Source organism: Seriola dumerili, unplaced genomic scaffold, assembly GCF_002260705.1.
Source record: "Seriola dumerili isolate Sdu_G_001 unplaced genomic scaffold, Sdu_1.0 BDQW01000012.1, whole genome shotgun sequence".
Classification (NCBI taxonomy): Eukaryota; Metazoa; Chordata; class Actinopteri; order Carangiformes; family Carangidae; genus Seriola; species Seriola dumerili.
In genome coordinates, this window is record NW_019174267.1 from 1,414,944 (window position 1) to 1,478,797 (window position 63,854).

The 63,854-nt window shown below is 44.9% G+C and overlaps 6 protein-coding genes and 1 long non-coding RNA gene across 11 annotated transcripts in view; 2 read left to right on the forward strand and 5 right to left on the reverse strand.

Moving 5' to 3' along the window:
• The window catches only part of katnb1 (katanin regulatory subunit B1), an 11,587-nt gene extending 4,736 nt beyond the window's left edge, over nt 1–6,851 (reverse strand). The window contains exons 1-15 of one of the 2 annotated variants that reach the window (XM_022750131.1): nt 6,708–6,851; nt 5,338–5,506; nt 4,519–4,649; nt 4,194–4,311; nt 3,964–4,064; nt 3,793–3,834; nt 3,472–3,555; nt 3,226–3,341; nt 2,646–2,717; nt 2,428–2,578; nt 2,138–2,328; nt 1,706–1,854; nt 791–841; nt 576–640; nt 264–494 (exon numbers count right to left, since the gene is read on the reverse strand). In XM_022750131.1, coding sequence (XP_022605852.1) covers nt 264–494; nt 576–640; nt 791–841; nt 1,706–1,854; nt 2,138–2,328; nt 2,428–2,578; nt 2,646–2,717; nt 3,226–3,341; nt 3,472–3,555; nt 3,793–3,834; nt 3,964–4,064; nt 4,194–4,311; nt 4,519–4,649; nt 5,338–5,377 — 1,542 coding nt within the window. In that variant the 5' untranslated portion in view covers nt 5,378–5,506; nt 6,708–6,851. Of the gene's footprint in view, nt 1–263; nt 495–575; nt 641–790; nt 842–1,705; nt 1,855–2,137; nt 2,329–2,427; nt 2,579–2,645; nt 2,718–3,225; nt 3,342–3,471; nt 3,556–3,792; nt 3,835–3,963; nt 4,065–4,193; nt 4,312–4,518; nt 4,650–5,337; nt 5,507–6,696 lie in introns of both variants that reach the window. The other variant, XM_022750126.1, reaches the window with a different exon arrangement.
• Nucleotides 6,852–10,170: 3,319 nt separating this feature from the next.
• Nucleotides 10,171–11,573, reverse strand: LOC111225528. Its single transcript, XR_002665269.1, has 3 exons — nt 11,485–11,573; nt 10,560–10,731; nt 10,171–10,349 (listed from the first exon to the last, which is right to left on the reverse strand). It is a non-coding gene; the product is annotated as an uncharacterized LOC111225528 (long non-coding RNA).
• A 652-nt stretch (nt 11,574–12,225) lies between these two features.
• cog8 (component of oligomeric golgi complex 8) lies at nt 12,226–16,929 on the forward strand. The gene is made up of 5 exons (XM_022750060.1): nt 12,226–12,744; nt 13,540–13,747; nt 14,075–14,899; nt 15,298–15,466; nt 15,576–16,929. Exons 1-5 carry the CDS (start codon nt 12,416–12,418, stop codon nt 15,893–15,895), a joined length of 1,851 nt encoding a protein of 616 aa, XP_022605781.1. The 5' UTR covers nt 12,226–12,415; the 3' UTR covers nt 15,896–16,929.
• A 36-nt stretch (nt 16,930–16,965) lies between these two features.
• nob1 (NIN1/PSMD8 binding protein 1 homolog) lies at nt 16,966–22,728 on the reverse strand. 2 transcript variants are annotated; one of them, XM_022750072.1, is made up of 10 exons: nt 22,654–22,728; nt 21,728–21,860; nt 21,334–21,467; nt 21,107–21,184; nt 20,892–21,032; nt 20,109–20,240; nt 19,695–19,928; nt 19,306–19,403; nt 18,693–18,837; nt 16,966–18,175 (listed from the first exon to the last, which is right to left on the reverse strand). In XM_022750072.1, exons 1-10 carry the CDS (start codon nt 22,720–22,722, stop codon nt 17,906–17,908), a joined length of 1,434 nt encoding a protein of 477 aa, XP_022605793.1. In that variant the 5' UTR covers nt 22,723–22,728; the 3' UTR covers nt 16,966–17,905. The 2 variants fall into 2 exon arrangements, with proteins under 2 accessions (XP_022605793.1, XP_022605802.1); XM_022750081.1 differs by having other exon boundaries at nt 17,906–18,175; nt 21,113–21,184.
• A 776-nt stretch (nt 22,729–23,504) lies between these two features.
• wdr59 (WD repeat domain 59) lies at nt 23,505–37,194 on the forward strand. Of its 3 annotated transcripts, XM_022750570.1 has the most exons (27): nt 23,505–23,558; nt 24,469–24,518; nt 24,746–24,881; nt 24,989–25,074; nt 25,577–25,657; nt 25,761–25,798; nt 25,924–26,012; nt 26,109–26,225; nt 26,435–26,512; nt 26,928–27,084; nt 27,264–27,343; nt 27,445–27,574; nt 28,607–28,728; nt 29,089–29,253; nt 29,351–29,446; nt 29,930–30,034; nt 30,162–30,283; nt 30,429–30,582; nt 31,765–31,821; nt 33,354–33,487; nt 34,219–34,300; nt 34,490–34,602; nt 34,884–35,034; nt 35,123–35,204; nt 35,310–35,430; nt 35,540–35,682; nt 35,997–37,194. In XM_022750570.1, the coding sequence occupies exons 1-27, from the start codon at nt 23,505–23,507 to the stop codon at nt 36,230–36,232; spliced, it is 2,979 nt and encodes a 992-aa protein (XP_022606291.1). In that variant the 3' UTR covers nt 36,233–37,194. The 3 variants fall into 3 exon arrangements, with proteins under 3 accessions (XP_022606291.1, XP_022606300.1, XP_022606308.1); XM_022750579.1 differs by lacking the exon at nt 31,765–31,821; XM_022750587.1 differs by lacking the exons at nt 35,540–35,682; nt 35,997–37,194 and having other exon boundaries at nt 35,128–35,204; nt 35,310–35,399.
• A 464-nt stretch (nt 37,195–37,658) lies between these two features.
• Nucleotides 37,659–42,019, reverse strand: wdr88 (WD repeat domain 88). Its single transcript, XM_022749945.1, has 11 exons — nt 42,014–42,019; nt 41,258–41,368; nt 40,780–40,868; nt 39,990–40,053; nt 39,344–39,482; nt 39,132–39,261; nt 38,857–39,041; nt 38,700–38,782; nt 38,556–38,624; nt 37,952–38,050; nt 37,659–37,784 (listed from the first exon to the last, which is right to left on the reverse strand). Exons 1-11 carry the CDS (start codon nt 42,017–42,019, stop codon nt 37,659–37,661), a joined length of 1,101 nt encoding a protein of 366 aa, XP_022605666.1.
• A 5,209-nt stretch (nt 42,020–47,228) lies between these two features.
• Nucleotides 47,229–57,228, reverse strand: gpatch1 (G-patch domain containing 1). Its single transcript, XM_022750246.1, has 20 exons — nt 57,149–57,228; nt 55,690–55,824; nt 54,116–54,201; nt 53,704–53,864; nt 53,403–53,518; nt 53,226–53,284; nt 52,806–53,051; nt 52,568–52,718; nt 52,108–52,187; nt 51,814–52,030; nt 51,291–51,620; nt 51,027–51,205; nt 49,607–49,734; nt 49,416–49,504; nt 49,034–49,227; nt 48,544–48,883; nt 48,139–48,198; nt 47,711–47,835; nt 47,488–47,630; nt 47,229–47,387 (listed from the first exon to the last, which is right to left on the reverse strand). Exons 1-20 carry the CDS (start codon nt 57,216–57,218, stop codon nt 47,354–47,356), a joined length of 2,943 nt encoding a protein of 980 aa, XP_022605967.1. The 5' UTR covers nt 57,219–57,228; the 3' UTR covers nt 47,229–47,353.
• Between the last annotated feature and the right edge of the window lie 6,626 nt (nt 57,229–63,854).

A 63,854-nucleotide genomic window follows, 5' to 3' on the forward strand; every position in this document is an offset into this window, starting at 1 on the left:
TGTGTTAAGATACTTTTTGTTATTGAATAAGGAAAATTCAATAATGACAGATAAAAGATACTTACTTATTACTTAGCAACAACCAACCAACCAAAAGTCTGAAGTTTTACATGTATATTGTTTTATATGTTTAAACGGAAGGTTTTTCTGGAGGTTTATAAACTTCTCTATGATCAAATCTGAAGTCGACTCAAAAGAAAGGTGGTGTCAGGGGTCATCATGTATGTGAGGTTCGGATCTGTTCAGGTGCGTTTGAGACTCACGGGCAGGAAGTCGGCCACGTTCAGTCCGATGGGCTCGTTCCTGGTGCTCAGGATGATTTTAGGTTGAGGTTTAGACTTGGCCGTGGTGACGGGGGGCTGAGGAGGAGGGGGGCGGAATGTGGGGGGGTCGGAGGACGAAGGGCCCACAGCTGAGGGGGCGGGACGCTTCGCACAGGAGACCACTGTAGGCTCCACCCTCTGGACCGGAGTAGAAGAGGCCTGAGGAGGAGCCTTCAAAACAACAAAACTTTATGTGAACAATGAACACTGAACATGTTCAGTCACATGACTGGGGCTGCTGCCTTCACTGACCTGCTGCTTGTCAGGAAACGGAGAAACCATGTCCTTCAGCTGATGGCTGATGGCTAATATGGTCTCTGAGAGGACAAGCAAACAATTAGTCCAACAGTAAACAACAGGAGTTAAAAACAGTTGAACAGGAAAGATTTCAGACAGAGAAGCTGCAGCTGTAACAGTAATGTCTGTGACCAGAGTGATGAAGATGTAGATGAAGATGAAGGACTCACCGTCTTCTGGAGGAGCAGGGAAAGGCTCGGAGATCTTGGGAGGAGTTCGAGCTGGAAGAAAGAAATGAGTCACTGATGATGCTTTTAATCTATTAACTCAAACTTTTTAACAGAACAGGTGTGAGCAGGTGCGAACAGGTGTGAGCAGGTGCGAACAGGTGCGAACAGGTGCGAACAGGTGTGAACAGGTGAGAGCAGGTGTGAGTGAGTGAAGAGATGTGAACAGGTGTGAGCAGGTCTGAACAGGTGAGAGCAGGTGTGAGCGAGTGAACAGATATGAACAGGTGTGAACAGGTGTGAGCAGGTGTGAGCAGGTGTAAGATAGTGAACAATTGTGAACAGGTGTGAACAGGTGTGAACAGGTGTGAGCAGGTGTGAACAGGTGTGAACAGGTGTGAGCAGGTGTAAGCTAGTGAACAGTTGTGAACAGGTGCGAACAGGTGTGAGCAGGTGTAAGCAGGTGTGAACAGGTGTGAGCAGGTGTAAGCTAGTGAACAGTTGTGAGCAGGTGCGAACAGGTGTGAACAGGTGTGAGCAGGTGTGAGCAGGTGTAAGATAGTGAACAATTGTGAACAGGTGTGAACAGGTGTGAACAGGTGTGAGCAGGTGTGAACAGGTGTGAACAGGTGTGAGCAGGTGTAAGCTAGTGAACAGTTGTGAACAGGTGCGAACAGGTGTGAGCAGGTGTAAGCAGGTGCGAACAGGTGTGAGCAGGTGTAAGCAGGTGTGAACAGGTGTGAACAGGTGTGAGCAGGTGTAAGCTAGTGAACAGTTGTGAACAGGTGCGAACAGGTGTGAGCAGGTGTAAGCAGGTGTGAACAGGTGTGAACAGGTGTGAGCAGGTGTGAGCAGGTGTGAACAGGTGTGAACAGGTGTGAACAGGTGCGAACAGGTGTAATCTGACAGTCGACCTACAGATGGCGTTCTTGGGTTGAAAGATCTCCTTGTAGTCTTCAGCGTTGTGGATCTCAGCTGACGACAGTTTCTCATCTGCCTCATCCTCACTGGGGCTCCGCCTCTCACCTTCGGGGCTCCGCCTATCAGCGTCTGACCTCTGCTTCACCCTGATGACATCACAACATGTGGAGTGACAGAGCAGGAATCAAGGAAAACGTATTTGATGTTAATAATAAATCTTCAGCTCTTATCTGGAGGTGTAACTTTTTGATACTAGTAACGAATTAAAAGTCGTGGTTTAACTTTTGTCCTGATGAAACTGACGAGGATCCATAAATTAAATATCTGAGTTTCAGAGCCTTTCACAAGATTGGTATTAAAAATAAAATCATACTAGTCAACTCTAGTTACTGTGTATTAGACTCCTGCAGGTGGTTGGATGTGTCGTACCTCTGTGAGCTGCAGGTGGTTGTGGGTCTCTCGTAGTTCCTCCTCAGTGCGACTCCTTTAGGATCCTTGGGCTCTGAGAGCGGCTGGTTGTCCTGGATGATTCCCTGGATCACGGAGCCGCCGCTCTTCTTCACCCGCTTCAGGTCGACGACGTAGGACGAAACGCTGGAGAGCTGGTGAGACACACCGATCTGACGGTAGAGGAGAAGAACAAGAAGAAGAGAGACCTGATATGATGTCTGGAATTCAGGCTGAAAAAGGCGAGACTTCCTGTGGGCGGAGCTACACACCAGCTGCTGGTTGCACACTGCCAGGTCAGAGACTTTCCCCCAGCCCACCGGCACCACGTCGAAGCAGCGGTCGGGCTCCCAGCCGAAGACCCGCAGAGAGTCTGTGGCCCCGCTGTACACACAGCTGCCGTCCGGACTAAAAAATATACACCTGAAACCACAAGTCAGAGGTCAGAGGTCACACTCCAGCAGCACGCTGTCTGACCTGCTACACTCACCTGACTGGAGTCGTGTCTCCCTCCAACGAGCCGATCATTGTGAATTTCTCCAGATCCCAGAGTTTGATGGTCCTGAAGAAAACAGACACACAAACACGTCAACATGTCAACACACTGTCCAGCAGGGGTCAGTGTCACACACACACACACACACACACAACACCTGAGTAACACATCATGATGAAACAGAGTTGACAAGGAGAAGAAAACTTTACATCATATATGAGAATCTGTCCTGTCATGACGCTGATGTTCAAAAGACACAGAGAGTCGACAGGAAACATTTAGAGCAAAGAATCAATAACTGATCAATCATTTTGAAATCAAATCAGTATGAATAGAGCTCACTAACCAATCAGCTCAGTGGAAACACTGAGTCATCCTTCCTACAGTCGCAGTGACTCACAGTAAACAATAAAGAACGTGTTTGATGGAGGAGTGTCACCTGGATCAACAGGAACAGTAAACTGGGTGGAGACCACAGTTGCGTGAACTGTGTTCAGTCTGAACAGCAGCTAACATCTGTCTGCAGATGTGAATCAGTGACAGACTCTGTCCAGTTCAGGTGGAGGTGTCATACCTGTCGCAGCTGCCTGATGCCAGCAGGTACTCGTTGGGGTGGAACTGGACGATGTTGACAGCTGCAGTGTGAGATCTGAACTCGGTGATGGTCTTCCCCTGAGTCAGGTCCCACAGCTGAGAGACAAGAGACAGAGACACTAATGATGGAAACAGCCATAATTATCAGATCATTAGTTTTTGATACTTGGAGGTTTGATTTTTTTTGCTGCATCAACAGCAGATGAACGTTAGTGTCAGTTTGTACCTTGACGGTGCAGTCGTCACTTGCTGAAGCCAACCACTTCCCATCTGGACTGAAGGCCAGACTCCTCACCGCCTGGGTGTGACCCTGAAACACAAACTCAACTTCATCTCTGTTGTGGTAAATCATGTGTTGACATCTGATATGAAAGACCTGAGTTCTCATTTTAGATTCTGGAAGCTGAGACATTCAACAACTTGAACCACAAAGAATCGAGGTGAGGAATTTCTGAGGAAACACTCTTCAACATTATTCATTTTAAAATGTGGTTTACAGAAGAGCCAGCTTCCAGATCCCACACACACACACACACACATTTCTTACCTTATACCTGAACACATATCCTTTCCTCCGCACGTCCCACAGCTGACAGAGTTGGACCAGATTCACATCGTTCACATGAGACAAAAAGAAAAAGAAAAATTCCATTAATGCAGATTATGAACACAAACACACATTCTCAAACACGTTTTACAAACACACACACACACACACCTTGATGTTTGTGTCCAGGGAACTGGAGGCCAGGAAGTCTCCAAACGGATGGAAGCCCAGACTGGTGATGTTGGCTTTGTGTCCCATCAGAGTCCTTAAAACTGGAGAAGAGGAAGCAGCAGATAAACTGACAGACTCACCTGGACTGTGCAGGTGTTCAGGTCTCTGTTTATATATACACACACACACACACACACACACACACACAAAGAGAACAAAGTGGGTCTCACTCTTGGCGGCCTCCAGGTCCCAAACTCGTATCGATCCAGACTGTGAACCAGCGACAACCTGCTCCTCTGACATGTTGAACTGGACACACTCCACTGGGTTCTTGTGACCAGTCAGACTCTGACAGACCACGCACACACACGCACATAGCACGCATGCACATAGCACGTACATAGCACGTACATAGCACGCACGCACACACACACACACACACACACACACACAGAGTCAGGTTACATTTCATTTAACAGCTGCTGTGAACCTTTCACTTTGCTGGACATGACAGATGTGGTTCAGATCAGAGGTCTGCAGGTGAGGAGGTCTCACCATGATGCAGTTGGCCTTGCTCACAGCCCAGATGTTCACCCTGCAGTCTTCTCCTCCTGTGGCCAGCAGGCGGCCGGAGCTTTTCCCCAGAGCCAAACAGGAAACGCTGCTGGAGTGAGCCTCGAACTCCTCTGTACAGCAACACAGGAGGGACATTTAGTTCTGACCTGCTGGAGAAGAAGCTGGAGCTGCTGCAGCAGCGTCTCTACAGAGCTGCACTGACTGAGAAAGTTTATCAACTGGATATCAGCAACTCGGCAACAAGAGGCAGTGATGGTGGCTCTATTGCTCACATGTTGTTCTGTGTTCTTTGTGGGGATCTGCAGGATTAAAGGTGTATCCTGTAGAGGGCAGATTAGAGTCAAATCCTCCCTGTCTGAAACCAGAAGCTCTTCGGTGTAACAGAAGTAAACACGTTGAAGTTACTGTGTTCTAATAAAAGATAGTTTGTTTCTCTTCCAGGTTTTCCTCTAAGGTTGTCCTGGTTTCTTCACACCCTGCTGTTGATGCAGCGCCCCCTACAGGTCATGGACTTTATTACCACGACAGACCCACACAACAAACACTCAGAATAAAAACAGGAAAAACAATCTAAACCTAGAGAAGCAGCAGAAAATGGATGTTTGAATTAACCAATTAAAAAGTTTATTAAAGTTTCTGAGAGTATTCAAATGTTTAATGGGAGTAAAAATGTTTTGCTGCACTGACAGAAGAATCAGGTGATTGTTAATGTGTGTGTCAGTCAGTCACATCAGCAGCTCCAGTTTTCAGTCTGAACCACAGATGACGTTTCACAGGAAAAATAAAGTCTGTACTCACGCAGTCGCCATGAGATCTTGGTGGTGCTGGCTGCAGCCATACTGGTCACACTGGGAGACTGGCTGCTTTGTTTGAATGACTGGACACTTCTGAGGTTAATTCATGAATTCAGTCCGGATCACTGAGGACCGACATCAGCTTCTCATTTACTCTGTAGACTCTCCTCCACCTGCAGTGACACACACCTGTTTACTGTCCATGTCAGTGAATCACTGATGGTCAACAGTTTCACTTTTTTTTTTCCAACATATTTTCATCCGTTTCACATTGAACGCAGCTTTTCAGCAGCAACCTCAGTCTGATGCCTTCAGCTGTTATTGTTTCTTTTGACACAGCCTCTGTGAACCCTCCTGGATCCTGGTCCCACAGTCACACAGACTCCAGATCTTAGGATGGGTTCTCATTATTTCATGTAAATCTTAGATTTACATGAAATTATATATATATATATATTATATATATATATATGTCAGTATTGTTCTAAGATTGTTACACACACACATTTAAAAGTTTGAAGTTTGAAAATGTTCATGTCAAGATAAATAAAGTTTTATCAATGTATCTTTTTATTGACATCATGCAGACATGATTGCTCACACTGTTTTTATTTATTTATTATCATTATTATTATTATTATTATTAATAATTGTAACTTAGTTCTCTGTGCAATTTATTTATTGTGTCTCAGGTGTTGGTTCACCTGTAGGCTCATTCTGGAGGTCGTACTTAGTGCTGTTGAAGTGTGTTGTGTTATACTGAGAGGTGTTTCCGATATTTTGTCCATCACCTTTTTACAGTGATAAACTAATAATTATTAGAAACACCTTTCACTACAACACAACACGGTTCAACAGCAGCACAAACTACATCCTCCAGGTACAAGTGAATCAACACCTGTCTGAATCAGGAAAACACAAACTGAACTTTATGACCTGATTTATTGCAGGACTGCTGGACTTAGTATTAGGCAGGTGTTAAAAATTGGACACTGAGACTGAAATCTGTCTGAATACTTTGAATTTTAACAAAACCAATGAGACATTAAAAAAAGACATTAAATATGATTGAGACGTTGTCGGTGGTGAAACGGCTGAAACTCTGAAACGAGTCACAAAAACAGTGAAGCAGCCCTTTATAAGGCAGCTAGCTTAATGCTAAAATACCATTTGGAAAGCCACGCAGCTAATTAATCACACGACAGTTCACACAATAGGTCAGATTAAAAGTCTGAAGAGCAGACGGGACGCTCCGGTCTGTTTATTTGGTTTAATCTCCGGTAAACGGTGACGTTAGCTGACCAACATTAAAGTCAGTTAGCACTGTGAGCTAATTAAAGCTAGCTGTTATCTGAGCCGTTACCGTCAGTTTACCTCCGCCCGTCCACCGCAGTTAACCATCTGAACGGAGAGGTGAATGTTTAAACGTTAAACAGTGCGCAGATAATCCGTCTCAGCCGCTGAGGACAACTTGTTGACAGTCCGGTTGCTCCTCGGCTGCAGCTTAGCAACTGAACACCCCAGCAACCGGCCGTTTACTTCCGCTGCCGTCAAACACAACTTTATTAACAACGATTGACAAGTAGTTCTGTTGTGCTACTGTCTGGTAGCTTGTCCTATAGGATCTCAAAAAGACAAATAGGTCCTGCCTTATATATATATATATATATATATATATATATGGTACGCACTTTTTTTCACTACATTACCTTTACCTGACAGTTACTAGTTACTTTTCAGATTAAGAATTTACACACAAAACATACGATGAGTTTTTAAATGACAGATTCTTTAGGACCAAAAGACCCTAAGATTAAAATCAAATGTTTAAACTTGTTAATGTCCTCATGTTTTTGTATAATAAAAGACATATGTTGAGGGAAATAATCATCAACACCGTGAGTGTTTCTACCTTGAACTGCGGTGAACCAATGACAAGACAGTCAGGGTTTCATACCTCTCAAACCTAAGGAACCAATCCTGTCAACTTGTGGGGATGAGGGGCGGGGCTAAATAAACCTGAAACCTTGTCAGTACAGAGAGAGAGTTAGCATTAGCACAACCGCTATCACTGTGTCAGTTACTGCCAGTTACAGGCTAACAAACAACATAATCAAATAAAAGATACTAACTACGCTAACCGTTCTGATCAGTCTGCTAGTCTCTGGCTCTGGGTCTGACCGAGGCTCAGACATGTGGCTGAGTCTCTGATGTTTCCTCCTCTCACCATCTTGATGCTCTCTGCTCTTTCACCTGTCCACCTGGAGCCAGCAGGTGGTGGGCGGGGCTCAAGGCCTGAGTAAGTAGATATGCTTCAGATCCAGTTTATGTGTCAAAAAATGTTAAACTAAATATGAATCATAGCAGAGGATTTTACAGAGTTTAAAACATGTCTGGAGAGTAACTTTAAACCACCCAGCAGCATAAAGAAGGTAAAAGTAGCTACAACATTAAAGAACTGCAATAAGCAGCCTACAGTAAAGTAATGTGCTCATCCAACATCTGATTTACTGAGGATATATTTGAATATCTCCATTAATCTAAAGTAACAAATGTTTATCACATGAATAAAATAGGTGAACTGTTGTTTTGGTACTATAAGACACAAACTGTCCCCAGATATAAAGTTAATGTTTACACAGAAAACTGCAAACATCTGTAAATAAACACTGACAGGTAAAAAAAATCAATCATCATCATTTTTATTGGTGAATAACATATTAACATGAGTATTTTACAGTTAAACTTCTGAAATAGTTAAAAAAAAGAAGCTATTTTCATATGTTTAGACTGTTAAACACACTGGACTCTGCAGACTCGTTTCCTTGGACAATCTATCTGCAGTAAGATCTATCTCTATGTATTATTTCATTAGTTTGTTCATCACACAGGTGTGCAGTTACTCAAAAGGTGTACCATTTTAATAATCGCTAATTAATCTGGTTTTGCATTATTGTTATAAATCCTCGAGCGATCCTTTCCATTGACACACCAGAAAACTGGTGATCATGGTCTGTTAGAGCTTTGACGTGAAGATATGCATGGAGAACTGTATCAGCTGAGGGGAACTGCTCTCCCGTGGTCAACTCCAAATACTCCACCACTCTGCTCACTGCAGTATGGACCTAAGGGAGAAACATAAGAAACCAGAATTACCACCTTGTGGTTGTATGCCTCCACCCAATCACATCCCTGTTTATCCAGAGTCATATAAAATATTCACCATTTGTGTGAAATTTTGTCGTCATTGCTGTGGGAAGCCTTGAGTAATGGCTAAAAGGTGTTTAGTGAGGTCAGCCTGACCTTGACCTTTGACCTTTGAAAGTCTAATCAGTTCATCCATGAGTCTAAGTGAATGTTTGTGCCAAATTTGAAGAATTTCCGTCAAGGCGTTACTGGGATATCGTGTCCACAAGAATGGGAACAGACGTACTTACGAACGTACAGACAACCTGAAAACAACATGCCTCTGGCTCTGACTGTCGCCGGCGTGGACGCATAACCACCAAATGTACTGTGATCTATAAATGTAATGTACTTTAAAAATAATCAAAATGATCCATTCACATATTTTACTTCAATTCAGTTAAAAGTTACCTTTAGCATGTTCCTTATGGTTACACATAAAGGGAGATCAAGAAGTATCTGGTCATTGAAGTTGTGCAGACCGCCTCTCCACTCCTGGTACCGGTACCGGGTTCCACATTGATGGCAGGATTTACAGTAGGTGGAGACATCTGGAAATCCCAAGGTTCAACCAGAATCACAGCACAGTTCACAACATAGTAGATTGTAATAAGACATCAACAGATCAACTTCTACCTTGAACAATACGGAAAGTGGTGAGGATTTTGGCCTCATGTGTGATGAGGACCGGGTCACTCAGGGGCACCTCTCCTGGGCAGTGCTGGCACATCATCTCCTCTGGGACGAGGTGTCTTGGGTATTGTTTTCCAACAGATGGAAACCGTAGATGTTCTGGCAGAACAGCAGGTAACCTTTTATACTTGAGAATATACTGGACCATGGCTTTCATCCTTTGGTCATCTTCTGGTGCATATGGAACATCACCCAGATCAGCCTCATCGTGACTGTCGTTGTCCCCTGTGGATGTTATTGTACTCCCGCCTTCCCTGAACAGTTCATGGTGAGTCTGAAGTAGATGCCATTTCGCAACATATTTGTGCAGACATGATCTCTTTGTCCTTGCACAAGGACAGTGCCACGAATTCTTTATTGTGTTATACGACACCATAACTCTTCCCACTTTACTGTTGGAAGAAACTGTGGGCTCGTATATGGATATGTATTTCTTTGACTGAGGGGCTCCAGTGCTGGACTGCACCGACAGAGGTGCATGATTGTCTTTGGCAAGCTTTTGCCGATCGAAGCAGATCTTCTTTTTATCCTCTCCAAACCACTTGCTGCTGACCATCTCAGTAAGTGTTTGTTCCTGCAGTTCAGGAGAGGAGGCATATGATGTGCAGTATGTTATGGATTTGAGGTTTATGCATTAATCCGCTTCCAATCCACTCCTCTGTGCCGACTCCATGTTAACCTGGCACTCTGAGGATTCACAGGAAACATGTTGATTCTCCCCCCACACTTTATTTTGTACATGCAGAGGAGAGCTGGCGCCGTGGAAGGATTTGTGGACTGCGTACACTCTGTTCTCAGGATCTATACACTCACTCTGAAGGTGGGAAGCTGCTGTTATGTCCTTATGTTTGCCTGTGTGCTTCCTTTCAATATGTCTTTTTACTTTTTTTTTGTTCAACACAATTTCGCATATGGGACATTTTTTGTGTATTAATGGCTGACAACTTGGGCTGGTTGGGCTGGGGTTGGTGGGGGTGGTTGGAGCTGGGCAGGTAGAAGTTATAGCAGGGTGCCTCTTCTTGCAGAAAGACAAATGTCTAATGAAGTCTGGTTTACGGGACAACATTGACTGGCAGTAGATGCAGTGGTAGTGCCACTGTGGTCGACAATCTAACCCACACCTGTGTATGGTGTACCCTAAAACACAGGAACATATAATTGTAGTTTATATCATATTATTTAAAAGTGTTAATTTTTAATAAAATATGAATCAGGTATCTGGTCACCACAATCAATTAAAAGAGGGACTTAATTAATCAGAATTAATAATAACATTCAGTCACTTTAAAAGCATAAACGCATCATGACTACATTTGCATTTCTTGAGAGAACATTTGGAAACCTTACCTTCATGGAGAACGGTGCAGTTGAAATGGTTCTCTAAATGGGTTCTGACCTTGCTCAACTTTGTTGGGCGGAACAAAGCCGAGTGACAGAATGGGTAGTGGAATTTCTTGCAGCATTTCCTGCAGTGTTTCAATTCAGGAAGAAATCTCCCCTCTTGGATTGTTATATGCATCTTTAAAAAGAGAGAGAGAGAGAGAGAGAGAGAGAGAGAGAGAGAGAGAGAAGGAGACAGAGAGACTGATTGGTCAGATTGAACATTGTGAGCTCATTTCACAGACACGAATTGACTCTAAACCTAGAACTGGACCAAAGGACATTTTTGATTCTCCTGTTCTGGATTCAAATGAATCTGTGTCCGTTAAGTCACTTACATGATGTGACCGGTGTAAACCTGTCTGCATTGTGATTGGACTGATTTATGTGACTGACAGACACGACAAGAAGTGATGTGCAATCTTGTGCATCTGCTCAGTTTAACTGTCTTTTACACTGCAGCACTTATTTCAAACTACTGTCCTCAGTCTCCTAACCTGATTTAATGTAATCTTGATGTGACTAATTCAAATATTTTTATTTATTGAAATGAGTTTTTATTGTTTTTAAAATGCTATTTTAATTTCATCTTAGTGTTATCTTGCTGGTATGTTTGGAACACAAGGAGTGATATTTATTGATAAAACATAAACAACTCTACAACGCACCTCCAGTGACGTGATTAAATATACAGTTCACTTCACTCATGGTGTAAAAATGCTTTTTCCATAAAGGGACCAGAAACAATGCAGAGTATTTGTCAAGAACATAACAGCAGTCACCACCATGCACAGTCTACAACTAATCTGTAAACACATCGCCTCAGAGCATGGCGGGAAGCCCCACCCACTTATCCCCAACATTCTACAACGTATTTAACGGTCATACTTACGTCCATCGTCTTACGTCCAGTTCGTTAGGGATCGGTGTCGCGAAAAACTAAGGTCCTACAAACGCGGTCCTGGAACTGCAGACTCCGCCACCAAGAGTATGTTCCTGCAGAACCGGAGGCTGCGGTTTCAGGGACTCTACGTTTTCACGCTAGCGCCACATAGCGAATGGGAGGCTGATTTCTAGGACACTACACCACAAAAACTGCCATAAAAGTTTATTCCACCCAAATTCTGCTTTTTGTCTTTTATACAACAGTTCCACGTGCGCCATTTTAGTTAACAGTAATAAACAACAACAGATTTGTTGACCTACGTAATTCTTCCCGCCATCCTCCTCTGAAGATCACACATCATTTAATTCAAATGGTATTTCTGGAAATTTTCATCTTTATAAAGTTTGTTACAACCTGAGATCGATAACGACCGTTAATATGACGCTGATTAACGGTTAACAGAAGAAGAAGAAGAAGAAGATTATTATTATTATTATTATTAGGTTCCTGTAGTTGCCGACAGAAGGCTGCAGTTTCGGGATCACGCTTGTATATTATTAATAATTAGATATCATTTTATTATTTTAAATGGGGCAGATGGCTGAAAATAATAAAGTAATTAGTTACTACTTTTAATGTATTTATAAGAGGGGGTCCTGACACTGCGGTCCTGCAGCAACAACCTACTCGACTCACACTCCCAGACGACGGACAGTAGGTGTCGCTAAGACCGCGACCTGTTTACGGAAGTGGCCGTTGCTGAGGAGCTGGGAGCGGGTGTTAACGCTGGTTGTCCCGGTGTGTGTGTGTATAGAAAACATAGTTTAATTTCCTGCTGTAGTTTGTCTGTAAACCTTCACATAAGAACCGGGTTAACCGAGTCTGTTTCACTGACAAACCGCCACCCGGACCTGTGTTCGGCATCTGCCTCTCCAACATGGCGGCAGTCGACGTGGAGGATGAGAGTATTTTAGCGTCGATCTTTAAGGACAGCTTCCCGGACAGCTGGAGGGACAACCCGGACTTCACCACCTACCTGTCCGAGCTGAGCTCCTTCGGGGTGGAGAAGCTGAGCCGGGAGCCGGAGCGGCTGGCGGAGGAGCGGGCTCAGATCCTGCAGCAGACCCGGGAACTGGCCTTCTCCAACTACCAGACCTTCATCCGCACCGCCGACTGCACCGAGCACATCTACCGGGACTTCGGCCGGGTGGAGAGCAGCGTGTCCCGGCTGCTGGACAAGCTGCCCGGGTTCGGGGAGAAATGCAGGTCGGTGATAAATGTGTGTGGTAATAAAAGGAATTGTTTGTTAATGCTGTCTGCACACACAGAGAAGAGCTGAAGACTTAAACTGCAGTTTAAAGTAGAGCTGAAACAAAGTCAGTTTGTCAATTTGCAGAAAATTATCAGAATTATTTTAATTATCAGTGAATCATTCATCAATATTAGATGCTGTGACATGAGAATCTGCTGCTTGTCTTTGTTTTATATGATAAACTGTTATTTATGTATATATTATAGACTTTTATTGTTTATTATTAACTATTTATTTTTTATTACTACTATTGAGCTGCTGGACATTTGAATTTCCCCCCAGGTATGAATAAAGCATACTATACTAAACTATACTAAACTGAGACCAGTGGTTCACAGTGAGGTCCAGGGACCCCCAGCAGTACATCAGAGGGTTTCTGTGGGTCTCCAGCAAAAAGGGGAATAATTTATTGTCACTATAATTCCATCCAATATTAACACAATGACAGAACATGTGATTATTCTGATCGTGGGTTTCAAACATTTTCTGTAATTAAACATCTAAAAGTAAAGATCTTGTCAGATGGTTTAGGATCCTTGATGTGAAAAAGTTTGAGCACCACTGATTTAAACAATATGGATCTTGGTACGAATCTCAATATTAAAGGAACACTGTGACTTCAAATAGACCCTGAGCCTTTGACGCTCCGTCCAGTAATCCATCGAGGACTGAGGTTCCTGATCAGGTCTGGTGCTAATGTCCATGTGAGCTCGTCCTGCAGGTCTGATGTGGTTTCTGTGTCTGTCCAGGGGCTTCATGAAGGAGGCGGAGGAGATCGGAGCCAGCCGTCGGATGAACAGCCTGACACTGAACCGCCACACTGAGATCCTGGAGATCCTGGAGATCCCTCAGCTCATGGACACCTGCGTCAGAAACGGATACTACGAGGAGGCTCTGGAGCTGGCGGCGTACGTCAAGAGGCTGGAGAAGAAACACTCGTCACTGCCGGTGATCCAGGTGAGTCCAGGAGGAGCTGAACGTGCTGCTGTTTAAGGTACAGGCCTGAAAACTGAGGAGGGAGGGAAACGGGGACAGTTCAGAGACTGGACACCTGCAGGGGGGGTCCAGGGTCGTGTTTGAAGACGTCACCTTGGACTCTGGGAAGTTGTGGACGGTGTCTTTCACTGTCAGCTGACGTTTAACAGATTAAACGATTGATTGAAAACGATAATTGATAAATGAATCAACAGTTAAATGTTTGTTTTTTAATATTTGCAGTTATTTGTCTGTCGATCAGCTGACCGACAGTTTCAGCTCCACTGACTCCACGTCTTGCGTTTTCAGGGAATCGTGCGTGAAGTGCGTCAGTCGACTCAGCTGATGCTCAACCAGCTGTTGCAGCAGCTGCGCAGCAACTCGCAGCTTCCTGTCTGCCTGCGTGTAATTGGTTACCTGCGCAGGATGGACGTGTTCACGGAGGCGGAGCTGCGGGTGAAGTTCCTGCAGGCGCGCGGCACCTGGCTGCACTCCATCCTCGCCGCCGTCCCCGAAGACGACCCCTACTTCCACATCACCAAAACCATTGAGGCGTGCAGAGTCCACCTGTTCGACATCATCACCCAGTACCGTGCCATCTTCTCCGACGAGGACCCGCTGGTGCCCCCCACCGGCGGGCAGGTTGCGGTGAACGAGGGCGCCATCTTCCACTGCTGGGTGGTGCAGAAGGTGGCGGAGTTCCTGGAGACTTTAGAGAGGGACCTGCAGCGGGGCGTGGGGGGCCGTCTGGACTCCCTGCTGGGTCAGTGCATGTACTTTGGCCTGTCCTTCAGCAGGGTGGGGGCAGATTTCCGCGGGCAGCTGGCGCCAATGTTCCAGCGCGTGGCGGTGGAGACGTTCAGAAGAGCCGTGCAGGACGGCGTGGACAAGTTCCAGGAGGACATGAACCTGTACACGCTGATCACCCTGCCCTCAGTGCTGGGAGGGACCATCCCCCCCGTGGCCCCCAGCACCCAGCCCGGCACCCTGCAGCCCCCCATGTCACTGCTGGACTTCCAGCCGCTCGCCTGCTTCCTCAACAACATCCTGACGGCCTTCAACGACCTGCGGCTCTGCTGCCCGCTCGGCCTCGCCCAGGACGTCACCAGGTGTCTGGAGGACGCTCTGAAGATGGTGAGTAGCTGCTCCTGTCAGGGGTCTGGGTCTGGGTCTGGGTCTGGGGCTGAGGCTGAATCCAAATGTCACCACAAGTCCAAGGGCCACTTTAAGACCTGCGTTGTTCCCATGGTGACGATATTTTGCGTGTATAATTTTGTGTTCTGCTTTTGTTAGTATTATTAACAGTGATGATGATGATGATGATGATGATGATGATGATGATGATGATGATGATGATGATACTTCTGCTGTGAGCTGCGGTCCATCTTTAAAGCAGCGTCTGGTGACGTCTCTGAAGTCCAGGTCCCTCAGACATGATGACCTGTGGATTTGGATTCGTAGAACGGGCCTTTGAGTCTGGGTGTTTGGGTTCAGCCTGTGTCCTCAGTGTTGCCGGTCTTGTTTCCTGTCAGGTGACCCGTCAGATCCTGGTCTTCCACCGGGCCGAGGAGTCGGCGTTCAGCAGTAGAGAGAAGGAGCTGTTTGTTCAGTTCTGCTGCTCGTACGCTGAAGACCTGCTGCCGTTCCTGAACCGCTGCCTGCAGGTTCTGTTTCCTCCGGCTCAGATCGCTCTCATCCTGGGTGAGGAGAACCGTCACGTGACCGCACACAAACATCTGTGATATCATGTGGTCGTACGTCAGAGTGGTGAAATGTAAATGTAGTTGTGAACACGTTTGTCTCCCTGCAGGTGTTCCTCCGACTCACCTGCACAGGTACGACAGTCTGGGCTGCATCGACCTCGCCGCCGTCCTCGAGCCTCTGGACTTTGTGCTTCCTCAGAGAGAGACATTAGCTCCGCCCCCAGCACCCGAGGTCGATATCACCAGCGAACTGAGCAGCCTGACGTTTGACACGCAACTTAAAGACCCAATAACAGATCCAGACCCAAAACTGACCCGGTCCGGTCCCAGAGACCCCGGGTCTGAGCCGGGTCCCGGACTGATGGAGCCGAAGTCTGAGGATGGAGACGATGAGACGATGCAGGACGAGGAGTTTTCTCTGGAGTGACAGACGCTGAGGCGGAAACAAGACTCTGGGTTTAAAGGTTTAAAGATTTAAAGGTGTGAACCGGGTTCAAGAATCACTCTGGGACCTGGTGACGGACGCTTTTATTTTTATGAACTGAATAATAAATTAAACATTTTGTCTGTGAGGAAAATATTCTGTTTCATGGTCAAACTGTCTCAGAGTTTCAGGCAGAGCTGAAGAGACTCACTGAAACGTTTATGGACAGAAAATGAATCTGATCAGTTTGATAATTGATTAAAGTTTTTCTGGAGGAGCATCAATCAACTTCATCTGTTCAATATCTGAGCTGTTTACTGCTGAGACCAAGTTTAAACCCTGTGAACGTCTCTGTTGAAGCTCTTTGAGCTGCGACAGGTGAGTGTTTACAGGTGAGATATTTATAATGACGTCAGAGCAGATTCGTCTGGTTCCTGCTTCTGACGTGACGACTTGTTTCTCTGCTTGGATCAAGACGTCACAGCAGCTTTCAGAGAATCACAGTCAGAATCTTTAAAACTATTGATTGATATCATCTGCACAACAATCCAAAATAATTGATCTGCAGCCTGTGATCAGGTTCGCAGCAGCAGCTGAGTGAAAGAGATGAATAATTAGAATGATTAAATTAAAATCTGACAAACTGAAACACACACCAAGTCGAGTCATTAAGTCTGAATGAGGTAAATGAACAGAAAGGTGAGTGATCACTGACCTGCTGCAGGTAAACACAGGTTTAAAGGTCACTACAGGTCACACGTGTGTCACCTGTCTGTGTTCAGGTGAACACGATGACTGAGAAACTTTTACACCTTCCAGTGCCTTCATGGAAACAGACGGGAGCGGGACGCAACCAGTTTCATCTTTGTTTAGCCTAGCTTAGCATAAAGACTGGAAGCGGGGGGAAACTGTTAGCATAGCTCCATCAGTAGATTCCTTCGTCTGGATTAAAGGTGTGTCTGAGAAGCTTGAGTGATTCTGTGGCAGATGTTTGTTTAAATGAAGAGAAAATATTAAATAAAATGATTGTGACTGTTGAACATCATTCATTACACATGTGACTCTGCAACAGCTGAAGTCAGTCTTTAAATTTATTGGGTATTAATATAGAAACAATATACTGATCAGTCTGGAAGGGAGGGGCTTAACATGACCTCAGAAATCCTGTATACAAGAGAAATGCTGGTTTTATATTTTAAAGAACATTAACGCTGTTTCTGCATGTTTCACCTGTCGGCTGAAAAGTACGGTGGCCCTGAAACTCAGAGCGCTGCAACACAACAGGAAGTGTTTTAACGGGACAATAAAAAGGGACGTACTGGTTCAATGCTTTGTGACATTTGAAATGAAAAACATTGAACGAGCGCGTCCCAGCAGGTGCATCACTTTTTAGTGTCCCCTGGAAACACTTCCTGTTGTGTTGCAGAGCGTCGAGCTTCAGGGCCACTGTAGAAAATTTATTTAAACACCACAGTCGTTACTGTCAGTTCATTTCTATGAAGGTGTCAACGTGCAGAGACGTGAGACCGTCAGCGTCTACCTGTTACACAGGTTGTCTCTGTGCTGGAGCTGCTGGGAATATTAAAGGAGCAGTGTGAACTGAAAACATGGAGGCTGAGGAGGGAAAGATGTGAATCTGCTCCTTTGTTGAGTTGGATAATAATCAGTTTATTACATTATTGGTTGTTTTTTCCATCATTTATTTCTATGACTAATAATAATAATAATAATAATAATAATAATAATATCCAGCTGTTCTGCAGCTGGTTCTTGAATCTCAGATGTTAGACTGTCGATGAACGCACCATCAGGGACATTTCCCTCTATTAAAACATGATGTGAAGTTAGTTACCTTCATAGAAATGCACTGAGGGCAGAGGCTGCGTCAGTGACGGGTCACATGACCCTGCTGGAGGATTCACACATGAAAACCACCTGAACAGTCTCTAACTCTCTGACACGTCAGATCAAACTGATCTGACGATGCCGTGTCTCCACGTGTCCTTCAGCTCTTCACTTCTTCTTGACAAACTTCTTGTGGGTGGCGTTGGGGTTGGCTCGTCTGCGGCCGCCTCCGCACTGCCCGTCTCTGATCTGCAGGTTGGCCGCTCGGCTGTAGATGTCGTTCTGGCAGAACGGCGAGGCCCCGGCCACGTAGTCCGGGTCGAAGACATCTGTCTTCTGACGAGCCTTCTGGGACAGTCTCTGCTGGGGGAAACGCTGGTCCTCCACCAGCTGGGGGTTACTACCATGTTTCCCTCCCTGAGGCAGAGGCAGCGAGTGCTGAAAGACACGATACAGGAGGCGTGGTGAGTTCACTGGTTTCAAAATAAACATGAACCTTGATATCTGACAGGAGACAGCAGGTGAATGCAGGAGATTTGATAACAGGGGTCTTGAGAGAGCTACAGAAGAATTCAATGAACCTGGAGAAGCAAAGTGGAATCAGTGTGAACCCTGTAGAACGTGTCGTCAGGACTAAGACGAGCTCACGTCCAGGAGTCAGGACGTCCCACTGCTGCTTCATGTTCATTAAAGACACAGTTCCCCCTCATCCTGTTGGATGTGCTGCAGGTCTCAGGTCTGTGTGTCAGTGCATCTAAAACCTGGATGGATCAGCTCTGATGACATCATCACCACAGGAGGTCACTGTGTTCAGACTGTCCCCAAGGAGAAGGGGGGGGGGGTCCTGATGACCAATAACAATAAACCTGCTTCTCCTCGATTCCTTTATGCAGGTGTAACGTCACTGTGTGTGTGTGTGTGTGTGTGTGTGTGTGTGTGTGTGTGTGTGTCTCACCCTCAGTCCTCTCGGGTTCAGCACTTTGGGGTTTTTGGAGAAGTGCATCTTCATGCTGCCGTCCTCACTGACCGTCACCGCCAGCTTCTTCAGAGTCTTGTTTCCACAGTGAGGACAGAACACTTTGTTCATGTTGCTGGTCGTCCTGGCAACGGAGTCAAACATGGTCAGAGTCAAACACTGAGCAACGAGCCTGAGGACGGACGGTCGGACAGACAGGTATCTGAACTGCTCTCCTGAGGATGAACCTTGAGATCTGAATGACTGTCCTGTCAGTTCTGTGACTGTGAGGGACGGTACGAAACCCGGGGCTACGTTTTTAAAGACATTATCGGTTCTGCTCTCGGTACTGGAGAAATTTAGAAAATAAATTTCCTGTTTGTTATAATAAAAGTTCTCACACTTTTTATCACCAACTCAGACCTTCGTCTCTGATGCGTTTTCACTGTTACACATGAGAAAGTAAAACCAGTTTAATTCTGTTTAATTCGTTTTTTTGTCTCTTACAAAATGCCAAGAAGAACCGGTAAGAGAACCGTTAAAGCACCGGATCGATGGAAGTAGTAGCAACGTTAAAATGTGAACGACGCCCATCCCCAGTGACGGCACTCACTTGAAGCAGGCGTGACACCTCAGGATGTAGTTCCTCGCCTGTTTGATCAGCATCCCGTTCACAGAGAGAACATGGAGGCCGATCTGAATCAGAACGTTCTGGGAGGAAGAGAGAACACAGCGGAAATCATTTCTAAATGAACTGATCAAACTCATCAGCAACTCGTTTGATAATCGATTTATTCCCGTTCTCCGCTTCTTTGTCTTCTATCACACTGAACTGAACATATTTGGTTTTGGACATGTCAAGACGTCGTGGTGAATTCTGGGAAACATTTCTAACTTTCAGACTGAAAACATTCTGACATATATCAAAAAATACAAATAAACAATATAAAGTAACGATGAGCTCGGACTGAAGCTCCAGGTGACAGTCGGTCCTGTTGTTACCTGCATGGCGAAGTCGGTGGTCAGACATCCCACTCTGACATCAGCAGGAGCCGTCCAATCACCAGAGGCCATCTTCATCTGTTTGATGTTACTGGGAGTGATCCAACCTCCTTCGTCCTCCTCATCCTCCTCTTCCTCTTTAGGCTCGTTCTCTTTGTCCTCGTCGTCTGATTGGTCCTCTGTCTGTGCTGATGTGTCCGGCCTGCTGTCTGACACCGAGACACCGTCTACTTCCTGAAAACAAACAAACATCATCACAACAGCCAATCAACAACAGCAACACAGTCAGAACCCGCTGCTGTCGGCCAATCAGGATCCAGAACGGCCCCGTTTCCCTGCTCGTGTTGTCATTAAATATCAGCTGATCATCAGTAGCAGCAGGTCACATGGTCAGCCTGAGTCCTGGGAACTCACCAGTAACTCCAGCAGACTGTCGTCGATGGTCGGCACCGGTTCCCTCCAGAACTGGAAGCTGTTGAACTCGTTGGTGTCGACCGTCACAGTCTGTTTCTGTTTGTTGTTCAAGTTTAAAACCTCCTCTGGATCCTGCAGGAGCAACGACAACAGACACTGAGCCTCCTGCTGGTGCCTCCTGCAGGCTGCAGGGATTATTATAACGAGCATAAATTATTATAACTATATTATAACCACTATATTAAAGTGTCAGACAGAATAAAAGATGATGAATTAGGTTTTACTGTGGGGGAAGTCGACCAATCATTTATATCCCTCACACTGATCTCACTCAGCTTCACAAGTTATTGATCATCCTGATGTTTCCGAAGGTATTTTTATTTTATTTTGAAAATACTTCTAAAGTAAACACCCCAACAACTCTCTGACATCAGTTTCTCCACGGTGAGGATCTTTTCTGTGTTTAAAGACATTTTTACAGCTGTGTTTTCTCAAAGCTTTATTTTTTATTCTGTTTGTTTTGTTATCACTTTTTTATTGTTTGTCCTCAGTTTCATATCGTCTTGTAAAGCACTTGTGTTGAAAGGTGCTCAATCACTAAAGGTTATCATCAAATGATTGTAAACTGGATATTATAGCGTCTCTGGGTGTAGTGGAAAGCCTCCCAGAATGCACCAGTGCAACATTCCTACAGTTCCTCTGTGGTTCTCTCTTCTTAAAACCATTTAATTGATTCAAATAAAACTCTCTTGTCTCCGCTGGTTCACCGTCAGTCGGACTCACCAGCAGCTGCAGCAGGTCGTCGTCCAGCGTCAGCAGCGGCTCTCTCCAGAACTGGAAGGTGTTGAACTGTTCAGTGTCCGTCTGGTGTGAAGTCTCCGTCTGTGTTGGCGTCTGTCTGCTGCTCGGACCGTCAACAGGTTTCTGCAGAGAGCTCATCAGTTAGATTAACTTCCTCACTGCAGAGCTAACCGGTCTGGACATGTCGAACTACTTACTTTTACCTTGGAGGGGAAGTGAAATCCTGCGACGTTGACAGGCGTCTCTGGGTGGCGCTGTGTGCCCTGAATATTAACCTGAAACAGAGAATATGTGGAGTCACTCTGCTGGATGCACACAGTCGACAAGCTGCATCACACAATCCTAAAAGACCATGTTTAGCCTAGCTTAGCACAAAGACCGGAGGCAGGGGGAAACTGCTAGCGTAGCTGTGTGGTGGTGGTACCTTGACCTCCGGTTCTCTCCTCAGGTGTTGGGAGCCGACCTGCTCCAGCTCCAGCTGGTAGGTCAGAGCCAGGACTTTGATGTCTGTGGCTGAGAGACTCGGGTAGTCTCCGGTCTTCTTGGAGAACTCCGTCACTGAACAGAGACGAAAAACAAACTGTGACTCATGTTGAGCTTTTCACACAAGATGCAGGAACAGGTGTAGACACAGGTAAACAGGTGAGTTTATCACCCGTGGTTACTTAGAAATCTTATCAAAGATAAATATAAACGGAATGAAAAAGAATAAGATTTGTTGAAAGATATTGAACCACAACCTCAATGACGTGTTCAGGTTTAGTTTATTTTAGTTACTTTAGTTTAGCTCAGGTTTAGTTCAGGTTTACTTTAGTTACCATGTCTGACATGTTCTGGATGTGGGTCTTTAAAGTGGAGCTGGTAGGGCAGGAAGGCCAGACTCCTCCTGGTGGGTTTGTCTCTGATCTCGTTCACCACTTCTTTCAGAGTGTAGATGTTTCTGCCGATTTCCTGCAACACAAACCAGCAGAAGGACGTTAAGATCAGAGAACTGTCGCTCAGCCTCAGACTCACTGCAGCCTGTGGAGGTGAAGATGGAAAATAACATGTGATACATTTCTTTATCTGATTGTGAATATCCATCACTAAAATAACATATAACATGAAATATTTCTTTATTTGATGTACTGTATTATCAACACTCTGTCTGTGCTCTGTATTTAGTCTCCTTCATCACATGTACGAGTTCAGTTTGTGTCAAAGTTAAATGTGAACCTTAGACATGTAGGGTTTAATAAAGTCTCAAGAACATTCACTGAAGTAAAAGAACCAACACAGCAACACAACTGTGTGAAGATCTAGAGTTCACTAAAAGTTTAAAGATTTAACATTTACAGTTCTCATCCAACACTTAGTCGATTTAATAATATTATCTGTTATATATTAAGACTATTACTGACACACAATCATGTCATGTGTTAATGGGAACTGCTCCTTTAATTGGTGGTAAACCCGTTCACAGCTGATGACGTCATGAACTCAACGACATCACTGTAAAGTGGATGTGGTTATAAAATAAACATTATGTCGACTCCCTCTGAATAAACCAGTATTTAAACCTCCAGTTAATCTCAGTGTGTTGTTAGACATCAGCTCCATGTTTCTGAGGGCCCCCTCCCCCCCAGCCTCTCTCTCCACAGCCTCTCTGACCCGCTGCACTGACGGCTACAGATCAGCTGATCACCTGACAGGTGAGTTTCATCTATAACGAGTCAGTTTGAGGTCGAAGCGGGAACAGTCTCACCTGCAGAGGAGCTTTCTTTAAAAACGCTCCTGCGTCTGCCACAACATGCTCCACCAGGGTCGGTGCCATCTTGGATCTATGACCAACGACTAGACCGACCAATCAGAAGACACGACACAGTCACGTGACAGATGGAAGCCCTGAACGCATCATTTGTGTTGGAAATTTTAAACACTTTACCAACTCCGTACTTTACAACAATTTGAAGGTGATTTTTTTTTTTTTAGATTAACACCATATATATATATATATATATTTTTTTTTTTAAATTGAAATATATCTAACATTTATTTTGTATTTGTTCTCATGTTTGTTGTTGTTGTTAACTTTGATATTGACATTTTACATGATGTTTTACATCACGTACATTTTTTACATCGTCTCGATGTATTCTCTGTTACATCGAGATGCCAGGAAAAGAACAGACATGATCATATTTGCTCATGGTAATTTTGAATCTCATAATTGTGAGTTTTTAACTAATAAGTTAGTTGTTTATCTCAAAATTTGACCTTTTTCTTCTGCCGGAGGAAGTTTAGAAAGTAGTCAAAACTTATGAGACATGAGGTCAAAAACATTAGATAAATTGTCATGAATATTTTTTGATTATGACTAACTTTTCTTCTTTATGTATTTTTGGCTTCCAGACCAAAGCAAGCCGAGGATTAGCGGTATTTTCAGAGACGTTATAATGGAGGAGCTATAATCGGCCACAAAATTATTATTTATTACATATTTAGAGAAAATCATCTCATTCATCTGGTTTCCCATTTTTCCCACAGCCCCTGAACGTAACTTCAGGTTTCATTGTGGTCACGTGATGTTTTGTTGACGGTAGAAGACGGAGGAAGATGGCGGCTCGCTGGAGCAGTGAGAATGTGGTGGTGGAGTTTCGAGATGCCCAGGTATTTCTGTCCGAAAGCTCCGGTGTGAATAACGGGACCGACACCTGTGTTCAGGTGTACAGGTGGAGCGCAGTGTAAGAGCGGAAAAAAGTCCCGTTAAACACCGTAAAACACAAAACTACGACCCACAGTCCAAGTTTAAACTGACACTTTGTTCTCGATCAGTTTATCGACTTTAATCGAATAATTGATTCAGTTATTTATGGAGGTTTCACCATGTTCCGGTCACAGCTTCGTCCCGAAAGAAAGAGCGGGAACAATTTAATAAAACAGGGAATAATATATACAGAGCTAATTCAGTGTGAAAGTATAAATTAATCACTGCATTTGAAAATAAATCAACTAATTACTCAGATTCATTGTGGAAGTAATTTATCTTGGGCTGCAACTAATAATTGTTTTCATTATCTTTTGATCTGTGGATTATTTCTACATTAATTCATTAATTGTCTGATCTGAAAAAAGGTTGAAACATTTTCTGAACTCACAGCATCAAAACCAGAGAGATTTCCAGCTTCTCCATAATCCACCAACAAATATTCACATTTCAGATTGAACCAGTAAATGTTTTTACAAACACTCATCAGTGGATTATCTGAGGGGCATCTGGTTATTGTTGCAGCTTCTCCCATGTTAGTTGATTAGTTGATTTGTAGAAAATGAAACACAAACTTGTGTTAAGTAATAATTTAAGTCAATTTTAAATTTGCATGTTGTTAAAACATGTTAGCATGTTTTAAATTAGCATGTTTGCATAATATCTGTATTTGTACAAAAATGTTTGCAAAATAAAGTTTTCAGCAAATGGAGAATAAATCGTGTGTTTGTTGTTGTTTTGTTTCAGCTGTTTGTCTTTAAGGACAGAAAGTCGTAGATCAACTGTCACCTTCTTCTTCTTCTGTGTTTTCAGGCCACCGCCATGTCCGTGGACTGCCTGGGCTCCCACGCTGTGCTGTCTGGGTGAGTTCAGGCACCTGAATGCACCACAGTTCTTCCTGTGTGTTTAGACCTGTGTGGTGACTGAGCAGCACACAGCAGACGGACTCAGTCAGAGAGCAGCTGGTGAACATTAAACTCTGACATCATGAAATGAGGAGTGACGTCAACCTGGTGGAAACAAAATGAAAGAAATCCTGTCAGTGAACACATCGTCACATAAACAGCTTCTTCTTCTTCCTGTGTCTCAGGCGGCGTTTCCTGTACATGGTGAACCTGGAGGCGCCGTCCGAACCTCCTCGGAAGATTGGTCGACAGAGTAAGTGGGACGTGGGGACGGTCCAGTGGAACCCCCACAAATCTGAGTCACACGTCTTCGCCGCCTCCGTGAGTTCTGCTCTACACAGAAATGTTCATGATCCCAAGTAAAGAAAATCTGATGTGAGAACAACTGACATTTATGTGTGTGTGTGTGTGTGTGTGTGTGCGTTCAGAGTAACCAACGTGTGGATCTGTACTCGTGGAGGGAGGGCTGTGGAGAAGTTCACACCTCCCTGCAGGGACACACACGGGTCATCAGGTAACAACAGACTTAAATCAAACACACCTGGATCCTGTGATGTGTTCACTGACTGTCCGTGATGTGTTCACTGACCCACTGTGATGTGTTCACCGACCCACCGTGACGTGTTCACTGACCCACCGTGGTGTGTTCACTGACTCACTCACTGTGATATGTTCACTGACTCTCTGTGATGTCTTCACTGACCCACCATGATGTGTTCACTGACCCACCGTGACGTGTTCACTGACCCACTCACTGTGATATGTTCACTGACCCACCGTGGTGTGTTCACTGACCCACCGGAATGTGTTCACTGACTCACTGTGATGTGTTCACTGACCCACCGTGATGTGTTCACTGACCCACCGTGGTGTGTTCACTGACCCACCGTAATGTGTTCACTGACTCACTGTGATGTGTTCACTGACCCGCCGTGATGTGTTCACTGACTCATCGTAATGTGTTCATTGACCCACCGTGATGTGTTCACTGACCTGTGGTGTGTTGCTGTCCCCAGTGATCTGGACTGGTCCTGGTTTGAACCGGAGTTCCTGGTCACCAGCTCAGTCGACACCTACATCTACATCTGGGACACCAGGTCAGATCATGAGCATGAAACCATCAAATGTGTAGTGTGGTGAGGAGAGGTAACACACCTGAGCTCACCTGTGAACACTGTCTGTGTGTCTCTGACTCCACAGAGACACTCGTAAACCCACGGTGGCTCTGTCTGCGGTCGGTGAGTGTTTGTTTATTGTTGTCATGAGGTGATGTGTTTAGAGAAGGAATTTTTTGAAACCCTTCAGTTGGTGTGTTCAAGGACACTTCATAATTGTATATTTAAGACAGGACTTGTGTGTGCAGCTGGGGCATCTCAGGTGAAGTGGAACAGGAAGAACCAGTACCTGCTCGCATCCAGTCACGATGGAGATGTTCGGATCTGGGATAAAAGAGTGAGTCTGATGTCTGGTCAACAGACTGAGCTGTGTGTGTGTGTGTGTGTGAGAGAGAGAGAGATAATGTGTGTTTGTATAATTTCCTCTGAGCAGAAGCCGAACACGGCGGCGGAGTACGTGGCGGCTCACCTGTCGAAGATCCACGGCCTCGACTGGCATCCGGACAACGAGTTCATCTTCGCCACGTCGAGTCAGGACAACTCAGTGAGGGTGAGACTCAGACACGACACTGTCAGGTCATCAGAGATGTTTCAATCAGAGCGAAAGACTAACATCTAGTTCTGGAACAAACACCACAGACAGAAATGTTTACAGACGCTTTTAATTAATTACTTGACATGACTTGAATTAAATGTTTCATAGAATAAAGATCCAGCTCTGACAGTTTTACTGTTTCCTCTGTGTTTGTGCGTGTTTAGTTTTGGGATTTCCGACAACCCAGAAAGTACCTGAACATCCTGTCCTGTCAGGTGCCGGTGTGGAAGGCCAGGTACACGGTGAGTATCAACACCTGAGCTCATACTGAAAACTCCCCAGGGAGGGTTAACGTCAGAGCAGCAGAAACAGAGAAGGAGAAGTGTGTACAGATATAGATTCTACATACAGAACGGTACTGATCAGAGTGAGTCTGATGATCCAGATCAGAGTGGGAGAGTTCTGATCACTGAAGGGATTTCAGGGTTTAAATTGGTCGACATACAATAATAATAATAATAATTACTTTTCTTTTTCTTTTATAATAATAATGTTATTTATATAGCACATAAATACACTAACATATCCAGATAAAATAATAAATAAATAAATCAGCCAATAAAACTCTTGGATCCAGTTTCCAGTTTTTCTCTGTCAGGTAACGTGTGTGTGTGTGTGTGTGTGTGTGTGTGTGTGTGTGTGTGTGTGTGTTCTCAGCCGTTCTCTAATGGTCTGGTCACAGTGATGGTTCCTCAGTTGAGGAGAGAGAACAGTCTGTTATTGTGGAGCACGCTTGACCTCAACAGTCCCGTCCACGCCTTCGTCGGACACGACGATGTGGTGCTCGAGTTCCGCTGGAGGCCACAGAAGGAAGGTGACCAATCACACCTCAGCCCCCAGTCTTTGTGCTAAGCTAGGCTAACAGTTTCCCCCTGCTTCCAGTCTTTGTGCTAGGCTAGGCTAACAATGGCTTCCTGCTTTGGTATTAATTCTGTTCTAGTTATATAGTTTTGTTGTTGTTGTTGTTTATTGTTGTTTTTGTTGACTCTACAGGCTCTAAGGATTACCAGCTGGTCACATGGTCCAGAGATCAGACTCTGAGGATCTGGAGAGTGGATCCTCAGCTGCAGAAGGTCAGAGTTCATCATCAGAGAGACGAGTTCAGACACAGCTGTTCTCCTCATCTGTTTATTCTGACGATGTTGTTGTTGTTGTTGTTGTTGTTGTGGTGCAGCTGTGTGTCAGTGACGTGGTGGAGGACCTGATGGAGAGGATGTCTCTGACTGTGGAGTCAGAGAAGTCTTTGTCCTCTCAGGAGCCGGAGAGTCAACACAGCGTCGGTCCTGCATCAGACAACCTGCAGGGTGAGACGAGACATTCAGGTTCACGTTCATCAAACTTATATTAATTAACCCACGAGACCCAGGATCAATCAATGAGCCTGATTGGCCTCCAGTCAAACACACACACACCAGACGACACAAGATCCATGAGTCAAACTAACTAATGTTCAATGTGTAGATGAGTTCAGCACAGAGCTGAAAACTGAAAACCTCTCCTCCATGTTTTTCCTCTTCCTCGTCTCTGACCTGTCGTCCTCCTCAACCTCCTCCTCTTCCTCCTCTCCTCCTCATCCTCCTCGCCCTCCTCTTCCTCCTCGTCCTCCTCTTCTCCTCGACCTCCTCATCCTCCTCTTCCTCCTCATCCTCCTCTTCCTCCTCGTCCTCCTCGGCCTCCTCATCCTCCTCTTCCTCCTCGTCCTCCTCGGCCTCCTCATCCTCCTCTTCCTCCTCGTCCTCCTCGGCCTCCTCATCCTCCTCTTCCTCCTCGTCCTCCTCGGCCTCCTCATCCTCCTCTTCCTCCTCGTCCTCCTCGGCCTCCTCATCCTCCTCTTCCTCCTCGTCCTCCTCGGCCTCCTCATCCTCCTCTTCCTCCTCGTCCTCCTCGGCCTCCTCATCCTCCTCTTCCTCCTCGTCCTCCTCGGCCTCCTCATCCTCCTCTTCCTCCTCGTCCTCCTCGGCCTCCTCATCCTCCTCTTCCTCCTCGTCCTCCTCGGCCTCCTCATCCTCCTCTTCCTCCTCGTCCTCCTCTTCCTCCTCCTCTTCCTCCTCCTCCTCGTCCTCCTCTTCCTCCTCTTCCTCCTCGTCCTCCTCTTCTCCTCGACCTCCTCATCCTCCTCTTCCTCCTCATCCTCCTCTTCCTCCTCTTCCTCCTCTTCCTCCTCTTCCTCCTCCTCTTCCTCCTCTTCCTCCTCCTCTTCCTCCTCATCCTCCTCTTCCTCCTCTTCCTCCTCTTCCTCCTCCTCTTCCTCCTCCTCCTCGTCCTCCTATTCCTCCTCTTCCTCCTCGTCCTCCTCATCCTCCTCTTCCTCCTCGTCCTCCTCGTCCTCCTCTCAGATCAGGACGGTTCTCTGATCTCTGGAGGTCGTCAGGACTCGGCGGTGTGTTCAGGTCTCCCTCAGACGCTGCAGCAGGAGTTCTCTCTGGTCAACCTGCAGATCAGAAACGTCAACGTGGAGGTGAGACTCACCTTTACAGGCTGCCTGGGACTCAGCATTAACACACCTTCATCATCATCATCATCAGGGGGCGGAGCAACATGAAAACATTCATCACTGACTCTGGGAACATAAATCACTTCTCTTATTTAAGAGATTTAAATAAATCTTACAGCTGTCAGTATCTTGATCCCACTCACAGGAAAACCCTTTCAAAATAAAAGTTACCTTCTCTTGTTTCTGCTGCATTAGAAAATGAAACCACTGAAGAAGAAGGTGATTTCATTTAACTGTGACAGACGATCTGTTAATTCAGGAGAACTGGAGCAGAAAGATTGAACCTATTGATCGATTGATTGATTGATTGTTTGTTTTGTGCAGATGGACGCGGTGAACCGCAGCTGCGTGGTGTCGGCTCACTTCGGCAGCCATCAGGTTCATCTGGTGGTGAAGTTTCCCGCCCAGTATCCCAACAACGCCGCGCCAACCTTCCAGTTCGTCTCGCCGACCACCATCCCCTCCGCCATGAAGACCAAGATCCAGAAGGTACAAACGCTCCTGAACGCACCTCAGCAGGGCGACAGGTACGACAAGCTGTGAGGATGATGAGTTCAGACGGCGTCTTTTCTTCTTCTCTGCTCAGATCCTGACGGACACGTCTCTTCAGAAGGTGAAAAGGAACCAGAACTGTCTGGAGCCGTGTGTCCGACAGCTGGTCTCCTGTCTGGAGTCTGACATGGTGAGGACACATACACACACATACACACACACACACACACACACACACACACACACACACACACACACACACACACATACACACACACACACTCACACACACTCACACTCACACTCACACACACACGTCGACATGATGCATTCACTGACCCCTAACCCCCAGGTCTGGACTGAACCTTCTGGCATGTCAGTGGTTTAAAACTGAAATTAATAAAAATAAATAAATAAATTACATCATCATGACTAAAGATGAAGAACTGTGATAGAAAACATCTGTTTGTCTGATAAAAAGTCAAAGCTACAAGCAGCATGTGGTACATGTAAACAACGAATCATCCAATCACAGAGCTTCAAACGTGCGTCTCTAACAGCAGGTGGAGACTGCAACTTAACTTAGTGCCCGCCCACTGTGGGCAGGTACGTGAGTCTACCTGTAAATCAACAGATTGGTCCTAACTCTCTGTCTCCTGGTGTCCTCTGTCAGACTCAGGAGGACGGTCCGGCCTCTGGTCCCTTCGTCCTCTCTAACCCCGTCACTCCGGCCCTGCAGGCGTTTCCTCGAGTCACCAACACGTACGGCTCCTACCAGGTAACACAGAAACTCTGATAACAAGACACCTGAAGACGACACTATTAATTAATATGAAAAATAACAGATAATGTAAGATACTAATGTTCCTCATCAGCAGAATATTTCTCCGTTTTCTGTTTTGCAGGATGCCAACATCCCGTTTCCTCGGACCTCCGGCGCTCGTTTTTGTGGCACTGGCTGTCTTGTTTACTTCACCCGACCAATCACCATGCACCGCTCTGCCCCGCCCACTGAGCCCACTCCCAGGTAAACAAAACAAACAAACAAAAACACACTCCAGGGAGGTTCAACGAGGCTGGAGTGTCGTCGTTTTGTTCCATGTGCTTGGGATCAGTTAATAAACAGTCTGTGGCCTGTTCCTTTAAGGCGTGTGTGATGTGTGTGCGCTCAGGTCTCTGTCAGCTCTGTCGGCCTATCACAGCGGAGTGTTGACGCCCATGAAGATGCGTTCAGAGTCTCAGAACACTCTGAGGCTGTACAGCGGCAGCCCCACCCGCTCCGACAAGGACACCGTCTCCATCTCCTCCTTCTACTATAAAGAACGGGTGAGACACACACACACACACACACACACACACACACACACACACACACACACACACACACACACACGTTTGTTGTGTAAATGTTGTTTGTTGTTGTTGTTGGCTTGCACAGATTAACCCCGTCTCTATGGAAGTTCGTTAAAGACAAAACGACTGAGTGAGAACAAAACAAATATGATCACTAATCAATCAGCAGGTGAAGTTTATTGAACCAGTAAGGGCAGGGTGATAGGAATCTTACTCATTATTGTTTTTTATATTGGTTAGTCAATATATCAGTTTGTCAATTAATTGACTAATTCGTTCAGTCTATTAAAATAGTATGTTCCCAAACACCAAGTTAGCTCATTATTTTTCGGTAATCCTGACCAGTATCTCCTCCACGGTCAGACTGGGAAAGAAATTCAGTCTTGGACCAATCCACTGGGACCGGCAGCACCAATGACACTGATGGAGCAGGTAAAGACTTTAAAACTCGATGGATTATTGACGGTCCACCTGCCGACCAGGATCTGAGCCAGTAGTCCTCAGTCCAGTCCACCTGAGCTCTGGTCTCATCTCTGTCTGTGTCTGAGGCCTTTTTACATGAAAACATGGTTTCTTCTTCTTCTGGAAGGTCACTGTCACCTGAACGCTGCGTACTGTGCTGTGACATCACAGCTGTGGGGAACAGTTCACATGCACACACTACTAAAACACAGACTAGAGAAACTCAGATTACATCACACATAGAGGGGGCGTGGCTTCGCCCAGAACAGAGTCAGTCAGAAAAACTTTTGAACTGAAAATCTGGATTTAGTGATTTAACATTTTCAGACATGGAGTCACGGATCTATTAAACTTGTTTTGTTCTCACTCTGTACGTTTGTAAATTAACTTCCATACAGAACGAGCGATGAGGCATTGTGGTGAACTGACTCAACCACCATGTGAAGCTCTGTGTCTTTTACATTCCACATTCCCAGTAAATACACTGAGCCGACGGGTAGTAGTGGGGCTTGGAATGTGGCGCGCTGCCTGACTCCTCCTGGTGTTTCAGAGTGAACGTCTCCGTCTCTGTCTCTCTGATGGGCTTTTGTTTTTTTTTTCCTTTTTTTTTTCTCTATGTTGTTTTTCTCCGGCCAATCACCTGTCCCCCATGCTGCTGTGGGCCACTCCTCCTTCTCACTCTCCTCCAATCAGAAGCTCCCAATCTCTGCCTCCCGCCGCTGGTCTGTCCAAACACTCCATGACTGGCCGGTACTGAGCCTCTATCCCTCCATCAAACCTCCCATCATCCCTCTCTCCTCTCATCCTTCCCTCCGCCGCTCCTCCTCCTCCTTTAGGTTTCCTCTTTTCACAGCGTTGGGATTCTAACATGTTTTTTTCCTGTCACTCATTGGCTGACGTCGCTCCGACTAACAGACTGAGACAAAGTGAACTTGAATTATGTGTTAATCTGAGTCTAACTGTAGAGATCACATCTCTTCACATGGGAGTCAGGTGTTTTTAAAAGTACACACTCATAGTAAAGCTCCATTTTTACCAAAACCAAATCCTGCAAGGTTTGGATGGTGGGTCCAGGTGGGCGGGGCTTGGTGACTGCTTTGTTGTGACATCACAAAGTTCCAGAAGTCCTGACGGCTGGTTTTAAGGCTCAGTTTCTGAATACAGGCTGTGTGCATTTCTCTGTGGACTGAGGCTTTGATACTTTCACAGTATTAATATAGAAGCTAGACCTGATCTATAATCACACTACACATGGACACAGACCTTTACACTGGAGGAGCTTTAAAGAAAAACTTCCTGTAGCATCTCAGTCAATTTAAACCTTAAATTCCCTGAATGTCAGACAGAAACGTTCCATGAACATCATCATCTTCTAGTGCTCATATACAGTGAGACTCCGGTGACTAGCATTGTCACTGTTAGCTTAGCAACCACCAGCCATGACTGTTGATAGAAGGAAGAAACTGAAGCAACAGTTTCTGGTGCAGCTGCACAACATGCAAAAAAGATCATATTGAGATTATTTTGTCAGATATTGTGATTTCAGTGTTTTTTCATTTTCACTGAAAAAAATCTAATATATATATATATATATATATATATATATATGGTGCAGCTCTAGTTCCTGTCAGTTTGCTGCCTCAGGACACAAACCTGACGTGGCTCCTGACTCCCGTGTCTCCTCATGTTCACTAACCTTTAACATCTGCAGGTGAGTGTCTCTGACCGTCAGAGCAAAAGTGGCTTTGAACTTGTTTTAATTTAATTTGGAGGTAATTTGTTCAGGCCACGTATTAGTTTGTTAATAAACTGGAAACTAACCACGTGTTCACACTGCGAGCTCAGAGACAACCTGACTCTGTTGAACCATTCACAGACAGGACAGGATGCTCTTCTTCTTCTCTGCCTCATTAGGAGTTGTGGGTGGAGAGCTGCAGTTTGACTTCAGATAAACAGCTTCTCCATCACCAGAGACTTTGTTCCTGCTTCCCAGAGGAGGAACCTGATGATCTCTGGGACCCTCTGACCTTCAGTTTGGTCTCTGATTCATCAGGGAGATCTTTACTCCATGAACTGTAAATTCTCCTCAAAGATTCCAGATGTTGTGATAGCAGCATCAGTCCGGCCTCCTCACCCTCCGTCAGCATCTCGCAGTGTGAACAGTCTCTCTCAGTAATTTGTCATCCAGACCACTTTTAATCAGGTGGTGCTCTGTCTCCTCTGGACCTGCTGTCTCCCTCCTCCTCCTCCTCCTCCTGTCTGTCCCTCTGTCCGTCCATCAGAAATCCCGCCGGTTCAAGACGAAGCGAGAGGGGACGGACTACGGCAACCGTCCCATCAAACTGGCTGGGAAGGTGATCATCCAGGAGATCTCCTGTCTGCTGCCCGTCCACAAGGCTCTGGGAGAGAGCTACATGTGAGAGACCAGACTGACACACACCTGAGATACACCTGAGATTAGAGCTGCAACCATCAGCCGATCAATTGACAGATCATTCATTGGCTATTATTGATAATGGATTAATTGTTTGTCATGGTTATTCCTTCTCAAATGTTTTATACTTGCTCAGAAACACCTCGACAGAACTTCCTCAGATTTGACACAAACGTTCACTAGGACTCAAGGATGAACTGATTAGATTTTGGTGGCTAAAGGTCAAAGGTCAGTGTGACCTCACAATACAATCAGGGATGTGACCTGAAGCCGTCTGAGTGGAAGAGGTGATTGTAGTTACATGTGACTTTGACCTGATTGAGCTACATGAAGCGACACCTCGAGCTGAGAGAAATGATAACCAGACATTTTATCAACCAAACGATTTGATTAATTGAGAAAATACTCTCTGCAGATTAATTGATAATGACAGTAATAATTAGCTGCAGCTCGAGCTGATATTCCTCAGTCTCAAAGTCGAACAGATCCAGGTCAGGTGACCAGTGACCTCAGGACTGTGTGTTGATAAGTGGTGTTGTGGACCGCCTCCTCTGTTAGTGATGGTCGCTCCAGTTTGACGTCGACGGCGTCCGTCACTCCAGTCATCAGTCCTCAGACGAGCGTCCTGGTCCTCGGGTCATGTGACTCACTCTGGTCACATGTTGAATATTTTAGTTGTTAATGTTGAACAACTGATGTTTCCTTTTGTTCAGTCTGAACGTGAACGACATCCAGGAAACGTGTCAGAAGAACGCAGCAGCGGCACTCGCAGTCGGACGCAGGGACGTGGCGAAGGTGAAGATTTTATCTGTTTGTCTTTTCAGCTCTTTTCTTTCCAGTGTCCAAATATGAAGACGACTTAACAAGAAACTGTCTCTGAAAATTCATTAAAACGTTGTTAAACATTAACGTCCCTGATCTGATCCAATCAAAGCTCCCAGCTCTTCCTTCTGTCACTGTGTGTGTGTGTGTGTGTGTGTGTAGGTGTGGGCTTTGGCATCTGCAGCAACCAATCAGGACCTGAGTCCAGATTCAGACCCAGACACAGAGACTCCCTGGGCCAGACACCCGTTTGGACGCCACCTGCTGGAGACGCTGTGAGTTTGTTTGTTACATCCAATCACAGCGAGCCGTCAGTGATCCTCTGAGATCACGAGAGTATGAGACTTTGTGTTGATGATGAAACTGTGACTTGAAGTTGCTGGTCTGCTGTAAGATATAAAATCAGACTGAGGGTTTCAGACTCTTAATGTGTGTGTGTGTGTGTGTGTGTGTGTGTGTGTGTGTGTGTGTGTGTGGGTGTTGGTGTTTTGTGGTGTTGTGTGTGTGTGTCGTGTGTGTGTTGTGTGTGTGTGTGTGTGTGTGTGTGTGTCTTCAGTTTGGATCACTACAGTCAGATGAGTGACGTTCAGACTCTGGCCATGCTGTGCAGTGTGTTCAGAGCTCAGGCTCCGCCTCCAGACTCTTACTCTCTGTATGGGCACCACCCCTCCCGCTCCTCCATGTTCCCCCCGCACCACTCACGATATGTAAGTCTGATTGATCTGTGAATTAGGTTGTTGTTGTCACAAACAGCTGATCATAGCAACAGGAAGTGATGTAACGTGTGTGTTTTAGCCCAGCTACACCTCCAGCTCCGTCACCTCAGGCTCCTGCTCCAGCACGTCTGACTCCATCACTACGACCACCTGGAACGCAGGTGAGTCTCCACAGCGCAACACACAGGCCGCCTGCTGCCGTTCAGCTGTGTACGACCAGGATGTTTAGATTCTTCTCCACACAAACGTTTAGTTTTTATTTCCAGGCCGAGACTCGGAGCACGCCAACCCCTGGGGTGAATCTTCTCCTGACGACTATCGTTATGGAAACCAGGGTTACTCAGATCCCCGGGAGCGAGAGCGAGAGCAGCACGACATGAACAAGAGGTGACGAAGCTCCGCCTCCTGCTCTTTAAAGAGGGCGATGGGAGAACTGGTGTGACCTGGTGTGTGTCTCACTCACAGAGCTGTGATGTCATTTCCTGTTCCTCTGCAGACTGCTGGACCCCGCCAACACGCTGCAGTTCGATGACTTTAAGAAGTGTTACGGTGAGATCTTGTACCGCTGGGGTCTGAGGGAGAAGAAAGCCGACGTGCTGAAGTTCGCCTCCTGTCCTCCGGAACCTCACAAAGGCATCGGTGCGTTTCAGAACCGTCTGCTGACATTTGAAGTCAGGATGCTCCGCCCACGTGCTAGGACCGATATCGACCTCTGATTGGTTCCTGAGCTTCAGCATTATCACAGATGTTTAATGTTTCATTATGCAAGAGAACGACACAAGTAACTGTCCTCACGATAAGTTAAAACTTTGAAAACGTGACACATGAAACTGATTTTACTCACAGCCACTAACAAACTGATTGTTATTCTGATGGACAGGAGCGTCTCTGACCTTCATACAGATGTTGGCCTCTGGCTGATGTGACCCCTCCTCTGTCTGTTTCCTCTGCAGAGTTCGGTGTGTACTGCTGTCACTGTCGCAGTCAGGCCCGTGGGACTCAGTGCGCCGTCTGTAAACGCCTCACCTTCCAGTGCGCCATCTGTCACGTGGCTGTACGCGGCTCCTCCAACTTCTGCCTGAGCTGCGGCCACGGAGGACACACCAGTCACATGATGGACTGGTTCCGGCGGCAGGACGAGTGTCCGGCCGGCTGCGGCTGCCACTGTCTGCTGCAGAGCACCTTCTGACATCACAGAGACCAGAGCGCTTCCTGTCAGAGGAGGAGCTGAACACACAGGTCTGAGGGACTGAGGCTGGTCGGAGCCCGAGGCAGAGACACAGACGGGACCTGAAGATGGCGGCAGCAGTCTGTCCCACGCCGTCTCCTGAGTGAGACGTCTCAGCAGCTGCTGGACAGACATGAAACCTGCTGTGGACGTTCATGTTCCCAGAGGACGGTTCTTCATGTTGCTTTTCCTCTCGTCGTTATGAAGGAAACAGACAGGTGTCACACAGAGAAAAAAAGCTTTGTGCACAAATGAATAAATTTTCTCTAAAATGAATCATTGAGGGGTTTAATTAACAGACCAGAATTAATTACATCAAACAGATTTTAAATTAGACGTCAAAGACAACAACATGGTTTAACAGGTCAAATATAAACTTTATCTGTGAAACGTTTTTATTCTCGTGGCTCATTTACATCAGATTCTCCAGAGTCGGTTTATTTTGCTGCTTCAGTCACAGCTTGAGCAGAAACTCTTCTCCTGATTGGACGAGACAAACAGAATTCATTTAACAACCACAGAACATGATGGAGTTCATTCAGTCTTCACCAGAGAACCAAACAAACTCTGGTGCTCCTCCATAACTGACCTGGGTAGAAACAACATGTCACTTCAGTTCCTGCTGCTGCAGAAAATGAAACATTTCTGATGTGAATGAGCCACTGACTTATGTTTGTGTCTCCATCATGTCGACCAACAAAACCCAAACTCTCAGGCCGAACAGGTGATTTATGCCCTGATGATAATACAGTGATATGATGAGATGTTTACTGTCCTCTGCAGCCGTTGTTCATCTTCACTTCGGCCTCATGTGACTCACGTGATCACAGGACTGGTTTTCAACACGTTAATGTAACTGAGCAGAGAACCGTGTTCACAGCTGTACTGTATGTACAAATAATAATAAAACAAGTACGTTTGAATTCTGTCATTTACTCAGAAACTTTATCTTACCTAATTACCAGCTGTTAGTGACCTCACTTCCTTCCTCCAGCGCCACCATCAGGACAAACTTCTGTTACTACACGACAGGTGAGACTTTTAATTATTTATAATGATTTTGAATTATCTACATTTACATTGACAAGCAGCATCGTTTACATATGAGTCTGTGAACTTGTATTTCTTGGATGAAAATAGCGGCTGATTCTTTTTCTGTTGATTAACTTATTGATTAATGGACCGATGGTGATGGATCAGCTGTGAGCTTCACTGTATCTGGAGGAGTCATGTTTGTTTCTGTAGAAACAGGAAACTCCAGCATCGTGTTGTTTGTAATGAACACAGCAGCCTGTAGCCTCATCATGGTCCCCACACCCCGCCTGAGTGTCTGCTGGCACAACGTTGAGTCCCTACCAGCTGCTGCTCTGACCTCCTGGACAGGAAGTCACATGAGAGGTGGAGGCTGTGGTCGATATCTGGACGGTGATCTGAGTCGACAGAAGACGCACTGAGTCAGCAGCTCTGAGGTCTGAAGTCTGGATACTGGGAACGGCTTTCCACACTCCTCACACTGCGCGCGCACACACACACACACACACACACACACACACACACACACACACACACACACACACACACACACACCACAGAGCTGCTGGGTAATGAAACTTTAACGACTGAGATGAACTCATTCAGACATGATAACTGATGATGTCACCAGGATCCATGATCTCTGACCTTGAGGATGTGAATCCCTGATCCTTCAGTCCTTCTTTTCTCCATGACCTCTGGGATCTCCTCCATGTTCTCGATGTCCCACAACCTGACGGTCCCGTCCTGCAGAGACAAAGTCAAAGAGTCAAACAGCCGCAGGACGCTTCATTCCTTCAGTAGGTTTTCAACATATGAGGAATCTTTTCAGACTGTTGGAGAGGTCGGTCTTCAACTCAAACATCTGCTTCAAATATCAGCAGTTTTTCTTGGTTTTCTCTTGTTTAAAGATAAAGAACAGTGGATCTGATTTGGGGGCTCTTGTCCCCACAGGAAGTCCCTCCCAATCAACAGAGTTCAGATTTGACCTCTGTCTGCAGGGGATGTCCTGAGAACAGATGCACAGACCTGAAGGTCAGAGTAAACCTTGTGGAGAACAAATGACTGAATGATGGGGAAGTCTGTAGGTGAAGGACTGACTCAGGGTCAGACGTCCTACCTCCATTAAAAGAATCATGGATTCATTGAAGTTGAGTTCAAGTGAACAAACAGAAACTTCTGTTAACTGTGAATCTGACCTGAGCTCTGGCACTGCGGGGGTTAAAATCACTGCAGGTAATGAAGACGATACCTTAGAGGCAGAGGCGACCAACTTCCTGTCTGCGCTGACTGACACGTCTGTCACCCAATCACTGTGGCCCTGTGACACAAGCATCAGTCATTGAACATGTGACACATGAACACATGACCTGTGCAGCTCAGTGAGTTTCACTACCTTCAAGATGAGCGACAGGCAGAGGGAGGACATATCCCAGAATGCAACAGTCCTGTCGTAGGAGCCAGACACCAGCAAGTTCGCTGAGGAAACACAACAGAAAGTGTTTGATGAGACAGAGGTGACGTGCTGCCGCTGCCTTGCTCAGAGGTCTCACCGTCAGCAGAGAAGCTGCAGCAGCTCACGCTGCCCTCATGACCTCTCTGCAGCGACGTCCCGCCGTGAGATCGAAACCCCCCCGCCTGAAGGTCCCACAGCTTCAACGTCTTATCCCATGATGCTGTGCAGAGGAAGTGCCCGTTGTTGGTGAAGCAGCAGTCAGAGATGACGTTGCCATGGTTACTGAGAGAGAAGCAGGAAACAACAAGTCAGGGAACTATCCAGGAAAGAAAGAAGCTGAAGCAGATTGGACAGAGCGTCTCTGTGTCTCACCTGTCGATGGACACGGTGGTCTTCTGGACCAGCAGGTCCCACAGTCTGATGCTGCGGTCCGCAGACACCGTGGCCACTCTCTGGTTCTGAGGGTCGAACCTGCAGCGTGTGATGGTGGAGCGGTGATGATCTGGAGGAGAAAACAACGCACCTGCATTAACACTAACACATGAATATTAATGACAGTGCGGAGGCGTGTGGCGCCGTCGTACCGCTCACGTGGTGCAGCGTCTGTCCGCTCGCTGCGTCACTGATGTAAACGCTGTTCTGTGGATCAGCTGCACAAACAACCAGGCGGCCGTCAGACGAGACGCTGCAGGAGGTCAGCAGACCGCCCAGCCGCCACTTCCACTGTGAGACGAGGATCGATGTAAAGGTTTACCTCCAGGAACACTTCAGCAGCTGCGCATTTATCAATGAATCTATTGATTTGTGTTCAGTTAATGGATGAGTTGTGAGTCAGAAAATAGAAGATCAATGACAATCAATCAATTATCCAAATTATAGCAGATGAATTTTCTGTGAGTGGATCAGCTGTTTCAGATCCAATGAATCATTTAAAAAGAATTAGATTTCATACCAGAACGATTCTAACGTCTCGGTTCTTCACCACAACAACTCTTTCTCTTTCCTTCTATTTCCAATAAAACTCTTTCATCTTGAATGTGTTTATATTTGTTTGTGAAATAAATGGAAATAAAAGATAAACAACAGACCAGACAAAATAAAGTCACTGTACGTTCACATACACGAACAGGCTTCTCTCCTGACATGAATAATTCTAGTCTCGGACCTGGGGACCAGGAGGTTGCCGGTTTGAACCCCAGAGCTCCTCAACAACAGCAGCAGAAGACTCACCACAGTCTGTCCCGTCTCCAGGTCCCAGGCCACCATCTTCTTATCCCAGGAGACTGTGATCATCCTGCCGAGAGTCCATCAACACTGAGACATCTGATTCTCTCAGAGACAAATAGACCTTCAGTTATTCTACTTTAAACTTTAAAAGACTCAATTTACTTTTCATGTTGTCCGTCACTCTGACGTCTCTACTGTTTAAACATCTGTTTCCCTTCACTGTATATTTTGTGTTGTTTATGCTGTTTTCTCTCTTTCTCATCTTGTACAATGTCTTAACATTTACCATGAGTCCTCCATGTGTCTCTGACTTCACCTGCACATTCTCTCCTTTAAAACTATAAACAATGTGTTTGTAGTTTTATGTGTGTGATAAAAAAGTGATTTACATGTGAGTTTATGTCTTTATTTTTATTTTATGTCAGAATTGAGTTTAAATTAGCACAAATGTTCCCAGTGTCTCTTTCCACTGTTCTGAGTTGAGCTGAGTGTGAAGATGTGAAACTGTGATGGTGTTTGAACCTCGTCTCTTTAACCCTCCGACCTTCTCTCCACCCTCAGGACAAACTTCTCATTTAGCTTCAGCGCTACAGAATCACAATATGATATAAAGATGATATGAAGCACAACGTGGACAACCACACCTCCATGTAGAAGTAAACACCATAAACACTGACGGACAGTATGAGAATAGTATTGATAACTGACAGGTGTTTCCTTTGCTGTACAATAATAATGTGAATGAACAGACACCTGATCTCTACTGAAGGAGTGTGTTTCACCTGAGACTCACCTGTTGCTGTTGGGGACTAAAGCACACTCAGTGATGGTTTTCCCATGAACTCCATCAAACATCCTCAGAGGTCTGCAGCTGTCCACATCCTGCACAGGTCAAAGGTCAACAGGGCATCAACAGCTGGCTAGTTAACGAGTATTAACCAGTCAACAGTTAACATCTGCCAACCTACGTCCACAAGGAAAAGACAAATACAGAAAACTGCTGAAGTGACAGAGATGTTGTTCAGTCCACGATGAAGGTGACGTGACATTTTGTGATGTTGACACACTGAACACACACTCCTCTGTGTATCCTCAGGATTGATCAGTCTGATCAGATTCATAAAGTTCAGTGTTACATCTCTCCTGTTCTCAACACACAGTATATACGTATACGTATATATGTAATATATAACTGTGGTTGTACTGGGCAGCTTCAGGTGTGACTGGGTGGAGTCTAAATACAGGTGGTGTCAGTAGCAGTAGTGGTTTACCCAGAGGATGGCGGTGCGGTCTGAGGAGCAGCTGAGGAGGCGGCGGTCGCTGAAGCAGAGTCGAGCTGCGGTGACGCTGTCACTGTGAGCTCGTAACACCTTCACCGGAACCTGCAGGTACATGAACACATCACAGCACACCTGCATGACAAACTGCACGTTTCACAGGTGCTGGATGTTTGCTAATAATTAACAATCGATTTCAAAACAATGTTTGAAGTCGTTTATAAAATGTCTCCTTCAGTGTGTTCATCAGAGAGAACAGAGAGGTTTAGATTTACAGTCAAATGTCCTGAACACAACAGACGTGTTTCACTGACCTAACCTCATTTAAAAGACCTATTATTAGATTTTTAAAACTCATTTAGTATCGGACTATATACAAAAGATTTATAATACACTGTAATATACTGTATCTGTAAAAAAAAGTTTTGATTAATCACTTAAAAAAATTATACAAATATTTAAACAACAGGAAGCTGCTCCAGCTGTTATTACCTGTTTCAAAACTTCACAACATTTACCACCCACCTCATCAGAAAATACAGAATTACACTGACATTGAGAGGTGCCTCACATTTTGTAGAAAATATAATGAAAACTGGCACTTCTGTCACTTAATAATAGTTTTTTTTACAACCAAAAAGTCAATATATATACATGTTTATATATTAAAGTCCATTAAACTGCTAAAAACAAACACTTCACAGGCCGGTATTACGGCTCTTCATTTTCCTTTCCTGTCAGTAAACGCACCACCATCTTGCTAGCTAGCTACTTGCCACCGTCGACCGTTAAGATACCGGTTACCGTTGGTTTTACCTGAGACTGTCGGTTCCACTCTCCCGCTCCTCCCTCCTCTTCCTCCTCCTCCTCCTCTTCTCCTCCTGCAGCCTCCTCCACCGACAGTGGGTCAATATTTGTCGACATTTCACAAACTGTCTGTAAAAACTTTGTGTTAGCTAAAAGAGAGCCGAGTTCTCCGCCGCGCAGGAGTTACCATAGCAACAGTCCCTCTGCAACTGCCGGACGGCGCCTTCAGGAGCTGTGGGACTTAAGAAAATTTGACGTGTAGAAAATAAATCGTAAAAAAAAACCGTCAAATGACTGCCAACAGCGGCTGCCAAACAAAAACCGTAAAATTGTTATTTTACAAATTTCTCCTAATTTATTATGATCAAACTCCTTTAATAAAGTGAATCCACTCAAGTTTCAGATTTTTCGGTGAAACCAGTACTTTCACAGGTACTCTGGTGGACCCACCCACAAGAGGTTAAATACCTGGGTCCTACTCCATTTTCTTGGTCAGACTAGTGCGGACTAGAGAGACCAATACATGATGAACTGATGAAGCCGCTTGGATAAGAGGCGAAACGTCTTCCACAGACAAATACAAGTCCAGTTGCCTTCGATTTAATTTGAGAGAGAGATTCCTAAATTATTATGCTCAAACACTATCAATAAAGTGACGCCACTAAAGTTTCTGCAGAGAAACTTTTTCCTAATAATAAAATTAAGTGTCAATCAATGAAATATTAACACAAGCTTAATATTGTAAAGTAAACCTTTTGTTTTGGAAGACAAAGTAAAAAAATACTGTGTAAAACAGATTAAAATCATCTCAAACTTCAACTTGCAGTATTTGTGTCAACATTGAATCTATAAGTGTAAAGTAATGTTAAAAACCTGTAGAAGCTCAATCTAAATACAATATTTACTGATTTAGATTCAGATCAATTTTCTTACATTTCTCATAAAATATAATATACTGCAGAAATGCAAATTAAATTGTTAAGTCCCTGTATGTAGTCTTTCAACTAAAGTGGGGTTGGAAACTTAATTACAAATAACACACGCACCACTATTGACTTTATAACACTTTTATTTAATATATTCAGATGTAAATTTACAATATCAACCAATTATTCACAAATAGTTCTTCAGAGCCCCGGGATGATCTGAAGAACTAAAACTGGCATTTCTCCATTGGTCTATCTTGCCTGTTAAGGTTCCTATAATGAGGAGGTGATGATGTCACCTCTGAAAGAGGGGGGGCTGTGGAGCTGAGGGGGGGTGGTCTGTTGTTTTTTAGCTTGTATCTTCCAATTCAGTTTTATCTTGTTTTCCACAGTATTCTCCATATAGTTCTGACAACATATGTGGACAAACATTATACTATCTTTTATGTCAGAATCCCAACTATACAGTGTATTAATAAGTCAAATCAAAACATACCACAAAGGTCAATGAATCTTTACCAGAAGTGACGGTGCAACGGAGCAGATGAAGAAAAATCCACCTTCAAACTGCCAGTAATCAGCTGGATCCTTCATCTGGGGAGAAAAGAAATAACAGCCTAAAGATGTTGTTTAATACTTTTATCATATATTATTATTATCATCCCCATATAAGATGTTTTACCCTCCTCTTCCCCTTTTAAAAATGAAGCAGAGTAACAGTTTACTCAGAGTACATCACCTTTCATTAACAGCAGTGAGTGACCGTTTACGTGCTGACGTCACTGTAGTGTCTCATCGCCAGTCTCTGGAGTTTCTGTTTCCGGTAGAGTTTATTGCTGCTCTATCTGAACACAGTTAATGTTGTTGTTTTCTTCATTACAGTGACTAACTACCTGCTGTACATTTAAACTGACCAGTTCTGCTCCAGCACCCACAGCTCTCTGCTGCTTATAGCGAACTTCACTGATTCAGCATTTGTTTACATGCTGTTTAGAACTGATTGTTACTTTAGCTTAGCAGTTAGCTCTGGCTTCTCTCTCTCTCTTGCTCAGTGTGTGTCTCGGACCAACAAATTAACTTGTACATAAGAGTGTTGTGTTTTTGTATCTTCAGAATATTGGATTGTGATGTTTATTACAACTTCAGCGATGTCTGCTGTCATGCTGTGGACACACAGCTCCGCTCGCTAACCGGAGCTACAAACAAGATAGCATGTTAGCTATTACTCACTAATCCCTGAGTCGTCATCTGGAACATGGTGAACAATGAGGAACTGGGTGATGCCCGGCGATGGGAACCATGAGTGGTAGGCTGGAGACAACAGTCCAGACCAAGCGATAGCTGCGCGGGAGACTTCTGCTCCTCAATGTGTTTCCTGGTCCTCTCTGTCTAAGTGTACAAGTGTGTACAAGACAGTTTTCACTTTACTCATTCACTTCACTCATTTACCTCTCATCAGTTCGTTTAAGCTTTAAACCAGCTGACAACATTAACACAAACTAGCAACACACAGTAAAATTAGCTACTTCTACATTGAATAAAATGCTATTATGGCTAGCGCGCTAATCGCAGTTAGCTTTTCACTTTAATACACGTTAATTACGAAGTATAAACATACATACTTAATGACATTTGTTTATCCGTCTATAGCATTATTTAATCCGAAATAAACTACATGAACACAAACAACGTCACCAAAACAATAGAGTAAATGTTTTCTTACCTGATATTTTTGCAGGATATAAATTCACTTAACTTCTCTTAGGTGACCAAACAGATTCCGTCCGACCTTTCCTAATATTCCAGTTCTCCATTAAAACCCTACAACTCAAATTCGCTCAAAATAAGAATTTGGCAGATTTAAAATGATCCAGGAAACAGGAGACCGAGTAGCAGTGCGGAGTACAGACACAGTTGATCAAAGTTAGCTCCAACATGTTGTTTACCTGTAAATGTCTTGTTCAGTGTTCAGTTGTTCTCAAAGACACTCAGAGGAGTCAGCGGTTCAATTTTTTCCGGTAAGTACATTTTGTTTTAAGCTTATTTCTTTGCTAGCCAAGATTAGCATCCCTGTTAATATCACAGTTCAGGTGACGATGCACCTTGCTAACCAAGCTAGCCAGCTAGTGCTAGCGTTAGCTGATAACTTAGCGATTGCTATGCTAACGGTACCTGGCCCCGCTGGGCTGATAACCTGTGTCAACCTGGGTTAGCCCGTGGAGGTGTTCAGTCAAAGCCCAATAAAAAGGTGAATTTAATCGTTGTTAATCTAAGAACGTTTGGTTTGTGTTTCTCCACATGTGACCCAGTTTAAGTGATCTGCGTTAGTTAATGCGCAGCGTTAATGTCAGTTAATACATTGTCCATCAAGACGTCGTGATAGTTCAAGTTAAGATAACGTGACGTTTACACAATGTGTAGACAGATATTTGTCATATAGAAGATTGTTCATTTGATACTCAAACCAGTCCTCAGCTGAAGCAGACATTCATGCACCTATCCTGACAGCTGATCGATATTTGTGATTAACTGTGATCCACCGCATCTTAACTCAAGTGTTTGTGTTTTATTGTCATTTGAAAGGTTTCCACACTGTGAAAACTGAGTGATCTGTGCCAACAGAAGGAGGACCTCATGTACAGAGCAGCCCGTTTGTTTCCATTCATCTGGTTGTGGAGAAGGGAGACTGCATGGACATCCTTAGTTCTCTAATGTGCTGTGATGATGATGATGCTAGAAAACCTCTCCCAGTTCATCTTCCTCTGATGAAATGACAGACCAACTGCTGATGAGTTAGTTTATTATTCTCTGTCTTCAGGATTCACAGGTTCAGTTTCTTACCTGCAACTTCATTTCTGCTGTTGTTGACAGGTGATGGTAGCAACACTTTTAAGAACAGAATTTATAAATATTAAACAGTGATCAAGTGATGGATCCTCTCTACCACTGTCACCACTTCCACAGGTGAAAGTATTTACCAGTTAACATCAGCATGTTTTTTGATCCTTCATTGTCAGTGTTGTCAGACAACATTTAAACATTTCTAGTATTTATGTTGTTGATTAAAGCTAACAAAGAAATAGTCACACAATGCTGTACGTGTTACTATTGTGAAAATTCATACCAGATGTGTTCTATAAAAACCATCAACAAAGTTAAAGCAAGAGATTCATAAATAACTTTATTGGACATTATAAACTACTTTTTCATTGATGAATGAATTTAATGATTTCATTATAAGATTGCAAAATGACAAGTGGGTGGGCTACTTGGCTATCATTAGCATTAGTTTTTTTTTGTTTTTTTTTTAATTGGTGAGAAAAAACAGGGACAAACAAGGTGACACAGGGGGCAGTAGCTTGCTAGCATTAGCAGCTAGCATTGGCATTAGCTTTTCTTTTGTTTTCTTTATTGGTGAAAAAACAGGGACAAACAGAACAGAGGGGCAGGGCTAGCTTGCTAGCATTAGCAGCTACCAATAGATTGCAAATAAATGGTGGGCTACTTAGCATTTGCACTAGCACTGATCATCAGGATTAGCTTCTTTTCTACAATAATGACATTGATTACAATGATAGTGTTGGCAATGTACGTGTGCATATACAGTATATAGCGCTGCCCCCACATTTTTATTAGCTCTAGCATTAGTAGTTGGCTGCCTGTCACTTTTCATTGATGAATTAATGAAGAATTTAACGATTACATATAAGATTGCAAAATGACAAGTGGGGGGGCTAGTTTGCTATCGTTAGCATTAGCTTTTTTTTTCTTTTTTTGGTGAAAAAAACGGGGACAAACAGAAGGTGACACAGAGGAGGGGGGCTAGCTTGCTAGCATTAGCAGCTAGCTTGCTGGCATTGTTCATTGACGAATGAATTTAACAATTTCATAAGAATGGAAAATAATATGTGTGTGGGGGGGGCAGCTAGCATTAGCATTTTTTTTACCTTTATTGGTGACAAACAGAAGGTGACACAGAAGGTAGCAGTGTAGATACGTGACAAAGTGTATATAAAGTGACATCGGACCGTGCATGTCTGCTGTTTGCTGCTGAGGAGGTTGTGGACAGCGGCTACGGCCCAAGAAGTTTATATATTCAAAGATGACAGACGGTAACTGAATCATTATTTTACTGCACAGTTCTTCAATACATTCTCCTAATTTTCCCAACGACAATGAACGAGTCACAACTAAATAAACAAATCAGTAAAAAAGCATCAATAAAAAACACAAAACATCAACTAAATGATAAACATTTTATTATTTAAAACAAGAATCACAGTTGTTATTTAAAATGAAGTGAGTGCGGAGCAGACGGGGGCTGGTCGTCCTCACGGAGGACAAACGTCCTGCTGGTTCACCAGGTCTCATGAGACCGGGCGCTCTTCAGTCTGTCAACACAACACAAGGTTACACAGGGGGTCCGTGTTTTATTACATCACATCACTGACAGGTTATAATGTCACTGTAAATGTCTGTGTGACCTCTGACCTCTTTAGCAGCTCCTCTGTCAACACCTGTCCGTCTCCATGGTCACCGCCCTCGTCACTGTCCTCTGAGCTGCTGTCTGACTCTTCCTTCTTACTCTTCTTCTGCTGCTTCACTTTGTGTTTGTGCTTCTTATGTTTCTTCTTCTGTGAAACAAAAGTCAGAGTCAGACCTGCAGCCAGAGTGAACGCTGCTTTTATTTATGACTTCTTTCTTATTTTCCAACCTTCTTCTCTTTCTTGTGTTTGTGCTGCTTCTTGTTCTTGTGTTTCTTCTCTTTGTCCTCTCTTCTCCTCCTGCTGGGTTTCTCCTCCTCACTGGGGGAGCAGAGGGAGGAGGCCCCTCCTCTGACTGAACAGGTGAAGAACAACAGGTAAAGTTTAGTCGACCTAAACACTGACACATGTTGACAGCGTATCCTCAGGGAGTCCTGAGGCCGGAGTGTTTCAGCTTCTCAAACTTAGTTAAATTATGAGGCTGAAACTTTCTACATTTTTCTTCTTGTCAAAAAAAAGCTTCTTGTCTCTGTTGATGAGAACAGGTCGTAATAATAAACCAGAGCATATTTTTAAAACTGTAGACAACTGCACTATAATAGTTTTATTTAAACCATCAGAGCAGCAGATGGGTTCAGGTCTGGGTGTGTGGACTCACTGTGAGCAGCTGAAGGAGGCGGCAGCTTCGGACCAAACTCCTCCTGAGTTGAAGCCACAGCTGTCAATCAAACAGAGCCAGAGTCACATGTCATCACATCACAGTATATTACACCTGCTCTTACAGTAAGTACATTAACCTGTTAGATCAAAAGTTAGAAGTCAAGCAAAATAAGGGTGACTTATATGTGAAATATTAATAATAATAATAATTAATATTTAAAAGGTTCTGGTTTGTGAGAGAGAGAGAGAAAGGGAGAGAGAGAGAGGAACGTAGAACCAGACGGGTTCTTAAGTCGAGTTCAGGAGGAGATCCACGTCACAGGTTGTTAAACTCACCTGAAACTTTACCTCTGTTCTTTGTGCATATTTCTAAAAGGCTGTGAGGAGGAAAGAGGAATGTTACCTGTCTGCTGGTTGGAGGTGGAGGAGGAGGAGGTGACAGAGGTGGAGGTGACAGAGGTGGAGGTGACAGAGGAGGAGGTGACAGAGGAGGAGGTGTTGGAGGTGACGTTCGAGATGCTGAAGAGCTTCACGGCCTGTGGCTCCGTTTTTCCCTCGTCCTCCTTTGTGTCCTCCTCTTCCTCCTCACTCTCTCCCTCTGATGAAGAGGACTTCTCATCAGAGGAGCTGGCGAAGATGGCTTTGAACAGATCCATAGGAGGCCTGCTCTCCTCCTCCTCCTCCTCCTCCTCTTCATCACCTTCTTTCTTCATGTCTGAGCTCTGCTGATCACCTGACCGTGTCTGTGTGAAGAGAACAGGTGAGTCTGTAGCGTTGTTGTCATGACAGTTACCTCACAAAGAGCCAATCAGATTCTCATGTCCCGGTCACGTTCCCGCCTCCTACAGGATGAACCCTTTAACTCCTCAATGGGTTCAGTCCTAACTCCGTACCTCTGTCTGATCTCTGCTGGGGGGGGCAGGTAGGGCAGGTGGGGCAGGTACAGAGGTCTGATCCAGTTTGGTCTCAGTTTGGTCTCTTGCAGCGCTGAGCAGTTCACTCAGAGCGTCACTCTTCTTCTTCTCCTCCTTCTGGTCTGAAACGTCCCACCTCGACTTCTTCGCTGGCTCTGGAGGCTTTGGAGGAGCTGAGGAGGAGGAGGAGGAGGAGGAAGTGAAGTCATGTTACTCAGAGAGAATAAGAAGACACAAACAGAAACGTCTCTTTCCTGGACCTAGATAATGACAAAACTAATATTCAGAGAAGGACTCTGTTCATCTGAAAAGTGACATGGAAAAGTTGAACCTGCTGAAACGTGCAGGTGAGTGAATCTACCTGTCGCCTCTCTGCTCTCTGTCACAGTCAGGAAGTTGAAGACTGAAAACTTGTCCCTCTTCACTTTGGGCAGACCCACCAGACCTGAGCTGCACGACCAATCACAGACAGACAGAGACAGGAAGTCAACAGACTCTCAGATTTAGTTTTGATGACATCACAGCTAAAGTTAAGGAAGAGTGATGTCATACCCGGGGTGGGGGTCGGGGACATTGAACCTTTTGCAGAGCAGTTTGTCTGGATGCCACTCAAATGTTTCTCTGGTCAGTTTTCCAAACATCTTCATGTTGACAGCCGCCTGTTTGTCATCCACGTCTCCCTGACGACCGCAACACAACAAACATCAAACAAACATCAACACACGCTTGACACCAAACTCGACCAGATCAGCTGGAAAAAAACAAACAAACAAAAAAAACTCCAGCAAAAGATTCAAAACAGGATTTAAAGGCTGTCGGCAGAGCGAGAGTCTGTCTCAGAGTCTGTCTCATTCTGTCTCAGAGTGTCTCAGAGTCTGTCTCAGAGTCTCATTCTGTCTCAGTCTGTCTCAGAGTCTGTCTCAGAGTCTCATTCTGTCTCAGTCTGTCTCAGAGTCTGTCTCAGAGTCTCATTCTGTCTCAGTCTGTCTCAGAGTCTGTCTCAGAGTCTCATTCTGTCTCAGTCTGTCTCAGAGTCTGTCTCAGAGTCTCATTCTGTCTCAGTCTGTCTCAGAGTCTGTCTCAGAGTCTCATTCTGTCTCAGTCTGTCTCAGAGTCTGTCTCAGAGTCTCATTCTGTCTCAGTCTGTCTCAGAGTCTGTCTCAGAGTCTCATTCTGTCTCAGTCTGTCTCAGAGTCTGTCTCAGAGTCTCATTCTGTCTCAGTCTGTCTCAGAGTCTGTCTCAGAGTCTCATTCTGTCTCAGTCTGTCTCAGAGTCTGTCTCAGAGTCTCATTCTGTCTCAGTCTGTCTCAGAGTCTGTCTCAGAGTCTCATTCTGTCTCAGTCTGTCTCAGAGTCTGTCTCAGAGTCTCATTCTGTCTCAGTCTGTCTCAGAGTCTGTCTCAGAGTCTCATTCTGTCTCAGTCTGTCTCAGAGTCTGTCTCAGAGTCTCATTCTGTCTCAGTCTGTCTCAGAGTCTGTCTCAGAGTCTCATTCTGTCTCAGTCTGTCTCAGAGTCTGTCTCAGAGTCTCATTCTGTCTCAGTCTGTCTCAGAGTCTCATTCTGTCTCATTCTGTCTCAGTGTCTGTCTCAGAGTCTGTCTCAGCGTCTGTCTCAGAGAGTCTCAGAGTCTGTCTCAGTCTCTTTCAGTCTGTCTCAGTCTGTCTCAGAGTCTGTCTCATTTTGTCTCATTCTGTCTCAGAGTCTCATTCTGTCTCAGTGTCTGTCTCAGAGTCTGTCTCAGCGTCTGTCTCAGAGAGTCTCAGAGTCTGTCTCAGTCTCTTTCAGACTGTCTCAGTCTGTCTCAGAGTCCACCTGTCTGCAGCAGCAGGGATTTATTTATTTATCTGCTTCTCGTCTTTATTGTTCACTTGCATCCAGCTGCTACGCCGTTTTAATTTCCCTCAGTGGATTAATAAAGTCATCTATCTATCTGGTGGGTGTGGCCTACAGGTGTCCACGCTGTCATCCTACCTCCTGGTCCCGGCTGACCTCCACGGTGTCCTCGTCTTCCTGGTTCTTGCTTCTGGTGAAGCGGGAGGAGAGCGAGGAGGAGGTGGGTCTGTAGAGGATGGAGGCTCGGACAAACTCATCTCTCTCCCTGCTGCGCTCCCACTCTGTCATCCCCGGGTCCAGACTCTGCTCCAGAGCATCTGAGACACAAACCAGGTTTACCTTTGAGCCCAGGGTTAGGCTGCCTGCAGTGCATGATGGGACATGTAAGACAGATCCTCCTACCTTTGTCTCCCTGTTTCAGGAAGTTCAGGTAGAGCTCGTAGCGCGCCTGTTTGCTGGGAGTCTTCTCAAACGGTCTGAAGGTCTGGGAGGAGGTCTGCACTCCTCTCCACGACACCAGAGCCTCCTGTTGCTGCTGCTGCAGGCCGGAGGACACCAGACCGGTCAGAGCCAACGCCCCCGACAACGACCCCGCTGACCGCAGCGCATCTCGGGAGTCAGTGGTGGCGGTCGTGGTCGTGGTCTTGGCAGAGGGCGGGTTGGAGGAGTTGCGGAGGTTCAGAAGTCGTTCCCGGTCTTCAGGTCTCAGCAGCTCCAGGACTGAACTGGGACCTGAACAGAAACTCCTGACATTAGTATACGACTTTACATTTTTATCACCTTCACTAAACTCAGTTCAGAACATGTCTGGATCAAACTGAGAGTGACATTTACTGATGCTGATACACAAAGTGATTCAATTCAATTATTCAAGAAGAAGAAGAAGACGACAAAATAGTGAGCTACTCCATGAATATTTCCATACCTTGCAGGGCATCCTCTCCCAGCAGCGCCCTCCTCTGGCCGGAGTCCAGCTGGTGACGTCCTCCTTGTTGGGGCTCCTCTTTGACCATGTGGCCCCTGGAGACCCTCAGAGCCTCGGCCAGAGCAGGGCTGACCCCAGAGAGGCCGGACATGTTGAGCGAAGGCTGGAAGCGATGGACAGGTCTGTAGTCTCGGGGCAGAGCGGGGGGAGGGAAGATCTACAGAGACACGAGGGGTTAGTTTGTTTTCTACAAAGACACAGAGACAGATCATCTCTGCCTTCAGAGCTGCTCACCGTTTTCTCTTCCGCTGGTTTTTGGGCCAAAGTGAATCCCTCCAGGATTTTACCGAGATACGACGCGTCTTTGCTTTTGTCTGAGAAGAAAAAAAATATATACTGTATATATAGAAAAACTTATTGTACAAGGTCTTAAAGAACACCTGAGATTTCTTTTCCTCTCTGTATTTGTTTTGTTTTAATGATGTTTTCATAGTTTACACATGAAATATTGTTTCTTCTGATTTAAAAAATGTCATGTGACCAAGAAACAAGTCAAGTATCAGTGATGGTGATGAGAACAAGTTTTAGTTTGAAGCTCGTTTTGGAAAATTCAAAAACTCTGATCTTATGTTGTTTTTTAGAAAATGAGAAACTTTCAAATCCGTCTTTATATCATCAAAATCCTTTAAGGATATATGTATAAATACAACAAATACCTATTTATACAATCTACAAACTTTCCAGGACGTGTTACCTCTCTTCTTGGTGTACTGCTGCGGAGCCGTCCAGCCGTACAGTCCGTCTCCAGGCTCCTCCCCTCCCAGCTCCCTGTCGTACCTGGACATGGAGTCTCTGTGGTACACGTCTTCATCGTCATCATCCTCCAGGGCCCCCACTCCGAACGCCTGCAGGTCAAAGGTCACCAGCACCGTGTAAGAGAATGACAACAGCCAACTTCCTGCTATTAAAAAAAAAAACTTTAGAAGCCTCACCTGTCCGGCCACGCCTCCTCTCCGTGAGCGTCTCTGCGTGTCTCCAAACAGTCGACTCCTGGTCTCAGACTGAGGCTTGAACAGGTCTATGTGTTCAGCTGCTCGTTGGCCCAGCAGTGCCAGGCCCGGGTCCAGCCCGCGGTACCCCAGACCCTGAACCCCCAGCCTGGGGTTAAAGTCCACAGGAGTCACGTCCTTCGGGGCAAAGGTCACGTTCTCTGGAGCGAAGTCGTCGTCATCGTCGTCCTGTCGGGAGACACAGGAAATATCATTTTAACTTTATTTAAGAGTTGAATGTCTCAGCAGTAAAAAGGAGGACGGTGTTTAGGACCAGATTCCAGAGGGATTTTCAGATGAAATATTCAGTCTCTGAGCGATGGCAAAGGCTCCTGGACAAAAGTCTGTCGTCAGCTGTCTCACCTCTGAGTCCTCTGAACCAGCAGGGGGCAGCGCACAGCCGTAAAGTCTGGCTGCATCATCTGTCAGGAGAAGAACAAAAACCAAACCACAGGTGTGATTACAACCTATTTTAAATCTCTGCACAGAGAGAAAAGTAAAACCTGAGACTTCGACTTTAAGAGCAGCTGGAAAACAAACGTGAGGTGTTGTACGACTCGGTCTGCTGTCGACGAGGTTTCCTCTTCACCCGAGGCCCGACGCCCTGACCCTCCTTCCACCCCATCCTCCTCAGCAGCTCCACCCCGATGGACGACCTGGGAGAGAAAACCAACACACCTCAGAACAGACTCACTCCCTGCACCGCCTCCATCAGGAGACAACACTGATTTCACTTTATTTATTATTATTATTATTATTATTATTATATATATTCTATATTCCTGGAACTGCTCTAAAATCAACAATCTGGTTCTCAGTGGTTGTGGGCGTTGACCGTCACCTGGCAGGTGCGATCAGCTCCTCCAGCAGCGTGTCTCCGGGGATCAGGGCGGTCTGGGCGTTGACGGCTCTCGCCTTCTCTCTGGCCTCGTCTCTGCGGCTCGACGAGAACTCCTGACTGGTGGTGATCTCTCTGGGAGCGATGCCGTGCTCACTGAAGTCCTGAAGCACGATGACATAAACTATAATCAATATTTACTTATACATTTGCTGCCGTTAATCTTTGTTTTTGTGTCTATGTTTCTCATACACTTCCTGATAGCCATCTGTAGTTACTGCGACCTTCTAACAGCGGAACTGTAAATTAATTCAAATAAATCTTCATGATCCTAAACACTTCATCCCATTTCAGGCGGCCATCTTTGTTTGGGTCAGGAAATGAGAGCACATCTTAACATGAGAGACAGTTTTACCTCCTCGTCCATGAAGTCCTCCGGCCTAGCATGATTTTTCTCAGCTTTCTGTTGCCGTGACGACACAAAGGTTGACGGGGCCCAGCCTAAAAACACAATATAAAATACTCACGTCCTGTTGGAAAAAACAAACTTTTTCATGAGGATTTGTCCCTCCCGGATGACCGAGCTCCTCACCCTATCTCTAAGGCTGAGCCCGGCCACCCTGCGGAGGAAACTCATTTCGGCCGCTTGTACTCGCGATCTCGTTCTTTCGGTCATTAACCAAAGCTCATGACCACAGGTGAGGATCGGAACGTAGATCGACCGGAAAATCGAGAGCTTCGCCTTCCGGCTTAGCTCCCTCTTCCCCACAACGGACCGATTCAGCGCCCGCATCACTGCTGACGCCGCCCCAATCCGCCTGTCGATCTCCCGCTCCATTCTACCCTCACTCGTGAACAAGATCCCGAGATACTTAAACTCCTCCACCTGAGGCAAAGCCTCCCCCCCGACCTGAAGCGGGCAATCCACCCGTTTCCGGCTGAGAACCATGGCCTCAGACTTGGAGGTGCTGATCTTCATCCCAGCCGTTTCACACTCGGCCGCGAACCGCCCAAGCGAGAGCTGAAGGTCGGCGCTCGATGAAGCTAGGAGGACCACATCATCTGCAAAAAGCAGAGGGCAATCCAAATCCACGCAATGTTGCAGAGACGTGTCAACCAAGACAGCCCTACAACATCCAGAGCCTTAAGATACCCAGGGCGGATCTCATCAACCCCCGGGGCTCTGCCACCGCGCAGTTGTTTCACTACCTCGGTGACTTCTGCCCCGGAGATTAGATCATCCATCCCCAGGTCTCTTGACTCTGTTTCCTCCATGGAATACGTGTTGGTGGGATTGAGGAGCTCCTCAAAGTATTCCTTCCACCGTCCGACTATATCCTCAGTTGACATCAGCAGCTCCCTGCCCCCACTGTAAACAACGGGTTGTGAGGGTCTGCTGGGAAAACCTGGCGGAAGAACCCGTCAAGATGATTTTCAACGCACACCTCCGGCAGAGTTTCAATTGCGTCCCGAGGGCGGTGGGGAATTGTTGAGTCCGAATGGGCCTTGTTCCGCTCTGCTGTTGTTGAGGCGGCTGTTGCGAGCTGCGGCCGCAGGGTGGCTGGGGCCAGTCGTGGCGGTGACCCCCGTACCCGCTGGTGGACACCAGGGGTGGGGGAAGCCGTCAGGCTGAAGAAGGAGGCCTACAGGGCGTGGTTGGCCTGTGGGTCTCCAGAATCAGCTGACTGGTACCGGCGGGCCAAGCGGAGCGCAGCCGCGGCAGTTACTGAGGCAAGGGAGGAGTTCGGTGAGACAATGGAGGAAGACTATCGATCGGCTCCAAAAACGTTCTGGCAAACCGTCCGGCGCCTCAGGGGAGGAAGGCGGCAACTCGCTCACACTGTTACTAATTACATAAACTAAACCATTTGTCAGAGGGAAGGAGAAGCTGAGCCTTGGACCAACACTGATCCAGACCCTCGACAAACATTCAGTCTTTTGCTCACAGACAGGTGAGCAGGTGAGCAGGTGTTGTGGTGCAGCACTGACCTTCTTTGGAGCCGACAGTGTTGAAATAACCGGCTGAAAACCCTCCAGTGAACGCCCCGTGGAACCTTTTATATCTTCCCTTCTCATCTTTGACCGTCTGCTCGTGGAGCGGAACGGGTTTCTTCAGAGGCTCGTCTGCAGCAAACACACAAACACACAGAAATACACACATGAAGACACAAACATTATATATACACACGCAACGCAATGCAAATCCAGTGCTGGAGAAAGTATTCAGTTACTTGACTTTAAAAGTTTAAGTAATCCTTCAGCAAAACTACACAAACTAAAAACTACTTGCTAAAATGATCATTCAAGAAGTCAAATAACAGAAAATTAATCACCAACTAATGTATTTTGATAATTGATTACTAAATCAAGTCTAAGTATAAGTTTATGGAGGATTTGCAGCTGTTCTCTGTCTGACATTAAAGATCGTTGGGCTGAAAAACTAATGTGAAGACATCCTCATCCTGGAAATTAAAGCATTATAACATGTTTCACTATTTCCTGATGTTTCAAAGCCTAATAAACTAAGTGATTAATCAAGAAAATAATCAGCACATTAACTGATAATGAAAATAATCTGAGTTGCTGCCACTTGATACAGTGTCAGATAATTTAATCTATAGAGGTGTTGAATATGTTTGTAGACTATGTATGAGCTCGTCATAAATGCAGTCTGACAGTAAAGTTAATAAAGTTAATGTGCTTGAGAATCACAGCTGAGTAAATGTGCAGCTGCCTCATCACAACAATAACAGTTTTGGGATAAACGTAAATATAAACGTGATATTTAGCGACAGATAATAACAGATGATTTACCAACAAACCCAGAACTAAACTTAAAACTAAATCTGGCTTGTTTTGTTCCCTTGTTTACTGGCAAATGTGAAGGTCCAAATCTGTCTCAGCATTATTTGCGGATAGGTAAACATGACCAAAGCACACCTGTTCCAGTAGAAATTAATATTCTCTAACTGAATATTCTCACACTGATTTGGTTTTCCCTCCATTTTCACCCACAACAGTAATACCGCTCATGTAGAAAATACGTGTAATGTCATATATACTAACACTTGAATTGTGACGTATGTCAGTAAAAAGATTTAAACAGAAATGAGATTTAAATGAATTAATCTGATATTTTATGAATCACATATCAACCGAAAACACAACTGAACGGTGACGATACGTAAAATATATTAACTGACCATCCAGCGGTTTGTACGTTAAGCCTGTTCGTTCAAAACCGTTAAACAGGTAGATATTAGAATGAAGTCTGGTTTACACACCGGGGAGCTAACAGCTCAGAGCCTGCTGTCAGCTACCTGCTCGTTAGCTTAGCATCCTGTAGTGACCGCTGGACCCGTCGCAGCTCTTTTATTTCCACATAAAACAACCAGAAAGTGTCGCAGTGCAGGCGAGCGGGTTGTCGATGTATTAAAATCAACCCTACCTTCCTCCAGAGGCTCCAGAGGAGTCCCGAAATTCACAAAGTCCTCGTCGCTGTCGCTGTCGGACGCCATGTTTGTATACGATTACGGTAAGAGCAGAGGATCAAACTTGGCGGCGGGTGGCGAAGCGATAATTATAAAACTCAGTATCACTAAGAAAAAATGGCGACATCTTGTGGTGGCAACGTGTGAAACAGCGTTAAAGGACAGTTAGCTTCACTGTCTACAAGTAGAGGACCGAACTGCTTCAGATATCTATCTATCTATCTATCTATCTATCTATCTATCTATCTATCTATCTATCTATCTATCTTTTACATTATTGTAAGAAAATTAAAAGTCACAACAACAAACTGAAACCTGTTTATGATGAGTAATGGTTCCTTCCTGTATTCAGCTGCTAGCTGTTAGATAGTCATCTCTTCATCTGTTTTTATATAATTTCCCTTTGACTTTATAGATATTTGCATCTTTAATGTGTTTGACAGCTGTTAGTCTTTGACTTACACATTGTCAGTCTGAAAAAATCTAATATCAGTTGAAGTGTTCGCTTTATTTTGAATATTTTCAACACCTTCAAACAGCCTTTTACTTTGGAACTACATTTTCTAACCCAACTGATATAAGTTTAAGTCTAAAAGTGAAAGTGGCCAGATGATCCACAGCAGCTCATCACTCGGCTCCTGCTGCTTAGAAGCAGCTCCCTCACACAACCCCATGTCAAATAACCTGAACTGTGACTTCAGTGTCAGACAGACGAGTGTCTGTCTCTGGCTTGGTAAAGACTTTAATGTTGTATCCTGACATAGTCTGAGATGTTGCTCCCAGCGTTGAGAAATGAGTCTTTCCATGAAAACATCCCTGTTATCTGGACAGTCTGCAGCTCTGTAGTGAGGTCTGAAGATGATCAGGAGTAAGAGTCAGTTAATGGAAATAAACAAATTATATTCCATTCACCTCCATACAGTTATCTCAAAACCTGGACAAATAAAATCACAGATAGCACTAATGTTTTTCTTACTATGTATGTTTTTATTATACATGTTAAATTAGTTAAACAAGTTTTAATAAAGTCAATTTACTGTAAATCAACCCATACACAAATGTAACATGTACATATAAAAGAAAAACATACATGTAAAAAGTACATATAAAACCTATTAGAAACTGGAACAATTCTATATACTGACATTTATGTCTAACCTGTACAAATAGGTATGTTTATGTATGCATGCCGTTTCAAATGAACTTTCATATATAAATTAAATATTTTAACATATGTGCTCGCAACATGTTATCATACCATATAAAAATTCATAATAGATATTTTTAATACATGTACATGTTACTATAGGTGTTTCATATATGTTATAAACTTATATCTTCATATATCCAGAGTGAGTCACACCAGCGTCGGTCCTGAGATGTGGATGAAGTGTTTTTGTTTCATGTCAGTAAAGAAAAGTGTGAAAATGAAATGTTAAAACACAATTTAAAAGAAATCTTTAAAAAGCTGTTGTTTTCTGTTCAAAGTCCCAAAATGATGCAGCGTCCACATTATAGTGTTGGTATGGACTGTGCTGGTCTGACACAAGGGTCAGGACTCAGATAGATCTTATTGAACTGTAGATCTTGGTCTCAGACTCAGAGGAGCTGAAGTGTCAGAGATCGAGTTTCCGTCCAAAGCTCACAACAGTTTGTCATTTGTTTTCTTTGAGCCTGAAATCACTCACACCCCCTCAGTGATCTATAAAAACTCACACTGCTCTACACAAACCAAACGCCTGGCTCAGCAGAAAGCTGAGGCCCCGTAAAGATCCAAATCTGAGACCCCCTCAACTGCAACAGAAAACACTGAGCCTCCCCGCTCTTTGTAACACGAGCGAGCTGCTGAACTTCAGGGGGTTTAAACTAACTGAACCTGGACAGAGCTGGACCGAGCTCAGGGTGGGGAGCAGAGGGTCAGGAGTATCTGAGCCAGGAAGATGGACCCTGGACGGAGCCAGAACACAGACAGGAGAGTCTGGGGGGAATGAAAATGGAGAATAAGACCAGAGCCAGAACGGAGCCAGGACGAGGCTGGGACAGAACCAGAACAAAGCCAGAACAGCACTCCCGGGCAGGGCCGGGAGAAACCCAAGACCAAACCGGATCTCAGCCAAAGAAGAGCCGGGACAGAGCCAGATCGGGGCCGGGGCAGCTCTGCAGGAAAGAGGCTGCAGGACTGAACTGTTAATCTTGGGGGAAAGATAATATGAAAACGAGGTGTTGATGTCAGTGTGTGGGCCGACTGACCGGATGACATCATCATGACATCAGCGGGGTGCGGTTTGATTTGTGCTGAGCGCCTCGGGGGAGAGGAGACAACACAAAGTCTTCACAAACATGATGAAAAAATAAAGAAATATATGAAGGACTGAGAAGTATGAGGTCACATGGAGGTGAAATATAAAACCTGAAGAGTTCAACACAGTTCATTAGAATATTACATGAGAGGAACATTCATCAGGCTGTAGAAGAAAAGACTTAACGTGAAGTTTTAAAGTTAAAAACCTCATGAACACCAGGGGAGATAAAGTGGTTCAGACCTGCTATCTCTCTGACCACTAGGTGTCACTGTCTGCTCACAGTTGAGGGACCTTCAACTTCACTGCATTAATCCAACAGCTGGATTTACTGTAACTACACAGACAAAACAAGCGGAGCAGAGACCTGATCAATATCAGTACAATATTGATCCTGTCCCTTTAATACGGATTCATTCCTTTTCATACAAAACTCAAGAAGAACGAAGCCCAGACATCCCAAACACAAATGTAGCATGTGGACATGTATTGAATTTCCATATATGAAATATTTGTTCATATGTGTATATACCTTTATATATAAATCACATATGGAACAAATTCAAACAATCAAACACTGACATATATGTGTAGCTAATACAAACATGTTTATGCTTATACTGTAGACGTTACATAAATATATCCCTCCCAAAGCCTGTCTATGGTATATATTATATTATATATGTAAGTATATGTAAGTATACGTATAAAAGATAGACATGTATGCTTAAAATTAATAAGAAAATCATATATAAACAATAGAATTGTTGTTTTGATGAACTTGCATTTTATTATGTGTATTTCATATGTTATAAACTTGTATCTTCATATATCCAGAGGATGTATATATATATATATATATATATATATATGTGATAATTATATATCCTCATATAGGTGACATCTATGTCATATATTACATTTCTGAAAACAAGCAACTAATTCTACTCAAATCAAAAGTTGATATTTAAAAGAATTATTATAAGTGAGATTCAATTCTTTTATTTTTTAAATATTTTGTACATCTGTATTTATTCTTGCTGTCAGTCGATCCTCCAGGTGATGGATGATACTGAAGCAGATCTGTGGACAGATGTTCAGCTTCTGTACAGATGTTCTGGAGGTTTGTTTCTCTACCTCCTGTAGAGGGACAGAGTCCAGCAGGTCGTGGTTTTCACTTCCCTCCTGTGTGATCGATGTGAAGCTGAAGCTTCTTCAGACTGAGTCTTCAGACACAGACCTGGACTCACAGCAGCATCTAGACACGTCATCATGTTTCTCGTGCAGCTCACACACACACCTCCATGTTTCAGGGTCACAGCAAACCTCAGTCTTCATCAGCTGTTAGCGTCTCTTCCCCGACGCTCAGATTCAGACCGTGAACGCTCTGATCATTGAATTGATCATTGATTTGAGATATGACAGATTGAAGATAATACACAGTGGAAGTGTAGAAACTGTCACTTCATAAAAAATCTGCAGATTTAATGATGATCTTAAGTGTGAAGTGAGGTCATTGTGAGACGAGGAGATGGTTCTTCTTCTTCTGTCGTCCGTTCGTCCTGTCTGTCATTCATTGAGTCTTTTATTGAGATTTTCTTTGACCTGTGGTTTCAGTGTCTCAGTCACAGTTGGAATCTGTTCTCTGATCATCAGTGAAACAAAGAAACACGGACTCTCTCTGTAACCAGCAGAAGAGAGCGTTTTGGCCTCTTCATGTTTTACCTGCCTTTAAACCTCGTTCATCCCCTCTGAAATCTGACTTTTAAATGCCTCACAGTCTTTTTATTTATTGATCTATTATTGATTAAAGTTACTTCCCAACATCATTTATTGTACGTCTCTGTGTTCCTCTGTGTGCAGGCTGCTCATAACTCACTGCCCCTGCTGGGACTAATCAAGATGTTTTGAGTTCAGCAGCTACAGAAACTGAAATACAACAGTACTGCTGAAAACCGTCTCCTGCGCCCCACGCTGTCGTTCTTCTTCTTCTTCTTCCTCTTTTTGGATGTAAGTGCAGAACCTTTCAGCCATGTTGTGTTTAGTTTTAAAATATAAATTCAACAGCTGTGTCTCAGGAGGTAGATCAGGTCAAACACTGATCAGAAGGTCGGTGGTTCAATCCCCGGCCCCTCCAGTCTGCATGTTGAAGTGTCTTTGGTGAGAAACTGAACCTCAGGTCGACGGCTGCTCCATCAGTGTGAGTGTGTGAATGAACGGGTGAATGTTAGAAAGTAGAAAGACGTGATGAATGAATGTGTTTTGTGTCAATAAGCAAATGATGGTGAAGTTGCTGACGTCCTGACAGTTTGAATTCGTGAACTCAGTGTAAAGAAATGCTTGTGAGCAAAAGTGAAAAACTATAGGATGATGCAGAGTGCAGGACGTTACTGAGGCTGCTGGATATCCAGCCATAAATACACATTAACTAACAAGTGCAACACAAAGCGTCTGTTTGCGTAGATGAGTTTTACAGTAACATGAGCTGCTGTAAATCATTAACACTCACTAATGAGAAAAACAAAAGACGTTTTGTAAATCAGTTTTATTCTAAAAAGAAAACTAACATTCGAAGAAAGTCCCCATCTCCACCTGTAAAAGTAACCTGCAGTTCTTTGTGTTGGTAAAAGTTTTTTTTTACATCGACTTTTTATTGAATGATGCAAAATACGTTCAATCATCACGACGTGTTTCCTCCTCCACCAGTTTACACACTGATGTGAAACCTACGGTGGCCGAAGGCAGACGAGCCGCAGCGTGTTTCTGCTGAAGCTGTTGTGATGGATTAGATGGACGGGTAAAGCGTTCTCGTCCGCTGCAGCGCGTTTGTCCTTGTCAGCCACCGTAGGTTTCACAGCTGTGTGTAAACATGTACGATGGAGAGTGAACACGCAGGTCTGTCTGTCTGTTGTGATTGAATGTATTTTCTACCAATAAGAAGTGAGAGAGTTTGTTCCTGAGTGAAGCTGCTGAGGAGTTTTAAAAGTGAACTGAGATCAGCTGTGGGAAGTGTCTTGACTTTAACTTCACCTGAAACGACCTGAGATGAAGAAGCGCTGATGCTGACGCCAGGATGGGAGCTGTTCTCCTTCTTCTTCTTCTTCTGTCCTCGGGTCACGTCGGAGCAGCGTTACACCTCCTCAGCTCTAAATGTCATCATGGTGCGATAACGCAGAGACGCCTGAAATATTAAAGAGACCAACGTTCAGCTGCTGCTGCTCAGAAACTCATGACTAAAGCATTAAGAGCTGCTTCTGATCTGCCTCTGCAGGTCTGCTGCATGAGGCAACACACTGCAACCCTCACACACACACACACACACACACACACACACACACACACACACACACACACACACAAGAACATGAAGAAGAGAAGAAGAAGAAGAAGAAGAGAGCACGAAAAGGAGGATAAAAGCTGCAGAAAAGAAGGTGAAGCGAAAGATGAGACGGAGAGGAGAAGGAGGTTAGGAGGTAGGAAAGGAAGGGAGGAAGTAGAGAAGAAAATGAGGTGAGGAAGGGAGCAGGAGGGAAGGAGGTAGGAAAGGAATGAAGGAGGTATAGGGCAGTAAAGTAGATGGATAGAAAAGGAAATGAGAATCATATGTACAGTGTGTATGTGTGTGTATGTGTATGTGTGTGTGTGTGTGTGTATGTGTGTGTGTGTGTGTGTGTGTGTGTGTGTGTGTGTGTGTGTGTGTGTGTGTGTACTCAAATAAGAAGAAGGCAGAAAGGACAGAAGCTTGGGAAGAAGGATGGATGGATAAAGAGAGCAGAGAAGAGAGAGGAGGTAGAGAAGGAAGGAAGGAAGGAGGGAAGGTGACTAGGAGGCACAGAAGAAAAGACTGAAGAAGGAGAAGAAAGAAAAAGGTAGGAAAGAAACTGAGGAAATAGGAGAGGAGGAGAAGAGGTGAAGAAGGAAAGGAAGGTAGGAATGGAAGAAGGAAATAAGGGACCCCCCCTCCCACACAGTGTGTGTGTCTCTGGCCTGAAGCTTATCATCAAATTCCCTCCAAATCAGATTAAGACAGACGGACTTTGTCCTGCTGAGAGAGAGACAGAGAGAGAGAGACAGAGAGAGAGACAGAGAGAGAGACAGAGAGACAGAGAGAGAGAGACAGAGAGAGAGACAGAGAGAGAGAGAGAGAGAGAGAGAGAGAGAGACAGAGAGAGAGACAGAGAGAGACGAGAGAGAGACCAGAGATGGACTGAAGACCACTTTCCTTCACTGTTAATCCACTAAAATTCACTGAAATAACTTTATTGTCATGGACAGAGACAGTTCCCCTCCTCTCTCTGTCTGAACCAGGTTCTGGTTCTGAAGTCTGGATCCTCATTCTGTTTTATTTTGTTCCAGCGTGGAA

Bases quoted from the DNA above. Each gene is read 5' to 3' on its own strand.
- cog8 (XM_022750060.1), top strand. From the start codon at position 12,416: ATGGCGGCAGTCGACGTGGAGGATGAGAGTATTTTAGCGTCGATCTTT. The intron at 13,748-14,074 runs GTGAGTCCAGGA...TTGCGTTTTCAG, and splicing joins CGTCACTGCCGGTGATCCAG to GGAATCGTGCGTGAAGTGCG. The intron at 15,467-15,575 runs GTGAGGAGAACC...GTCTCCCTGCAG, and splicing joins TCAGATCGCTCTCATCCTGG to GTGTTCCTCCGACTCACCTG.
- nob1 (XM_022750072.1), bottom strand. From the start codon at position 22,722: ATGGCACCGACCCTGGTGGAGCATGTTGTGGCAGACGCAGGAGCGTTT. The intron at 21,185-21,333 runs GTACCACCACCA...TCTCTGTTTCAG, and splicing joins GGAGAGAACCGGAGGTCAAG to GTTAATATTCAGGGCACACA. The intron at 19,929-20,108 runs GTGAGTTCCCAG...GTTTGTTTTCAG, and splicing joins ACAGTCTGCTGGAGTTACTG to GAAGTAGACGGTGTCTCGGT.
- wdr59 (XM_022750570.1), top strand. From the start codon at position 23,505: ATGGCGGCTCGCTGGAGCAGTGAGAATGTGGTGGTGGAGTTTCGAGAT. The intron at 31,822-33,353 runs GTACTGAGCCTC...TCCGTCCATCAG, and splicing joins AAACACTCCATGACTGGCCG to AAATCCCGCCGGTTCAAGAC. The intron at 35,431-35,539 runs GTGACGAAGCTC...GTTCCTCTGCAG, and splicing joins CAGCACGACATGAACAAGAG to ACTGCTGGACCCCGCCAACA.
- wdr88 (XM_022749945.1), bottom strand. The intron at 39,483-39,989 runs GTGAGTCTTCTG...CTCGTCTCACAG, and splicing joins TGGAGACGGGACAGACTGTG to TGGAAGTGGCGGCTGGGCGG. The intron at 39,262-39,343 runs GTACGACGGCGC...TTTCTCCTCCAG, and splicing joins GACGCTGCACCACGTGAGCG to ATCATCACCGCTCCACCATC.
- gpatch1 (XM_022750246.1), bottom strand. From the start codon at position 57,218: ATGGCGTCCGACAGCGACAGCGACGAGGACTTTGTGAATTTCGGGACT. The intron at 51,206-51,290 runs GTAGGAGGATCT...TTTGTGTCTCAG, and splicing joins CCTGAAACAGGGAGACAAAG to ATGCTCTGGAGCAGAGTCTG. The intron at 49,228-49,415 runs GTAGATTCACTC...CCTCCTCCTCAG, and splicing joins AGAGAGCAGAGAGGCGACAG to CTCCTCCAAAGCCTCCAGAG.